At 42.7% G+C, this 57500-nt stretch overlaps 1 protein-coding gene across 2 annotated transcripts; it reads right to left on the bottom strand.

Annotated features, from left to right (window-relative positions):
* Positions 1-32465: 32465 nt before the first annotated feature.
* On the bottom strand, positions 32466-52198 carry znf219 (zinc finger protein 219). Of its 2 annotated transcripts, XM_034230393.1 has the most exons (4): positions 51996-52198; positions 39353-41786; positions 38764-38910; positions 32466-37244 (listed from the first exon to the last, which is right to left on the bottom strand). In XM_034230393.1, the coding sequence occupies exons 1-4, from the start codon at positions 52032-52034 to the stop codon at positions 36076-36078; spliced, it is 3789 nt and encodes a 1262-aa protein (XP_034086284.1). In that variant the 5' UTR covers positions 52035-52198; the 3' UTR covers positions 32466-36075. The 2 variants fall into 2 exon arrangements, with proteins under 2 accessions (XP_034086284.1, XP_034086285.1); XM_034230394.1 differs by lacking the exon at positions 38764-38910.
* Between the last annotated feature and the right edge of the window lie 5302 nt (positions 52199-57500).

Raw genomic sequence — 57500 nt, 5'->3', positions numbered from 1 at the left:
TTTAAAACCTCCAGACCAAAGTGCTGTACAGAGAGATATATATAACATGTAAAATCACACAGCTCAGCTCACAAAACAAAATAAATACATTTAAAATAAAAGATAAAAACATATAATAAAAACAATAGACCACTCAAAGCAAATAAAAGCAACAATCTACTTGTTTACGAATGCTAAGGAGAAGAGGTGGGTTTTAAGACGGGATTTAAAAACAGACAGTGTGGGAGCCTGTCTGATTAGCAAGGGCAGGTCGTTCCACAGTTCAGGGGCGGCAGCAGAGAAAGCACGGTCCCCTCTGCGCTTAGACTTTGTTTTTGGCACCCTCAAATTCAGTCATTTTTATGTTAAAAATAGCCTCAGAAGTTTAATCAAGGTCCTCATAAACATACCATGCAGGGTTTTTGACACTTATCTGTCACTTAAGTGCATATTTAAGCCCAAAATAGTTATTTTTTAGCGGGTTTGATTTTAGGTTTTGTATTTAACCTTAGCCCAGTAGTGTTTGATTATCTTATACCATGCACGTAGTCGATTGAAAGTTGCGAGAAAGTAGCTCTTGAAGCAAGAACTTGCCTCACATTCAATACAAAACCCATATCTCTAAATGTATGTAAGGCCTTTAGCAGAAGGAAAATCCACGTTCCAGCTCACTGCACAGATTGTCAGATATCTCAACATACCTGCTTTTTTGTTTGTTTGCGCAGGTATGACCGTTATCAGGTACCATATTTGTTCCTGTTTGGAGCGCTGGGTGTAACGGCTGAAACACGATCTCTTTGTATTTCCCTAGTATTTACATGTGGAGCAACGAACCAGTATCACATTTTCCTTTCTTTCTGCTTTTTCCAAACTGCGATGCGCAATGGAAACTGGAGGTTGAACAATTAAAATAAATTGTGCGCGATGGTAAAACGTCTGCAGAATAGTTCAGACCAGAAAAAAAAGAATATTGGTGGACATTAAGTTCTGTAAGGCAGAACATCCAATAGTTGTTGAGAAATTCAATATGACCAACATACTGTCATTCCCATAAAGCGTTGTAATTTTCAACATTTAAAAAAAATCCCATGAGCCTGCATATCAGCACTAAATGATTATATAACACGTTTCATTCATTTCCTTTTAATTATTGTATAAGATGTTTCAGTGTAATGATAGCAGAGTTCAATGTGTTTAGAAGCTTCAATGCTTTATCTTCACCACTAGTGGGCGGCATTGTGCTGAGTGAAGACCAGCCGGTGTCCACACACACTTCACATTCATGATGCATTTTTACCATGATTTTTACCCTATACTGTAGCAGATGCTGTCATGGCAACGTATGTGCACAGCCACAGGCTGAAATCCCCCATGTTAGTAACCTATTAGAACAATCAATGTTAAAGGTCATACTGCCAAATGATGTAGAACCACGTTAATGTCAGTGTTCGTTTTATATGTGATATGTTCTATTTCTGGTCTCAAACTTTGAATCATTACCCTGAAAGCCACCGCCCGCCGAGCTCTTAAAGAGATTGATTACTTTGCTTCGCAGCGTATTGGCGGCATTGATCGTTCTCATCCAATGAGGCTTTAAAGAGGGGGGCTCTGTTGGAAAAATGACCGACACGTCCAGGTCTCTGAGGTGTTATCGATCCCTCTCACTTCCTGCAAATGTCACTCGTCTCTATTTATCTGTTGCATATTATTGATTGTCTTGTGTGTCTTCATTTTCCTCAGTTCCTATAGAACTCCCTTCGCTTGTGTCTTTTTAGTTAAACACATGTAGTTGAAAGCGAATTTGTTTTGGTGTGAACTTCCTCCCTAAAATATAACTTTTTATTCTCAGCATGTTTTACATTATAGCTGCATGTCTGTGTCTTACTTGCACCGACCACCTTACATTGGTGAAAAACAACACCTAGTGTACTTTTTGATTGATTGAATGGCTTTATGTCTATGGATTTAGATTCTCCTGCCATATGCGTTGATATTAATTCCACTTCTCCACAATTCTCTTCCTGCAGAGTAATCTGGGAACGAAGAGGTCGGAGCTCAAACTTGTGATCAAGGAGAGAACCAAGAAACTGGACGAAATCAAACAATCCATCAAGGTCATCAAGGTGAGTCGGCTGAGGGCTAACAACGATCTCTCTCTAACTGTGTGTCGTCAGACCATCAGACAGTTCTGGTGTCAATGTTCAACTCTTTTAAGTGTAAGACCAGTGGGAGCAGCAGCTATTCTGACAATGTGTGTACCGTAGCCCCAATTTGATCACATCCAGAAAGATAATAGAAGGCAAAACAACTGATTTCAAGTTTGAATTTGAAGACATTTATTGTTTAAATGTTAAGCCTTTTGACATACATCATAGAAAACGTGCAACACAAAGAACAAAAACATGACACACTGTGAACCAATCAATGGCAAAAGCATTGTCACATTGTGAATTCATAATCAACAGGGTTCTTACGGTCATTACAAACCTGGAAACGTCATGGAAATTCAAAATGCTAATTCCAGGCTCTGGAAAAGTTATGGAAATGTAACTAAAGTTGCATCAAATATAATTTATATTTGTTCTAATCGCCGAAATAGTAATACTATAATGATAATAAATGCTGTATCGTATCGTAATGAAACGTCAAATGGCATTTAACTGACGAGGTGTTTTGCTGGGGAGAGATTTTAGTTGCGTTAGCGTGTAGAAGCTAGTAAGCCTATTTGATTTGTTTTAGATAGGCACGACATGTTTCATATGCAGACCTTATTTCCTGTTCCATGTTCAAATAAACCATTTTCAGTGGAACGCTGAGAAAGAGTCATTTCTTTGGTCATGGAAAACGAGGTAAAGGTCATGGAGAAGTCATTGAAAACTAGGTAAAGGTCATGGAGAAGTCATGGAAAACTAGGTAAAGGTCATGGAGAAGTCATTGAAAATCATTGGTGAAAAAGTGTATGGACCCTGAATCAACTGTACATGATCCTAGTGAAAGGCAGCTTTAAAATGTTTTTTTGCAAATGTAGGGAACACCGAATCCTTTGGAGACAGCACATTTAAAGCCACAGACATATTACCATGATGGGTACACAGTACATGTAAATGGACATTTCAAAAGAAGTGCATTTAGTAACATTACAAGTAAAACATTGGACTTATAGCTATAGGATTCACTATAACAGCTAATCCAAAATAGGTAACAACAATTGTGTGACAGTTTAGCTTCTCACATTGACCCCTCTTACATCTCATCTCATCTGAATATGCCTGCATGTCTTATAAAGGATGGCACTGACTGACTTGTAAATCAGTCATTTGAGCCGTTTTAAAGCTGCATGTCTTGTGTTTTAACTCGGTCGCTTCCCGTCTCGCCCTGCATGTTAAATATTAACCCAGGTAGCGAGGTAAAGCTTCATTTGCACTTCAAGAACAGTCTGATCCAGAAAAGCATAGAGAATGTGAGGAAACTCAGCTGTTGAAGGGCTAATGTTTCAGTTAAAGATACCATACTGTAGATCGATATCTTCTCGTGCTCTGTAGAGACAACAGGAGAATGCAGTTTGTTTTCCTCTGGCGGCATCCATGTCTCAGGCCGTCCAACCGGTGCTTCCAGAGTAAACAGTTACCTTCTAGTTTCCCACCCCCTGTACGTACCTGCTGCCTGATTCAAGTACAACTCGCCTCAATAGGGACAAATGAAAGTGTTACATAATCAAGTGCTTTGTTCACACAAGTGAAACGAGTTGAAGGAGATTTTGAATTAGCATAGACGCACATGTTGAGTGTTGTTCTTGGTTTCCTGCTTGGTGACATTTGAATATACTTTTATAAATACAATGAGGCTCATGTTACCACAGGGTGTGTGTGTGTGTGTGTGTGTGTGTGTGTGTGTGTGTGTGTGTGTGTGTGTGTGTGTGTGTGTGTGTGTGTGTGTGTGTTGTGGTGTGTGTGTGTGTGTGGTGTGTGTGTGTGTGTGTGTGTGTGTGTGTGTGTGTGTGTGTGTGTGTGTTTGTGTGTGTGGGCATGCATAGGAGCGTGCATGCTGTAATATTCAGTGTAGCCCTAAAGCAAACTCACTGCAGAGATTGTGTCGCATGATGTTGGGGAGCTCCAGTTCCTTGGAGTGGGGGATTCTGCTTTCTCTCCCTGTCGCAGTGTCAGTCAAGGTAAATGTATCCCCCCCACCCACCTCTCCTCTTCCTCCCCCTTCCTCTTCCTCTCTCTTCCTCCCTGTCCATAAGCATCTCTCTTTTCCTCTTTTTTGTACCCCTGTCTTTTTCTTTCTGTCTGCTTTGTTTTCCATAACCCAATCCCAAAGGCTGATCTTTCAGGTGTATTATTGGAGCTATACCCTTCTCTAATTCTCTCTTTTTGTCTTCTCTTCTCACTGCAATCCAGCACCAGGCAGAGTCTCTCCACTGCGCTGTGTTTTTCCTGTCTTCAACCCCCCCCTTCTCTTCTCTAAACTCGCACACCATTTGGAGAACCCGCCTGCAGAAACAAACACATGTCTTTCTTAACACAATGTAGCTTCAGGTTACACACTCTGCAGCTTTGCTCCAATACAGGAAAAACCTGTATAGTTTGTTCTCACATCTCAGCATGTTGCTTCCTCTAACCCCCACCCTCCTTCTCCAGCTTACTCCTGTGTGTCATCCTCTGCCTTCCTCTCTCTATGCTCTCTGGTTTCTCAAAGAGGGTATCAGTGCTCTCACCTCCTTCGGGGGATACGGTAGCGCGCGGGAGCATCATTGATAGTCGGTGTGGATAGTGTCACACTCTCTATGTCACTGATAACCGCGCTGTGCCCCGGCAACCAGAGGACAGACAAGCCACAGCTGAAAGCACGCCTCCTGGATCTGATCAGGTGGCATCTCTCAGTCCTGTTGCATTAGCACTTCTGATAACACTGTGTTTGGATATTCTCTTCAGGCTTAGGGAAGTGAGATACTTGCTCAAGGGCACTCAAGTAGAACAGGTGCTCATTACTGTAACTTGAAAGGTGTTTGTGAACACCCAGCTGAAGGGTTATGTAATGTGCAGACTGCATGACTGATTGATCATCAGTGACATAACATGTGGTGTCAATCGATTAACAAATGTGTTAAATCAGTGGTGAATCATGATCAATCACAACTTTAAAGTACGCGTGGTGATGTAATAAAGAAATGCAGAATGAACTGGTATTATAACATGATTTCTGATATGACGTCCGGTCATTTTCCGACACAAAACATCGACGAAGCTGCTGTCGCGGAGAGCACTATCTATTCTACAGTGCAGGGGCGGTTCTAGGGGGGCCAGGGGGGGCCAGTGCCCCCCTAACACTGACCTCTGACCCCACTAACAATGAAAAGTTTTTTTTGATTTTTTTAAATGTACATTTTCTGGTACTCGGTTTGCCAAAAACCGCAGGATTTGGTTTCTGTAATGTGAGATTGTGCAGACACCCTTATGTAAAGTAGAGATGTAACTGTTCATTGCCTTTATTTTTATATAAATATGGTGTTAGTGCAAACATTGCACTATAACTTAAGCTGAAGCTAACAGTAATAACTATAAGATCTATCTGAAATAAATAAGTGTACTGAAACAAATACCAATAACTGTATTGCATTGTTTTTTTATGCGCAATTACTTCATACTGTCTAGTTCTCTTTTTCGTCCTGCATTTATTGTGCCCCCCTCAGAAAATAACTGGCCCCCCAGTGCCCCCCCAGTCAAATTGGTCTAGAACCGCCACTGCTACATTGGTGAGCTTATCTGCAGCAATCCATGGTAACAATCCTTGCTGTAAAATGAGGAGAAGTTGTGATTAATGTATGTTTTCCAGATTATTTACATCAGCACTATTACCACTAATGAACGCTGATCCAACTACCAAGTGCCGTGCGCCATCAGCCTTCTTATGAAAGCAAATCATTGTTTTTTATGAAATATTTGACGGCTTACTTTTAAACACGTTACCAATAACCCAAATGTTACGTAGCATTTAGCTCAAAGCCTCGCTGCTCCAAACACAGATGTAAGCGTGACTGTATTACCTCAAGTCCTTTTTTTGTTGGTATAAGATAAGATAAGATCAAAGTCATGGATTGTGTTTGGGGAAGATGTTGACCCACCATCTAGCCCGCATGATCAGCAGCTCTATGGTTTGAGAGGAGAGATAATGAGTGGGAGATGGAAGTCTGAGCAGAGGAATGAAAGCATGAAGCTTACTTATAATTCAGCAGCACCATTAAATCAGCTGCTTCTGTTCGTGTTGCTGTTAGTCATCACTTTGATGTTTTGCACACTGCTCCAAAAAAGTAATAAGTAGGGCTGCTGCAGCTTCGTACATCCTCCCATTTTTCACACTGCTTCTTTAAATGCAGGAGAGGATTTTGCCATACACATCAACGGTCTCTAAAGACTTATTGCATGCATGTGTAAATGTATTCAGCTGTACGAATGTGGAGCCAATCAATTCTGAGGAAGCCAAGCCGTCCCTGTTTCAATAGAACTGCAATTTCCACGCTGCTTTACAACGAGTTTTATTTTTAGCAAAATAAGCTTCCCCATCATTCAAAGAGGAAATGTGCTTTGAGCTTCACATGTAACAGCTCCTGCCTGTTGCTGTGTGTGTGTGTGTGTGTGTGTGTGTGTGTGTGTGTGTGTGTGTGTGTGTGTGTGTGTGTGTGTGTGTGTGTGTGTGTGTGTGTGTGTGTGTGTGTGTGTGTGTGTGTGCACTGTGGATGGGGGAAGTGAATCTTCTTTCCCTGTAATATCTGTATCACATCCTATCAGGTAATGCCTTTTCATGCATCACATGGCTTTTGTCGCCCGGATGACTGTGTTTCTTGAACGTAATCATGAAAGCATGTGCGTTGTGGGCCAACGGAGGATTTCCCTTAAACCACATCCTGCTTTAAACGGCTTAAACAGTCGAGCATGAGGCTGCGTTTGACAGCGACATTAAACCCTCTTCCTTCAGATGTGATCTGATCTAATCTGAGGCCGCCGTCTCATTTGATCTCATCGCTCATCTCGTACAATATTCCCATCATTTGACTTAATGATAAAGACACTGAAAAGGCCACGGTGCACAAAAGGCACCCTGAACGTCTTATCGTCATGTGATCATATGAGACATTTTGAGGTTGAAGATGATGTGGTTCAATAAACATGTGAGATCCCATTTTTATATTCCTCCAACACAAGGGAGGTTTAAAACAATGAGTCTTTCTAACTGCAGGATTCTCTTTTGTTTTAGTATTGAAACGTGAAGATCGAAGTGTAGCAAAGGCTAATGGCAGCTAAAAGAGAAAGGATCTCGACCCTAGCTGCTGAGAAAACGTTTATTTTCATCCTTTTACTGTAATCATATCTGATCAACATATCAAGACATGAATCAAGACAGGCTTTCTTTTTCTTTGATTACGAAATATTAACAGGGTGTGTGTGTTTTAGCTCCATAAACATAGCAGGATAACCTTTGACCTCTTGTATGGCATACAAGAAACAACCCATTGAAATTGTAAAGTCAACCATTTGGTGGATACATTTTGAGTTGTGAAAAATGAATAATACTTTATTATTCCTCTTGATTGAAGTGTGTCAGGCCCCTCAAAAAACAGCCCAGGGTGCATTGCGGTTTTCAGAACAAGACCTTTTAAAGTGGGCTTCCTTCCAGGAAGTTAGTGGCCGATAAAGCGCTGTTGGCATGTGGCCTTTTATGGTGAATGAATCACATTTGTTTGACTGACTTGACTCCCAGAAGGCTCACTGAACAGATTGATGTACTTTACATTTTTTTATTATATTGCGTAGCGATTTATTTATATTGCAAAGACGTTGCTCGTTTTGTTGAAAAAAACTCAGAATCAAGACATATTTGTAATTGTGTTTTTCATACAAACAATCGTTACTGTACTTATTCTCATTATGTTGAGTTAAATGGCAGATAGATATATATATATATGAGTGTAAGGGGGTAAGGGTCCATTGCTATAACTGTACAACAACAAATAAATGGTAATTATTTAAAAGGTGTTGTTTTGTATACAATATTGTTCCATTTGTGTTAATGACATTTATCTTTTGAAATATGCTAGTTATTGTCAATACTGTTATATTGCAAAACTCCTAAAGACACATTCTCAGTTGTATTGTATGTGAACAGTTATTAGCAATCGTTATACAAATATATAAGTATTATTTGATTAATACACAATCATATTTCTGTCTGGAACAACCTGTGGTTTTGAAACAAGCATGTGTCTGGGGGAAATGCAAAAACCATTCGTTCACCCTGTGCATAATTGACTGCTCCAAATCCCTACATTCCAGGAGTGTAATGAAGAAGCCATGTTCTCTAATGTCATCTCCCAGCCTGTCTGAACTGGAGCAGCACCCAGAGGGGACCCGATTGAAACCAGCTCCTCGGGGGACCCTCGTAGCAAAACTAGCATCCCCTGAAGGGTCCGGGTCAAATGGATATTCTTATAGCAAATTAAATCACTTTGAAAGCCCTACATCTAACACGAGTAATACAGCTGCAAAGATGAAAGGCATGTGTGATAAGTAAGGGATGATGGGTAGGGTGTGGGTTTTTTTTCATTAATGGCCGCCTCATTGTATATTATCACGCTTATTACACGGTCAGTTAAATAAACTAACGACTTAACTCACAATATTAATTGAAAATGCCATACTGTATTCCCGTTAGTGTTTACTTCCTTTCTGTCTCCTTCTGTTGAACATCTCCTCTTTCTCCTTAGCAACGGTCATTATTTCTGCTTTGCAGCGGTGCGTTATCGCGTATTAACAACCTCTGAAATGTCCAGATTGACCAATCAGAATCGAGTATTCAACCAAGCCGTGTAATACCATTTTTTATATCAGTTTGGATGGAGTTAAAATGGAGAAAGAGAAGATATTATTGGTTGTTTCCAGGTGTTCATGCTCAATTAGCAAAACTCTTACAAGAAGTAAATCCTTTTTTGTTGCCAAATTTTGCAATTCATGGTCAATGGTTCTCTTGTCAATCTTGTGCGTTTCTCAAATAATGGTCACCGTGTATCACTGTCAGGGTTCTGGTTGCAAATAATTGACAAAATGGACAAAGAAAATGTATAGAGTTCAAAGCAATATGCAGCACATTTTATTTAGTGCAGAAAACACAGTACAGGAAGTGTTCTTGTGCATTCTCCCCTTTTTAGCCACCTTTTTCTGAAAGTCATCAAACAACACATCATAGATTGAAATGTCAAAATACACAGAGGGAATTTATAGCCTAAAACATACAAATATGGTTTTCACATGCCATCACATCAGAAACACAACAAAACAAGTCGGAGGAGGAGGAGTTCACAACAACGTAGTTACCGACATGAAATCTAGAAAACATAATTTTTTTTAAATAACCAGCAATAAATAAAGCATCAATTGAAGTCATGAGGCAATAAGGAGACTGGTGGGTTGTGGGATGGGGCCCTGTAGAGCTTCCTGATTGGCAGATGCCTCCCTGAAAGGACGGTGGTCAGTGATTGGCCACGCTGTGAAGGGTAAGCCCACACCGCAACGCCACGTCGTGAACGTACAATCATCTCAAACACAAACTAAAACTTTAACATGCTTTAATTTTCTGGCGTGGTTGTTTCAGCCGGATGCGCTGGATTTATTATTCTAAGTTGCTCGACTGTTGCTTTTGCGGCACTACAGACAACGTAACAGAAGGGATGTACAAGAAAAGATTATCTAAATATACATGTTTTTGTTCTCTAAAGTATGGCTTTGATGTCTCTTCTAGGCTGTAAAGCTGCGCCCAAATATCCGCTGTTGGCAAACCGCACCAATTACTTTTCACTATCAAGTATATTCTTGTCAAGCAGAATAACAAATGGACGTAGATAAACATATACGAGCAGAGGAGGATATTTAGTCAGCAAGCATGGATTTGGGGAGACACTGTACAGACACTGAAGTGTATAAATGGTATGTACAAAAGCCCGGGCCGATGTTTGCCAAGCTCTTGTCTGCCGTGACGTCAAGAGGTTTTTCAGGAGGATGTGGGGACTTCACTTAAGCCAACTTAACGCGTCTTTGGTCCATTCATGATCTCTGTAATGACACAAGCTTTTTATTCCACCCATCCGCCGCTCTCATTCACGCCGACCATGCTGCGCTCGCCGAAACCCCTCATTTGGTTGCCTTCGGGGGGGATAGGGAAATGAGGTCAGGCTAACAAAGCCAAGGGAAAACACGGCATTGACAAAGAAATAGAACGAAAGAAAGGGAGGTGTCGTCATAAGCTATGATGTGGTGCAGTATAGGGGGATGCTCTAAAATCAGCTTAAACTCGTCAGATATTAGAGAAAACATAAATCAGGATGACGCCTTGACAAATCTAACCTGAAGCATCTTGCACATCTCGAACAACATGCTGTAGCAGCATCTGTCATGTGATAACAATCATGTTAGCAAAGTGCATCCACACTAATGGCTTGTTAACAGTGAACCAGCTGCTAAAGAGAAACAAAGGTTTTTTTTATTGGTAAAGGTATTAGCAAAGAAATACGTGATATCCCTGCTTGATAGTAGTCAAAAGAGATTACTTACAACTGTATATTTTAGATTTGACTACATGCAGACTCGTGACAGACCATAGTTGATGGCTTTATCAGCTTTTCCATTTGATGCTGAGTTTGAATCAAACTCTTTCTCTCCCCTAAGGTGACATTGAAAGCTAAGGCGTTGAATAATAGACAAACATGTCGGGGACATGTGTGCAGACTTCGACCATTAATAGCAGGGTCACCTTTATCCAGCGCCCCAATGATCTCCCCGCCTCAAATCCACCAGGCTTATCACAAGTCACATTTCACATTGAAATGACCAGCCCTGCGTTACTTTCTTGGGTTGTGCCTGTTGCCAAGCAACATTCGGCTTCTTTAGTTTCTGACAGGTAGCTATTTCCAGCCTGTAGACAGAGACTCTGTTTTCAATTACGTGGATCTGGCTCAGGTTCCTACGATGACAATCCAGAATCTAATATGCAGTACTTGTATAGTCAGAGGTGTTACGCGTTGCTTTTGTTGAATGTGGATATGTTTTCACACAAACTGAAGTCATAACATTGATGTCTTATATTTGTTTTTCCATTTAAAAGCCCCTGAAAACTTAAAAATAAGGTGTTTTTTATTTGAAGGGATCCTGAATTGTGATATTTTGTCTCACAGTTATTACTTTTTGAAATTGTTCTCAGCATTTGTTTGATTGACGCGGATAAATGCTTGAATACATGTCCGTTGAGACTTCCAATATCTCAATGTGAATTGAACAAAACCTGCAATCTTTTGTGTATAGTATGTTTTCAGGGCAAATGAATGTTATATACGCTTGTCTGCAAACAGCGCACTAACCCTGCCCGAGAGTGTTGTGTTGGTGATGTCGAACAGCTGGACAGAAAGCATGCAGGTGCAGCACATAAAGGAGGTTGAACCTCAGCGGTGTCCACTAAGCTTATCTGAGCGGTTTTCTTTCTTGTTAATCCGATCAGCCTCCAGCACAAATGTATCTGCGCTGGACAGACCCACACAGAAAACATTATTCAAAACGTTTATACACAAGCGTCGCTGTTACTCCAGGGGTATATATTTAAAATGCCTGCTAATGTCAAAGCCAACCAAATCCATAATATGTCAGGTAATTATTTAGTAAGCGTGTCCAATCCGGTTAGGGGAGAAAAAGAGGTTTGATGAAACTCAGCCGATGTCATCGTCATAGCTCCTCTACACTGAGGGAAGCTTCCTGTCCTCCAAACGGAAAAGAGGTTACATTCCAATAATAATTCTAGTAATTAGTGAGATTATTATTAAAGCGACGGGTAGAATGTCTGGCTTTTTAGAAGCAGTTCAGTGTGCTACATACATCGAGTGGGAGAGGGGAGGGGATGAAGCAGGTGTGTGTGTGTGTGTGTGTGTGTGTTGTATTGGTAATTCACGTGTGCTGCTGCAGTCCCATTCTTTCTTTCCTTCTCGGCCCGACAGCTGCAGTGTCTCTCTGTCTTCCTGTCTGAACTAAAAGGTGACGGGGCTCGGGTTCGCCTCTGGCATCTGCTGCGAATCATTATCAAGTGTTTATTTAAGGGTGTGGAGGTTTTTAGTTACAGTACACACTTGGGGCGCTGGGTAACCCAACACCGAGCTCTCAGGCATAGATGGACACCATTTAAATGTTTTACCTGTGACTTACGGTGCAGGAGTAATATGATGCCTCTTGTAAAGACAGTCTGTATGTGTGGCCTCTGCGCTAGTTTCTAACCTGACCGGTTTAAACTATTCTGGGTGGTTCAAAAGCTATTCTTGGTTGTGTGAAGATTGTAGAAAAGCTACCAAGGCCACAAGTTCAGGCATGCTAACAATGCACACTATTCAGGAGTTGTTTTGTGTTGGGTCACTTCTGTGTTATGTGTACAGCCTCTCCAAAACATTTTTTAGAGGGGGCGGACAAAATCGCTTATCCTGAGTTTGCTCAGTCAATAATTCAGTGAAATTTGAGCAAAATCTGTAAGCTGATGAGGATATTAGATACGGAGTGCCACGACATCAGGAATGACCTTTCATTCATCCACATTTGTTTTTCAGTCTTTACTTTGTAAACGAGTCAGCTGAAAACGAAAGAAAGTTGCTAGTTTTAACTAGCTAGCTACAGCTAAATATACAGTATATGTGCCAGTAACAACGTTTCCTTTTTAGTCGCCAAAATGGAGGGCGAAAAATTGTCTATATTTCTCCGGCTGCGCCAAACCCCATTGTTAGTTTAATCAAATTAAAACAGCAGGAATAATTGATGCCTGCTGCTTGTCTTTAGACTATTGGAGTCAGTGTGTCACCACCACTGCACCTCTTCAGACCTAACAGCACATTCTTCATTAAGGCTGCTGTTTTTAAAATGGCCAGATATGAATATTTGAATGGATTTCCGCCCAGTTGCTCTGGGATATCAAACAACGTCACTGAGGGGCCGTTAGAAGACGCAGACGCTGTGGACGCGTAAACACTCGATGATCTCTAACGTGTCGATCATTGGGCGTAACGCGGCAGAGCGGCGTTAACGGCTCGTGTCTACTTTCCCTCACATATTGATCTCGCCTGCAGCAAATTGCCTCCGACTGCGAGTTAGCAGCCGGTTTCCATGACCACCACCTCCGTCACCTGTGAGATCAGAGCGGCAGAGGCAATCCAATATCTGGCCTCAACGGGAGGCGATGCAGAGGTGACACACACCTGAGACCGGTGTTATTTTCATCCTCGCAGAGAGAGACGGAGAGTGAAAGAAAGCATGTGACGGCGGAAAGAAAAGAAACTAGAGTGTGCTTTTTTCTTTTTTGTGTTTGTGCGTTCCTGTTTCATCGACGTTGAAGGATGTGTGCTTGTTCTGTCAGTCAGCAGAGAAACCGTTTTAAGTACAGCTATCGTCTGCTTGTGTGCTGGGCTTTGTGTTGCAGGTATAGCGAGGACGGGGGATAAGGGTATCGTGTTCGGGAGCATCAGGGGACACGGGGGATGTGAAGGGACATTTGTAAAGGTTAATTTGGTGAGGGGAGGTTACAGTATTTCGTCATGCTAGATTATAAATTCCAAATCTCCACCTTTTCTCTCCTCGTCTTTCTTCTCCCTTCCAACTCCCTCATCCTTTATCAGTCGATCATGACACTTTGCATAATGTGACAATAGATCCTGAACAATTCAAACCCTCGATCCGTCACCCCCAAAAACCTCTCAATCGTTTACTGTATTTCTGTACAACTTTTTTTTTTGTCTTTTTCTTTTTTCGGTCTCATTTCATCTTCCGTCACTCTACTTCTTTTTCTTCTGGAAACGTCTGAACTGGTTCTGGATGGCGAGCGCTGCCTTCTCCGTCTCTGGCGCCTCCAGGTCGATGTCAACCTCCTCTTCCTCCTGTTCCTGAGGCTTCGCTGCTGTTGCCTTCTCTGCAGGGTGGAGGGGGAAAAGGGTGGAGGTTAATACACAGCGGAGACGACAGGAAGTATCACGGAGCCGATCAATGTGTCAATAATTCACTTGATTAGCAGAGTTCAGTCAATATCCTTCTTCACCGAATTTAGAATACCTCTTGGTAGTGGAGTTAAGGGAGGGGTCCCTGACTTCTCTACACAACTGGTGGTGTAACAGTCAACAACATGAACATGCTGATTATTCGCCTGCGGATATTTCGCATCAAATCTATTCACAACAGCAGAGATATGAATTTTCAATTGCAATTCAAACACTTCAGTAGATAGAAGAATTAATAGACTCGAACAGACAGAGGAACAATTACTGTCTTTTTGAGCTAAATTGTTGTGTAGCCTAAGCTACTGTAAGCTGTTTGAGTGAATGTGAGTTCCCTTTGGCAGTAGTATTTGTCTAGGTCTTTCGCACTCACATGTTTGCATTTGCACTATGTACATCATCTTATTGTATATATATATCCTGCTTACTTGAAGTAAACTGTTATTTTGTGGGTTTTTTGTAATTATTATTGAGTGTTCTTGTATTTTAATGTGTTATTTTATACCTCGGGACTGTGGGAAACAGTATTTCGATCTTTCTGTGTGTACAAACATATTTTGAGATTGACAATAAAGTTGACTTGACTTGTATTGTGTAAGAACAGAAGGAGCAGTATGTGGAGCCTTGGAGGTTTTAAAGAAATGTGCCATCTTGGTAAGGCCCATGGAGCATCTGCATTGTTTTGTTTTAATTAGTTATCTACACTACTGGGTACATGTTGATGTGTTAGTTTAAAAAAGCCAGATTAAAGGCCATTAGACCCTGACTAAAGGTCCTGCTGTGACACATGAGGTAATATGGGACCGCTCAAGCATTTCCAAAACATCCCTTTTCCGATTTGAGAAGTAAAGATGACAACAAAGCCTATAAGTACACCTGAGTGACAGAAACAAGTAAGTATTTGATGGTGCTCTAAAGATCACACTGCGTCTCGGCCTAATCTGCAGTGACCCCTGCAGAGAGTTGTGCGGATGATCAAACAGCACATACTGAAGAAGAGGCCATCATGCACACAGAGCCTTAACAATCTGGTGTTTGTTAAACGCGGAGGAACATGTGCGGATGTTCTCAAACCCTAGATGTCATTATTGTTTTGCAGTTATTAGGAACGAGCTGTTCCTCATACAGAAATGTTAAGTCAGTAGCCAACTGAGTCAGCAATTGTCACGTTCGCTGTGCTCATAATCAGCAGGTCTCCTAAGAATGACTCAGCCTGATGGCATGATACAGAATGATTTTCTTAAAGGAACTAATCCGTTGTTTATAAACACGGGTAACAGTTCGTTATCTCATCTGAGTTCACACAACAGCATGTCGAGTTACAACGTTAATCTGTAGATTTCTAAGACCGGCGAGTAGGGAATGCTGTCGTTTTGGTGCAGAACTGAACTAAGAAAAGGCTGAGCTGCCCATATTTATATCTGTAGCATAGGTTGTATTTTAAAAAACTGAAGCAGAGGATCTAAGAAGCCATGACGGATTATAAAACAACAAGGAATTAGTCATGTAGGCCGGTCCCAAACCATTGACGCCTTGTAAACAATTAAAAGGACTTTAACAATCAATCGTAAAAAACACCGGGGGTTAGCTTAAACCGGACTGATATGCTCTATCCTTCTGTTTCTAAGTCTGGCAGCAGATTTCTAAATGTTATTGCAAATTGTTTAGAAGACCACTGAGGAGTATTACAGTATTTTACTTGACAAAAAAGGCATGGCAATGACATTTTTCAACATCTTTGTATGATTGGATCCACCATACTTTTACAATATTTGTTAAATGAAGTAAAATGATTTGGTCTGGGATACTTTGTTTAGATGCTGCATTGGTTTGAACCATTACTATTACACAATGAACATACAAAAAACTGCATTTATATGTGTCTCAAAAACCCTTAAAGGAATCTGCATTTATATGTTATAATGTATTCATATTATAGATGCAAGGCACAGCAGGTGGACCAAGTCTTAGGGCTAGAATAAAGGAAACCTAATGAACAATAGATTGTATTTGAGTCACATTCACACAGACAGGACAGGTGGGAGGAAAAGATTAAGCTTAGTTTGGGTTAGAGAGAAAAGGAAAGAGTCCCAGAGGAATCTATGCGGAGAGGGAAATAGAAACCGTGTATTCACATGACAATCGCCCTCATCCCATTGGCTGCTGGTGCATTGATAGATGGTAAATTCTGCAGTGCTGGAATTGGTTATTGATGAGCAACGTTGCACGAAAACTTTTCCTGGCTGACACACTGGTGATTCCTGCCAACAAGACTGCCGTGTGCTGGTTGCTTAGCTCATGGAAAATTGGTGCTCTGACCTCCATAAAACTCAATGTCAACTTACTTGTGTTCAAAGAGGGAGAGTGGGGCAGAGGAAAACACAAGATAAACAAAAGAGAAAAGCAGAGACGTTGTTCTTGTTCCTCTTAGACACTCCTGCCAGTTTGCGATTTCTCTTGTCGAGTGTCTTGCAAAAAAGGTAAATACAACTTTCACTTACGTACTGTAATGTGAACCTGAAGACGCAGAACATCGATGAAAACTCTCCCTGGGAAAGTCATTACTGCCGTGTCTCTGCTCTTAATGATTACATCGGTTACAGCGTTGTCTGATAAGTTGCCAAATCTTCCAAACTAATTTGCTGAATTGGCTGCAGTGACATTGATCACATTGTCTTTGCAGCAATTTCGCTCTAACTAAAAGAAATAAAAGGATTTAAAGGTGGGGTAGGTACAAAACAAAAAAAGCTTATGTCTTACACTAGAGTTGTAATTAAAATCATAATGTATGAATTATGCATAAATCTTGTAGCAAAAGTCCAGTAGTTTAGATTCAAGCAAGTTACAAAGTAGACAACATTATCAACAAAACTGAGACATACCTTTGTTGTCGGCTGCAGTCGTCTGGCTGCATTTAGCAGAGTTAGTGGATGCCAGCTGTAGAGAAGAAGAAAACAACACTTTTAGAAATGTAACTTCATTCCTTATACTGTGACATTAACCCGTACCGACCCCTACCACCGCGTTGACTGTTGTTCCAGACTAGATTAATTGTTTAGTTCCTGCAATAAACACGTACAAAAAACTCTTTTGTGATGCAACAAATGCATTTCTACTGCCAAATCAAGCATCTTCCTGATTGCCAAGTGTTTCCAATCATAATGAAATAGTCCAAGTGTCGTACTTTTATTAATAAAAAGATTCCAGCTCCCATAAACGCTGTGGAGAAATCTGTACTCGGGTTTGTTACTGCCAAGCAGCACGGCCCGATAGTCTCATATTTTGCTGAGAAACGCTTCCTGGCACCCGGCCGGTGAGAAGCAGAAGACTGTGTGGTGTCTTCTTGGAAGCCTGAGCATGGCTGTGATGGAGTCAGGATGACACATTCACTCCGCGGAGCTGAATGAGTGTCTCCTGCATCTTGCCATATGCTTAATACATTTGCCAAGTTGTTTTAGGTGATATGATGTTGTGTGTACAGCTTGTTCTGACTGTGGGGGGAAAATACAGCAAAACCGTGCGGAATACTCAAAATACAATATTTCTTTGATCGATTCTCTTGTAACTAAAGTAAACCGCAAATTAATAGCAGGTGCACATTTTTGTGAAACTGTGGCATATGCTCGGTCGTTGTTATAACCTTTTACCAAAAGAATCATAACATAAAATTAACCAAAACATTTTCTCTCAGTTTTTGTCAATGGCATGGTGGAGTATGGAAGCTTTTAGTATATAATACTTGTATGTTTTGAATGTTAATACATTATGATATTGGTCCTAGTTGATCATTATGTATTTAGTTTAACACGTGTCATTGTCTTACAAGTCATTTGTCCCAGCTTCTAATTGTGATTGTGTTTTTGATAGTTAACTGGGAAAGGCACTTTATTGCCATGTGTGTTGCTTCTGTCATTAGGTGGAATAAGGTTTGAATTCCTGATACAGATGTGAACCCAATGTGTCGCTCTCCTGTCAGCCGTCCTTTTATTGTTAACTCAAACACTTTGTCTTCTACACTCCTTTCCCTTGTCAAAAATGTTATTTTTACTCAGACCTCCATAGCTGTCATACTTCAAACACTTCCCTTCCTCTTCCGTCTCTTTTTTTATACTTTTCTTTCTGTCCTTCAAGCTCCACTTTCCGCTGTGCCACCACCACACTGTTGGTGTTACTCTTGTGGACGTGTGAGTCAGTGATACAGGGGAGAGAGAGAGGGACATGGACGGAGAGATTTGGGCAGATTATGTAATGTGGTGTCAAAGTGTGTGTCTGAATGCATATTCATGCGTGTGTGCGTCTGCTTAACACTGCCCTTATTGCACTTTATGATCCACGCAGCAAATGGCCCGTGCATAATATAATCTCCTCCAGAGCATGGTTGAGTTGGTGGAGAGGGGCTTGTCATTCAGGCCTTGCCAATAACTGTGTGTGTGTGTGTGTGTGTGTGTGTGTGTGTGTGTGTGTGTGTGTGTGTGTGTGTGTGTGTGTGTGTGTGTGTGTGTGCGTGTGTGTGGTGTGTGTGTGTGTGTGTGTGTGTGTGTGTGTGTGTGTGTGTGTGTGTGACCCATGTCTAGAAGCACGCATGAGTGTGCTGATGTGATGATTTGTGTGGGAGTGTTTTCTGTGCTCTTGCAGTGTGTGAGCACAATGTGAGTGTGTGTGTGTGTGTGTGTGTGTGTGTGTGCGTGTGTGTGTGTGTGTGTGTGTGTGTGTGTGTGTGTGTGTGTGTGTGTGTGTGTGTGTGTGTGTGTGTGTGTGTGTGTGGGTGTGTGTGTGTGTGTGTGCACACGTGCAAAAGGAACCCATCGGGTCAACAGTCAATCCGGGGTCCCGTGTGCAGAGCCAGACAGGGAACAAAACTAATGTTCAGTGACTGCGGGTGTGTACAGTATGTGTCTGGTAGGAGGAAGAGAGAGAGGGTGAGGCTGGGGAGGGAGGGAGGGAGAGTTTGGGAGAGAGGAAATTCAAATGACAGCCAAGGAGCAAGAGGTAGAGACGGAACAAGTCGGAAAGAAAACAATGTCTGAGCAATTTTTCATCTCAAAACCGCAATATTAGGACGGGTGTCAAATGTAATTTTGAGTGCCCTAACAAACTGTAGGAGGTGAAAGTTTCGTGTTGAATTTGTCACCAATAATAGGACTTCTCAGAACAGTTCTTTTGGCCTGTCACAAAAGCACAGATGTTGCCAATGACACTAACGAAATGTCCCTGTTAAATGATATGGTAGCGAGTCAGCATGCTCAACTGAAACTAAAGCAGATAGAAGTAAGTCCTCCATCAGAAATATTATTAAAAACAATTGCTTGAATACTCCTAAAATGTGTGCTTTTCTTACCGTGACATGTCAAAAAGTCTACTTTGAGAAATACGGCAACTGCTAATGTAGCCTACGCAGCTGCAGCTAATATTCAAACAGAAAATACTTGTTAATATTGTTACTTTATGCTGGTGTCACTAATATTTACATTTAACTTAAACATCGGTATAATGTGGCAACAGAATGTCTTTCTTAAATTGGTTTCGGTGGTCTCCTCGTGTCAATTTCTGACAGCTAGCTAGCCGTTATCGAGGTAGTTTGAGCACGGCTTGTGCACATAGCTGCAGAATCTAAACTTAAAACCGCAGTGTATCCCCGGTGTTTTAGGTTTACACCATCACTTAATTAAGCTGAAATTGGATTTGGGGCTGTGAAGCTGCTCTTCTTGTCCGTCTGTGACGCTAATACGTTAGCTTAAGCTGCTAAAACGTAGTAGCATTGGCTGTCTTCAGTCCAAACAGATGATTTACCGCACGCAGCAGTGTGTCTTTGTTGTTCATCATCAATAAGGATGACACCACCTAAATGTTACAAAATATATTTAAATATAAATGTTGGGTAAACTACCTTTTTATATCTGCTCTCTGATCTCTCGACGAATTGAAAGTACATATTGCCTGAGATCTCATGATGTTGTTTTATTAAATGTGCCAAGTGCTAGGACTGTCTTAGGGAAGAAAGCTTTTAGTTGTGCAGCTCCACTAAATTGGAACAGTCTGCAAACATGTTTAAAACTGAGCACTTTGGTTCCCCTGCATCATTTTAAAACTCAGCTGGGTGACATGCTGTTTGATACTCATGGTACCTGTCTCTGTAAATAGAGTTTGTAAACTGTACCCTGTACATTATGTTGTTTGTCATCCTTATTGTTGTTCTGTTGTTTTTATGTTACATGTGTAACTAATGTCCTGCAGGTCACCCTTGAAAAAGAGATCTTTTGATCTCAAGGGGCTTTCACCTGGTTAAATAAAGGCTACAAACAAATGACACCATAGACTGTAATTAATGTGAAGGTAGTCTTTGTGAGTGAAGGACCTTGACTTAATATTTGCGGCTGTGGTGTTCCTTTGTGGGTTACCTGAGAGCTATTTAGTTACCTTAGTGAGTTTCCCGCAGTGTGTCTGATGACAGCCAGCGCGTTGCCTGCTCAGCCACAATTAGTCCATGCTGTTAAAAGTGGTCAAGCGACTGCAGTCTGCTTTAAAGTGTCTAAACTATGGTGCAGCTTCATAGTTGATCTGCATAGCTACTGATCTGCCATGTTACCTTAGTGGAACAAATATATGCTACTCAATGTTTTTCCTATAAATACTTAGCTCTATTTGAGGGAGAGCATTATACTGCAGCACTGCAGTCATGCCGAGACATCAAGGCACTAGACTACAAACAAGAAAACAAGCAGCAAGAGTGCAACAAAAAGAGGCAGCGAGAACAGGGGGATGCAACACAAATAAATGGGTGAGGTAGGAGAGAGAGACTGCAGAGATATGAGTGAGTGTGTCTGCAGCAAGAGGGGGAAACACTGCAGAGAGAAAGAGAGAGGCTGAGCATTAGCACTCATCACACAGGGAGAAGTGCAGCAGCCTTTGGTGAAGGAGGCTTTAAAACAGGCTTTTCCTCAGAAACACATCCACAGATAAAGAGAGGGAGGATTTGGCCTTGACAGACCTGAAGAGGAAAAACTAAAATCTTAGGTGGTGGTAAAATGGAGAGGGAGTATGAAGAAGACATACACGAATGACGCATTACAAATGGTCCGCATTAAGGGTACAAAGACTGAACTTTTTTAATTAAATAAGCTTTCCATTTCCTGTCAGTCTTTTGTTTTTTGGCTACAAACTCTCTCAAGCTTATTTGAAGAGAAACTGGGATAATAATTCAAATGGTTAAATCCTGCATTTGCTGCTCGGAATTGAGCAACTGGGGTCTTTTTCTTTTAATGTGTGAGAGGTTTCAATTTCATTCAGACTAAGGATGTATCAGTTTGAGTGAATGGCAAACACCATTACGTTTAACTGACAGTTAATGGCTTGATAAGGTTCAAGGTTAGTTTATTTGTATGGCACATTTTAAGACAAAGAGGCAATTCAAAGTGCTTCACATAGGCATTCAACACAGATAACATTGGCTATGGGTGATGTATATGTGTCCATTTTGCCCAAACTACCAATAAGTCACCAAGTTTTGGCACTTATTCCAGAAACCACCATGTTTTCGTTTGAATTGAGCATTTTGCAGCATATCTGTGGGGAAAATCCCATTTTGTGCCAAATCCAAAATGTATAGATTAAGTTTTCACTTTTAGTTTCTTACGGATCTAAAATCTCTCTTTCTGCCTCCATTATCATCTTCTTCACTTATATCTCCTCTGTCTTTACCATCCATACTAACACCTTCTCTTAAGGGCTAAGTCACGGGGTCACTCAGTTCACTACCCCCTCACTAATCCTGCTTAAAACAAACAAGTGACTGCAGGGAAGGTCGTCCCTCTGTGAGATGTGTACTGGGAGAAATCCTGCTTTTCAATAGTGTGTCAGAAACATTCCCCCCCCCCCCCCCTCCCACTGCCATTAGGTTTGAAGGGCACTTAACCTCCTTTTGCTCCAGTGAAGCTGCTGTGTGATAGACAGAAGATTAATGTTTCTGTGCAGCGCCGCTTCCCGTAAGAAAGTAACCGTATTAATGCGAAGTACAGAAACCTTATTTGTAACTCAGCACTTTTCTCCTCGACAAGACAGTTCTGCTGCTAATGGTGTCAATAAATGGCTTTCTGATTTGGCTGCAATGAGGTTAAAAACTGACCCCTGACCCTTAAATCCTCATGTAATGATCCTAATATCATCCATCCATCCTTTGTCCTAGGCTTTATTGTCCTTTCCACTTCCATCCTGCTAATCACAAGTGACTAGTAGCTTTAACCCCCCCTTGAGATATGTCCTTACCCCCCCCTTTCCCTCCTCCCTCTGCTTTTAGTAAGGGATTTCCCTCTTTTACATGTAGTAGTTAGCGCTGTGATTCATGAGCGGCGAGCCTCGGAGGAAGGCTGAGAGAAAGAGAGGCAGGGGAGGGAGGGAGGGTGAGGATGGGAGACAGAGACAGATTGCAGCATTTAACAGTCTGCCCTGGGGAGCTGCTGAAGGTGATAGAGAGAGAGAAAGACACATATGGAGGCAAGATAGAGGGAAAGAGACATGTATTGTAGCAAGAGAGGGCGATAAAAAAAGAAAACGCTCGAACACTGGCTCGTGAGAAAGATTGGAACATACACGGTCTATTCAGAAAACACTCGGCTGGCATAAATGGAGTCCAGATGGAGGTACGCGCGCACATGCTCGTACTGTACACACGTATACAGAGGCTAGAAGCACACACACCCCCCCTTTCTTTTTCTCACACAATGCGATGCACTTCATTTACAACACACAGTTTTCCTTCGGGGGATACACCTCTCCGAGCTGTTTTCCTCACACTTCTGTTACATCCCTTTATCCTTTCCGAGCTGCAACCTTTTTCTCCACCCTTCGCTGATCTCAGAGCCGAGTCTTCATGGAAAGAACCTAATGCATATTACATGAGTTATATAAGGTCCTAGAGAGCTGCTTGCAATTGTCAGAGATCATCAAAATGACAACCTCGCCCACTCGTCCCGTGCAATGTAGAATCCAAACTTTATGGTAGGGCTGCTCGATTATGGCAAAAATCATATTCTTGATTATTTGGGTCAATAATTGATATCACGATTATTAAAAACGATTATCCATTTACTTTGAAAACATCCACTTATTGAAAAAAAATGTTTGAACAGTATTTTTGTATCAATTGATTACCCTGAACTTTAATTATAATTAAAAAGAAAAAAATCAATAATTGTTTTATTTTGATTATGTTGTTTTCATAATCGTTGCAAACCAACATCGTAATTGCGATTAAAATACGATGAATTGAGCAGCCCTACTTTATAGTGGAGGAATGTTGGTTTTTGAGGGGAGATTTGGGGTCATCATTTTGGGAATTGTGCATATCTTTCATGCCAATGCAGCATATTAAGATACAATTGAATCATTATGGTTGGTCCATCTGCTGTACGGCTGCAGCCAACAATATTTCTGTCAATAAAATGTCAGAAATGGCACAAAAGTCCCAGTTTTCCAGAGCCTTAGTTGTGACATATTCCAACATTTTAGTAAGGGCCAACCAATGGAACCGAAACCCAACGATTTTCAATGAATACTTCTACATTAATTATTGACGGTGTTAATTGATTTTCTCTGTTTATTCTTTACTGCCTGTGACATTTGAATCTGATTTTGGTAGATTTACCCGAACAAGCAGCGGCTTTTTATCTCGTTAGTCTGAATTTCATTTCATTAATTTGGTTTTTCCAAAGTGGCGGTAAGTGCATTTAACCAATGTCGGAGCAAGACCTCTTTCAAACTAACAACTAGTGTGTTTAGTGCTTCAGTACAACAGCGTCATATCTTTTTTAGTTTTATTAAAAAATGGACGTTACAAGCGGCAATGTCAAGTCAGTAAGCTAACTATATTCTACTTAACAGTACCATGGCTTCAGTCGTTAATGGGGATCGCTCAGCACTTGTTATAAAAAGGGAAATAAATAGGCATTTATAGTCTTAAGTCCCAGTAATTACGTGCTCCAGTCAGTTTGCACTATTGAAGTTGACGGCGCGTTGCAAAGTAGTGTCGGTGTTCATATGTCAGCTAGAAAAGCGCACCCTAAGGCCAGAAGCTAAGATGCTAATATCTCCAACAACGATTTTATCCTCGTTACAAAAGTGGAGAAATATGTCAGTGTTTCATTTCAGTTATCGTTTTCTTCCAAAGAAAATTTTAAAGAAATCAAATTTCACCAGCCAGATGAGTAATTGCTTCAACATTACTTTAGTAAATCATAATTACGTTTTTAATTGCTAAAAGAAAAGTCTCTCTGATGAGCATAGTATCGTCTCTAAAGCAACATCAATGGGACCATAAAGAGATTATGAGAAAAAAAAACAATATTTCCATCTTTACATAACGTTGAAATTAAGCCATTGTCTTGGGATACTTGCCTCCAAGATAAATGGAGCTAACTAGCCCAGCGGGGCCCAATCATAACGTGTCAAAATAAGGTGGCGGCGTACAGGATTCATTATCGTTCGGGTCCGGAGGGAGGATGCATTATTCGGAGGAGGCGACTGGTTCTTGTCAGGAGAAAGGGAAACAGGTTTTAGCTAGGGATTTCTTTTTCTACAACTACCCATCCTTTGTATCCCGGCCTCTTTCTTCCTCTTCTCTTACATAACCAATCTATTCCGGGGGCTTTTTGTTATCCACCATATCGTTTCCAGGAGTGCTTACTTTTTTAAGCCTGGGCGGACTCGTGCTCGTTTCATCTCCTCTCTGGTCCTCTTCTCCACTCTACCCTTCAATGTATACACCCACCCAGTGGCTGTTCTCATCCACGCTGTGTTACCCCTCGCCGTCCTCCCCCGCCTCCTGTGAGGACTCCTGGCTGACGGTCTGTGTTTGACCGGGTAACCAGATGTGCGTCGGTGCTGAGTGTGTGCTTCTGTACCGGCTGAACATCTACTCAGAGCTGCTCTTACTGTACATTAAGTGGACCAAGCTGTTAAGCTCTCTGCAGGGTCCATGTGGCCAGGAGTCTTGTTTGCTCAAAATGCTGCTTTTACAGCTTAATACGGGACTCTGATGGGCTGTGGTTCCAATGAACTGTTGGCTCTAATGTGATTAGAATAAGTGCTCTTTAAAATCCAGTCCCACAAACAGAACAAAGCCGTAATGATGCCCAGATTATGTTCTCATTGTATTATTGAATGTGCTTCTGGCTCTAAAGCTAGTCAACCTCCATCTAAAAAGCTTAACCTGCTTTACATTCATTGTGTTTGTTAAGTCCATCTCGCTGTACCTCTAAACCAACATTTGCATCCAAGTACCATGACCAACATCATGGAACGCTTTTTTCGGTCTCAGTTCATATGATATATTTCAAAATGTACTTGTATTAATAATCAGCCATCTCGATGCAAGAGATTGTTAGGGAAACTAAACGACTCGGCTAGTCTTAGGGCCAGATTGTAGTTTGAAATACTTGGTTAAGTTTAGGCAACCAAACTACTTGGTAAGGTAAAGATTGTGGTTTGGGTTAAAATAATTATGGCAGTAGTTCAATACAGAAGTTGCGTAACAAATCTTGACTTCTGGTTTTACACAAGACACAAATTCTGTGTGAACGTCCTGTTCTTTTGCACACACCTATCCACCTCAAACTGCTCGTTTAGTGGACTTTACTTTAATTAAACTTTTCACAGGCACATTACGTACGAACTCTGAACGAGAACATCCCGCATGTCAGGTTAAACTAAAGAATGTCTTGGTGCATTTATCATCATCACACATCCATGTGTTTCATTTATATTTTTAAAAGCGGAGCCCTTTCCTCCATCTGTTATATTCTGCAGCCCCGGCTTCTGTTCTCGAGCCATAACCATCTCCTCATGCTCAAACACTGTACCTGCAGACTAAAAATAGCACAATGCCAGTTGATGGCTTTATATAAGTCAGTGGGTGTGGGTCTGCGTGGTGAGAGTGATGCAGATATAGTTATGACTCCTGGGGGTAGAAGAGGATAATGTACTGTTTGAGAGGGGGCTTTCTATAGAAAAGGGAATACTTTAAGAGCATCGAGAGCCTGCACACAATGTATAGAAACTACAGCATATATATTTTTGTTAGTACCTCCTTTGAAACATTGCAGTATTCATATGAACAAATGTTTAGGAAAGCAACGTATTCCATTTATGTTTCACAGCAAATCCTCTGGGGAACCTGAATGTCTCTAAAACATGTTTGGTGCCAATCAATCGAGTAGATGTTGAAATATGTCATTGGATACACTTTGACCTGCTGGTGGTGCTAGATGACACATTTAAAGGCTCACCAAAGTCAAGAGGGTTCATCCTCTGGGGATCATGAACATTAGTACCATTTAATACCTACAATTACCAACCAACATTGCTATAGTGGATACACATGTCCAAATGATCTTGCAGTATTTGGGCTGGTTTGTGAGACAGACATCTCATTGGGCTTCACAAGCATAAGCATTTTTCTATATTTTTTGTAGACGAAGCCATTTATAAATCTATCAGAAAGAAGTGTAGGTCCTTGATCCTTATGAACAGAGAATAACTTAATATTTCTTATTTCCAAAGACTCTAAACATCTATGTGTTTGTTCAGAGGAATAAGAGCTGCTGGTTAGTGAAGAAAACCCATTGGTGGCTTTGACAACTTCAAAGTAATTTTCAAATTGATATTCAAAGCACGCATCCCAGGCGTCAAACACTCATCTATTCAGGTTTCAGTGTCTGATATCAGATGCACACTCGCAGCTTCACCCCACTTGGGAAAAGGAAGCAGTTGATTGGGTAGAAGACCAAAGGAGGGGATGGAAAAACTGGTGTACAAAAGGCAGGTGCAACAACCTAGGGACTGACGGCACATATTTCCTTTTAATAGAAAAACACCTCCTCTCCTGGTCCCTATTCTCAGCTTTTGCTTGTCTACGCTCAACCCTCAATGATGTCTTCTTGAAAACACACACAGTACATTTCTTAAGCCATACACACACTGGGCTTAGTGCTGCACTTGCTGTCAAAGGGGGGGGGGGGAGAAAGAGGCAGTAGAAAGCCTCTAAAAGCTCAGCAAAAATGTATTTATAGACAGAAATAAAAGGATTATACCTCCATGAAGGAAAAGGGGGAAAGCCAGTGGTTTCCAAACATGCCAGATGCGGTACAATCTCACAGCAAAGGAGAGGAAGGAGGATGCAGAGGAGGGAGAAAGTGGGAGATGGGAATGACAGATGGAGAGAGACAGATTGACAAAGAGAAAACGGGGATTGGCGTTCTCTCAGTTTTACTTCACTAGCTCCACTGGCCTCGGAGCCACATCAGACCCCGATAATTATCCCCTGCCAGCTTGCTAGCAATAGGGTGGCTTTTTTGTGAGGGCTAAGCCTGCTAAGTGATAATTACCAGCATAATGAGAAAGCTACCTTTCTCTCGCTTTGCATGTGTGTGTGTGTGTGTGTGTGTGTGTGTGTGTGTGTGTGTGTGTGTGTGTGTGTGTGTGTGTGTGTGTGTGTGTGTGTGTGTGTGTGTGGTGTGTTGTGTGTGTGTGTTTGTGTGTGTGTGTGTGTGTTGTGTGTGTGTGTGTGTGTGACCTGCGTTGGATTACTGGCCTTATTTTAAAAGTCACAAACTTCTTGTTTTTCTTCAAGAGCGAGCGCGGATAAAAAGGAAAATCCACCGCAGCTATCAAAAGTGGAACCACTGCCAAAACATACATTACATAACATCCCCAAAGTCATTTCATTCATATCCCTACAAATTAAAAAAGCCTTCTCCCCCTGTTTCCTCCCCCCTCCTCTTTTTGACTTCTTCTGCGCTTCACGCTGTGCAGATGTTAGCTCCCGGATGTGCGCATGCAAGTGTGAATACCCCGCAGAGTCCTCTCTCGCTGTTGCTAAGGAGAATAGAATCAAGGCTTTAGAGGGAAAAAAAGTGTGTGTGTGTGTGTGTGCGTGTGTGTGTGTGTGTGTGGGGGGGGGGGGGGGGGGTTGAATAGAAGCTGGTGAAAAGAAAGAGGAGGAAATGAGGCAGTGGGTGACAAGATTTCAGCTGGAGAAGACGGCTCTGTCAAAGCAGGGGGAAGGTGCAGGGCGATAGCGCATCGCCATTACTTCAATGAGGGAGATAGGCTGCATGACACACACCCTCATCCTCTTCCGCAAATGAAAACAAGAGGAAGTGCACATTAAGATTATCTACTTTGTATAGCAGTTATTAAATGTTATCATAGATTGTTAAACACTTACAAATATTAGTTTGCTCGTGGACATTGTGTCTTCGTAAAAGTGTTCTTTGTTATCAGGGGGGGGGGGAAGTAGGTTTAAAACTGGAATGAAAAAAGGCTTTTTGCTCTCCACTTAGAGCTGTATCCATTGGTGTGTGGCATGGATGCAGTATGGATCCGTATGAGGCCAAGGGTTCAACATGCTTCCAAATAGCGTGAGGACCACGGTGACGGCCAGAGATTACAGGCGGGGTCGGATGTGCTCTGTGAGTTCAGCAGATGAGCAGCGCTGCTTCAGATGCCATGAAACATTTCACATGATAGGCCATACATGAAAAGGAAAGGATGATGTGGTTAGTCTTGCTTATATAATGGCTGCTGTTTTTTTACGTGAAGCGAGCAGAACATGCATGAGAAGAAGTCAGTTTTAGCAATCGACTCGTATAGTATTTATTTTTTTCGTTATGTCTGAGAGCAATTTACGATTATATTCATGATCTATCAATCTGCGGATTTGGTCTAGAAAATGCCCAAAAATGATTGATTTTTCTGTGTCCTTAACAGACCAAAAACAGGCAATTGTATCCATTTCACAGATTGATATAAACAAATCAAATGTCATTTAAAATCACTAGTAATTCGAATAAATTAATACTAAAAACACAAAACCCCAAATAATGTATTCACTATCACAGAAGACAGAAAAAAAAGAAAAAAAAAAAATATGACAAGGATTTTTGCAAGATTAATTTATGTTGATGATCAAAACCGAGGCTCATTCATTTTGTTTCCACCAACCACTGGTGCTCAAATGAACACGGCGGAATGTTTTCAGGTTACATTTAGAAGGGCTTGCTATAGGGGAAATCATGCAGCAAAAACTAATGCAGCACTATTGCACAAATATGATCAGATCCCCCACTAGTAAAGACACTTCTTCTGCATGGCTGTGCAGACGAACAGAAAGCTATACATGACATTTCAACAACCCTGGCTCACATCTTGCTCCCCCGAGCGCAGGCCTCCAAAACACATGATTTAGGTAAATATGTGAGCTGCAGAAGTGACCAGCACATGTTCCGTCATCTATCATTCTGTTTACATTTCAAATCTCCCTTGTGCAGCAGTGGCATCATCTGCTACGTATCAAGCGACACTGACGCTTCCCATCTGCCACGGGCCGAGGGCTGGAAAGCGAGGAAGCAGCACATGCGCAAAACCAAAAGTCCCATCGGAACAATGCTCTACTTCTGTGACACAGACGTGAAAATGATCGCTCCTCTGGGACCTCTGTGACGTTATTTGTATTGATGTGGGATTGATCAATTGAGAGGCCATTGCTGCACCTCCCGACAAGAGGAGTTGCAGGTTATGTAACACAGGAAAGAACACCTTAATATTCCTTTGTTTTCCATTAGGGAGCCTCATCGGGGGTCAACATTCAGGTTAAACCTGGATTAAGAGGACATCCCAGGAGTAGTAATCACTGCCTCAGCAGACAACACAACTACATGAGTCCTGTAAGCCAGACTTAAGCCCTGTTTCAACACATTAAGACAGTGTAACACACATTACTGTGAAGCATCTCAAACAGAAGTAAAGACTACAAAAGTACACATATCAGCATTATCAACGGTGAGTTAGGTGTCCATAAATACTGCTATACAGTATAGCCTTCTTTATTAATACATGACTACATTTCCCCCATTAGCACTGACGCCTGCAGCATCGAGCCCCACATCCATCAGAGAGGGAAACAAATCTACTTTATTATGCAAAGGCAGAATTGATGCATGCAGCTAGTTTGGGAAGGATCCATGCGGCGCTTCTGCTGGAAATAAAGTACTTTGCATGTTCGATGTAAAGTAAGCTTCCTTGTGTACACTCTGCAGGCGGATGCCAACACACCGTAAAGCATCACTTCATACTGCATTGGGCTTGATCTTCCACAAAAGGAGAAAGGACATATACATGTAACAACATAAAGATTCCTCCTTTGTAGCCCTTTTTAAAACCCCTGCAAGGCCCCCACACAGGTCCCCGGACCCTACTTTGGGGAAGCCCTCCCGCTCCAGATGTTCATGGTGCCCAGTGGCGATAGAGCTGGTGTCACTGCTCGTCTCATTGCAGTGTTTCTGTCGGACCAAAGCCAAGCACAGAGTAGAGAGAGAGCGCTGCGCTAAAACATTTTGTTCTTAACCGCACCTTGGGTTGCGGCTTTTTTTCTTCTTTTTTTGTTGTTGTTAGGGGTGATTATTACGCAGAAATGAACTTAACGTTGCGCACGAGTGAATGCCGCCGGGTTAATACGGTACAGGTGCGTGGTGTTGATTAATGTGATGAAAGCCAGAGTAACTCACTTGTAACCGATTGTTAAAAACTCGGGGGTTTTTTACGCACTCACCTCGCTCATCTTGGACTGTGAGTTGTGCAGCAGTGGACTTCAGTGGGGTCTCGTCCGTGGGGTCTTGTCTCAGTGTTTTTTTAGCCGGCTTCAGGAGCGATGAGGAGCCGTCACAGAGCTGCAGTGTGTCGAGGAAGAGATGGAAACTGTGTGTGAAGTGATGCTCAGTTCTCCGGTACAGATGATGGAAGGAAGCTTCAGTGCGCGTTATGGCTCAGTCTCTCTCTCTCTCTCTCTCTCTCTCTCTCTCTCTCTCTCTCGCTCTCTCTCTCTCTCTCTCTCTCTCTCTCTCTCTCTCTCTCTCTCTCTCTCTCTCTCTCTCTCTCTCTCTCTCTCTCTCTCTCTCTCTCTCTCTGTCTCGCCCACTCAGTCTCAACCAGTCACCAGGGAGCAGACTATTGCCCTAGTACAGGGATGTAGGCTAATAGCTAAGGCTAACCCTGGAGCATTTTACTCTGCCTCTCACTGAACCGCGTTAATTGATTGATTTGTGTTATATTTATGAATGTACTTAATAATCTATTCAGTCTATACACTCACAAACAAATGCAGTTTGATAAATGAAAAGGTATGTAGACCTACTTTGTTTAATGTGGATTTGTGCATCTAAACAGAACTGATGTTTTCTCAGTGGTTTAATCTTCAACATCCCAGTTTTGTAAAGTCAGGCAAGAATAGTGCATGACTTCCTTTTAACTAATTTCAAAATAAGGCCATTTATTAGACGATGAAAGCAAACATGTTGAGAATGAACATTGTATTTCCGTTTTTATTGATAATTGCACATTCAAACATCGGTTCCTTCTATTTATTTTGAAAAAACATATTGTTCTTGATTTTATTTTGAAGGAAACTTTAGTTACATCCGCTTTTGTGTAAGCTTTCTTCTCACTTAACTCAGGCTGGATTGTATATCATTTGATATTCTGTACACAGAACCACACTTGTTTTTGTTTTATTTCTGATTTTGTTCACTTTAGTACATTTTAAGTGTCACTACTATTTATAATCCGGAGTTGTATTTTCAACCCTCTCATACATGTCTCCACTAGAGGGCGCAGTTGCATCATAAATCATCTCATAATTGAATCCCAAAGTCCTGGTTTGGAGTTTCGAGGTTGTAAACTGTCTCCAGATGCAGATGATTATGAAAAGGTTCATTAGTTGAAGTCGGGAGACATTCACAAAACTGCAGGGGTCTTTAAAGTTGACATAATTTCTGCTGCAGTCAGGAAGAACAGCTGAGAGGCTTCTCACAAAGGCCCTTTATACCTGTTAGGTACTTATGGTGTAATTAGAGTCATGTTTAACCTGCAGATTGTTCAGACTCCACATGACAAATGATAGTTAATTTACTTTTAAATTGTTCTAACATTACACTTTTGTATTTATTCTCAGTAGTTTATTTCTGTTGTGTGGTGCTTTTAATCTCATACTGTAAAGCACTTTGAACTGCATGAACTATGTACAGGAAGTGCTATACAAACAAAGTTATTATTAGCATAATACATGTCAACATAATCTCCAGACAACACGTAAGCAACTATTCTCAAAGGCCCCAAACACTCCTTATTACAGTTATTATTCATAATTGTTTACGCCTTTAATAGCTAATTGTTTAATCTCAGATTGGAAATAATAATGACATTGGAGGTGGGAATGAGGACCTGTTATTCTCCTCAAATCCACAAGAGGGCCCCCTTCTCTAAAAGTTGTTTGATTCACACTGGATTGAACTGACGCCTCATAGACTCCCATTGACGCATTAGATTGATTCTGAAAGAGCAATGGCATCGGGTGCAGAAAGACATAACAACGCAATACAGGTTTATTTTGTTTGTGTTTATTTATTTCTAATGTGTTTTATTTTTTTTATCTGTCCACAAAGTCATATTAGTCACTACTATGTTAGATCAGTTTTTCCCTCACTGCAATGGCAGTCAACTACACAAGAGCCCAAACCCAGCGTGGCCCCCTCCCCTCGCAGAGATTTGTCTTTTCACAATGAACACCGTCAATAAGATCAGAAGTACAGATACAGTATATGCAGGATCAGTCAAAAGGATATTAGCCACTTAATTATTCTGCTGAAATGATTCACGATCAGGAGATAAGGTGCAACTTTCACACGTCAGGGAGCCACATCGTATTCAATTGAAAACAAGTGCAAATGTGAAGGGATAGTTTGTTTCGGAGAGAATTTTGCCTTTTCTTCGAACTAAACTCAAGAGTGCTTTATTATGTTGGTTTAGGAGACATACGGGGTTAATCCAGCTGTTTTCAGAGGAGCTGCTAAACATACTTTCAGACTGCTTATGGACACATAAAAAGGCGACATTGTGTTTCTTAGTAAATAGGCAAAATAATCTCTGAAATCAAACTATATCTTCAAGAGTAAAACTTGGCTCGTGCTGCTTTAGTCTTTCAAAAAGCATTTTTTTTGTGCAAGAAATTTGGGAATGGAGTTCGAGTCAAAGGCTGTTTACATTCAAACCTCCAGAGAAAAGCGCTACTTGGACAAAAAGGTTTTCTTTTGACGCGGACATTTTCGTCATTAGACATCTAGATTGATTGGCAGGCTGTTTTATTCCCATTTGCCGGTGGGAGGAGCGGAAGGGACCAGCACTCGGGTTTGTGCTCTCTTTAAAAAAACACAACATCTCTAGTGCTATCTGTACAACATTCAACAACACATTTCTCTTGTTTGTTTTTTTTCTTCGTTTTTTTTTTTTTAACCATAATGCCAAAACAATAATAATTATCATTATAAGAAGAGCATTTTTCCATCTCAACGGCATTGAACAAACACCACACAAACGGAAATAAAAATCTAATAAAGGCCTCAATACCAGATAGTACACGTCACCTTCAAGTGGTGCTAGAGATTTAGACAGTTTACGGACAAGAGAGCGACAGGGAGGAAGAGCAAGCACGACAGAAAGGAGGACAGGTTGAAGGAAGAAAGTGAATTATTTCGTTTTTTCAAGTTGCTTTAGTGTCACCTTAGGACATGTTTTGGCACCTTTTTAAGAGATGAAATATAATAGACTTGGGCTTTGGTTTACAAAGGGTTAGTATTAAGACCAAAAGTCTAACCCTACATCTACAATTTACTCGTCTAAAGGTTAGGTAGTCTATTATTTTCAAGAGTCTAGCCATGCTAGATTGTAATAAGGCCTAGTGACCTTGTTTAAGGCCGATCGGGCCTGAACACTAGAGAGAAATCATGTATGAAAACAGCCCCCCTCCCCCCCCCCAGGAGAGAGAGGGGCCAAGAGGTACAGTCACGAGAAAAAGATTAAGGAAATGAGCGGATGTGATGAAGAGGAAGAGAAATGAGGGGAGGTGGAAGGACAGAGACGGAGAGGAAGAAAGAGTGTGTAGATATAGGCTAAGTGCTTTTGGTGAGTTTTACAAAATACACCAGGAAGTGCTTGAAACAGAAGGCACGATGGCATTGACAGTAGTTGTTAAGGAGACACCACGAAGGGACTTTCACTACAAAACTCATAAGGTGCTCTAAAAAAGGAACTTAAACACATTGATGCACATTAAGGAGTGGTTGCAACCATAGAAAACCCCATCAACAAGTAGTCTACGTGGATAAATAGTAACCAGTGAGAGGGGATATTACTGAATCACATTCATCTTTTTTCTTAAATATACCTTCAGAACACAACAATTCACGATAACGGATCGGTTTCATTAATAGCAGTAGATGGGTTGATGTTCACCCAAAAAGTTATGTATTTTGAATGTGAACTTTATTTAACAACCAGTTCAATGGTTGGATATTTATGACACTGATTGACTGAGTTTGACTAATCGATGGGGTAAATCTATCGAAACCACAGCTTTACACATTTTAAACAACAACAGAAAGTGACAGCTTCCATTGAAAAAACGTTTGGTCTATCGATAAAGTCAAAAATAAAAACAACTACTTTGGGAACTCAAACCTTGCACAGTGCTCTGTATAGACATTCCAACTAGTCTTAGCTCACAAACATTATAATCAATATTACCTATATTGATAACCTTTTTCTGTAAGCATCTTGAAATGAAAATAAACAAAAGTCTGCTTTTTTCTTGTCTTTACAAAAGCTACACATATTCTACTGGGATGTCTATGCATTTGTTAGTGTTTTAATAATTACTCCTAACATTTTCTTTTCTTATAAAAAAGAAGAGAGGGTATCTACTCGTCTAAAAGACACCAAACCCTCAAGAGTACAGTTTGTTTCTCAGATTAAGTCCTGCTTTGCAGGGGTGCTGCTGTCTTTCTCGTTCCCTACCTTGTATCTCCTCTCCTATGGAGAAATTGTTTCTTTTTTGACACAGTTGTAAAGTCTCTGTCTCTTTAGGGTGTGTCCGTTGATTGTGTTCGGGGGCTCGGGCGACGTCCCTTCGGCCCTCAAATAGACATCCGCTCTTAGTTTTGTTCTTTTCCACGCATCTATGTTGCCTACCGACTGTTGTAAACACTGAATGTTGAACTGTGACCCTTTTTATAGCTCAGTCTATGACCAATCTTTTATTTTATTTTCAAGCTGAGCCACAAACGTCTGTGTCAAGGACATGACGCTGCGATGTAGCATTTCTTTAACAACTGAACTATTCACAACACCCTAGAACCACTTTTAACAAATATACTGTACTTAAATTGTTTTAAACTGTATATTCAGATAAAATGACCTATCAGAGCCTCGATGTGCAGGAATACCAGAGACTCTCTCAACAACGCACATGAACAGGCACTAACTCATACAAGAAAAAATATTACAAACGTTTCTTTCTGTTTTTCTTTAGGACAATCATATAGAAACACTTTTCAGACAAACGAGGCAGTGATATATAGTTGAGGGAAAGCACGCTGCCTCCAATAGTTAACCTCATGCCTTCAAATAATACCAAATAGCTTAGCTGAGGTTAACAGCTTGAACATTCCTCGACTCAACAACATATGTGTCGTTTGAGGAGGAACGTTTCAAACTGTTCAGTGGTCAGTCAGGAGAGCAACTCTTCACAGCTGGCTTCAGCATGATCAGTATAGTAGTCTTCGGGTAACAGTCCGTTATTAATGTAAAATAAATGCGTGTGGAATGATGCGCTAAATCTTATGTATGGTTCTTTAACTGATCAAAGAGGCGAAAATCGGAAAAATCAACCATCTTGGAGAGAAGTTCGAAGAAAAATGGAAAAAGCGACAACACCCTGAAAAAGTGCTTCCAAGCTCTTTTGTACAGGAAGTTGGCCACACTGTCAGAAGTGAAGTTGAAGAGTGATGTCGAAGGGAAGATAACAGCTGTGATGTTTCTGTCTGTCCTTTTCAAATCCCCAGGAGAAGCTACCTGCCCCTTCTTTCACTCTCTGTAAAATGTGGTTGAGAAACATTGAACCAAACTCTCCAATTGTGATGGTTTCATCCCGAAGCATTTTAATCTGTTAAGATGCTCTCCTCCTCTCCCACCATGTGGTTGGAGCTGAGCGCTGGGGAAAGAGCGAGGGACATCCTCAGATCCTGGTCCTCCGAATCCTCTGCACTGCTGTTCTCCAAATGATCATCCAACTCCTCCTCTTCATCATCATCATCATCCTCGACCTTACCCTTGAGTGCCAGATCGCGTCTTACTTTCTTGGATCTTGGGGCCACATCCGGGTGCTCAAGCATGTTGTTAGGATGGTCTTGTGTGTTCCCGTTCAAGGTCTTGGTATTCATTGAGGACCATTCCTCCAGGGGGGCCCCGGACTCGGTTGCGTTCCTCCATATTGTCAGAGAGTCCAGATCGGACTGTTCCACCCTGGGCTTGGCGGCCTTTAGGGCTCCGTCGTCATTCAAGATGGTGGTCGGGGCTCTTTTGCGCCTGGACTTACTGGTGTGGTTCACCTGGAGGTGCATGGCCATGAGCTCGGCTGAGGACGTTCGGAAAGGGCAGAACAAACACTGGCTCAGTTTGACCCCTGTTGAACTATCTCCTCCATCCACACCAACCCCTCCCTCCCCTACGCTCACGACTCCATCTTCCTCCATGCCTCCGAGGCCCGGTGAGGGCCGACGAGACAGATCCAGTGGTTCGAACCCGCCCTCATGAGTTGAAGGCGCAGGCCCTTCCTTGTCATTTGACGGTTGGACCATTCGGCTTGTAGTGAGGGGCTTACGACGGGACACTTTAGGGGCTTTTGGTGGTGGAGACTCCCTGATCCAGCCTCCTTCCATTCCACCTTGGTAAAGAGCTCCCATCACCCCCGAAAGATACCGGTACTGTGTCTCCAAGTCGACATCCCTCAGAGCCGCCAAGGCCTTCCTGTGGTCGTGCTGGTCTGGAAGCCCCAGGAGCCAGGACTGCTGGCTGGGCAGAGGGGAGGCGTTGTCGGTCGGACCCCGGTTAACGGGACCGTGGTTGAGGTGGGATCGGCGCTGCTTGGGCTGCCCTGAGGATCCAGAGGTCAGACTGTTGAGAGTGGAGGTGAGGCCACTGGAGGAGGAGTTGGAGGAGGCTGACAGGGCGTTGCGTTGCTCCCTGTGGTGCCGCTGGAGGTGGTACTTCAAGGAGCCAGACTGGGTACCCGCATAGTCACAGTGGGGACATTTGTAGGGTCTCTCACCTGAAGAGAAGAAGATGGACAATACAAGATTCGGGAAATGGTATTGGAGTTTCACACACACTTAGTATCAAATCTAGGTGACCCTTAACTTGATAATGTTTCGGCTCGATAACGACAAATCACACACACGTTAAATAAGTGTTTTTGAAAATATTACAATTTAAAACACTAGCAGTAACTCACAAAATAACTGGCATGGTTCTTTAAACAGTGGTGAACAAGAGATGTAGTGACACATTTGAAAGGGAGATGGCAGTATTTCATCACTGATTACAAATGGCACTGCTGGGAGAGATAAAGAGGAGGGGGCATCATGCTGGAGGCTAATCTACAGCAGGAAATGTATTGGACGTAAATTATCTCATTCCCAAGAAAAAAAACACAGGCCTTTTGATGAATGCAGATGTGCATGCAAAAATATGAAATGTCTGATTTTGTCGATAAAACCAAAAAGAAATGGGAGAAGAATCTCGAGGGGCAATAATCTCGAGAAGACAGTAATATCAAGAGAGTATTATTATAATTTGATGCGTTCACTTAAATGACTGACCACGTGGTAATCACTTGATGGCACCAAGAAGCAAGAGTGCAGGAGAAAAGGAGCTGTATGCTATCATGAATAATACATCTGTGATTTGATATGTCAGCTATAGACGATTATTCATAATGACAGTACTAAATAGATTTTACTGAATGCTTTTGGGCACCGTCTTCGCTGGAAAGACTTGGACGTGCTCCAGTTGCTGGAGATGGGTGGCATGTCAGAAAATAGAAGAGGGGTCTTTATTTTGATCAATAAGCGAAGAACGCAAATAATAGAAAAAGGCAATGACTGATGCTGATAAAGTCTTATGAATATGGATCATTAATTAAGAGTGTGGGTGAGTGCTGTGAGAGTTCCCAATGTTCATTAATGTCCTACTCACTTATCACCAGAAATGTATTATTTATTATTTAGTATTGAAAAGGCCTTTTGGTGTCTGTTGGATTGCCTGTGTGTCTGTCCTACTGTCAGAATATCTTTTTAATAATTTGAAGTAAATTAAAGGAGAACAACTACAGATTGACTTGCTTCCAAAAAAGCACGTGAATCTCAGAAATATTGAAACTGTCGTGATGTTAACGTAAACATCCAAAAAGGTTTTGCCAAGCCAAAAGAAGGTTGCACAATTTAGAGTTAGGCAACTTACTTGAGACTACTCTTCCTTTCTCTGTGGTGCTGTGATTTTTATTTTATACCAAATATAATCCCTGGAGTGGCTTGATTTTTCCTCAAAAACGACTCTCAATATACTCTTGAGCAAGGCAGTTAACCAGGAGTTGCTCCATTGGGGGCTGCTCGGTCGCCTGCAGTAGAGCGCTATCATTAGCACTGGCCAGCTCTCTGGGGTGAACGCGTTTTAAAAAAGAAAAAAGGTGGAGCTGCTAAAGCGAGCATGCTCACTGAAACCTTTCCAGGGATTGTTCTAAAGGTTAAAATAAATAGAGGTGGTTTGTTAAACTCACAGCAGTTTCTCACCTGTGTGAACTCTCAGGTGCACTTTGAGATGGTGTGAAGAGCGGAAGGCTTTACCACAGTAGGGGCAGTCTTTTATCCCTCTACCACGCACTCGCTCCCTGCTGGGAACTGACGGTATGGAGGAGACTGCTGTCATGCCATTTTCTCCTGTAAGTTGAGAAAAATGTAAAGATAACAGCTGTTGGGAAGGGCCTCTATGAGAGCTTCTATTTACAGTATAGAAATAATACACTCCTGTGATAATAACACCATCGTTCTGCAAACAGTATCTTGTTTTTATTTATGTATTGCCAGTTCTGCACAAGCTACCTCTCCTAATATCTGTACAGCGTTTCACTTTTCATAACAATACTGCACATATTTAATTTGATTATTTTATCATAGTACGTTGTTTTTTGATATATCTATATTTCATGTAAAGAATTTTCTTTATCTTGACGTATAATAGTTTAAAAAAAAAAAAAAAAGTTTTTATTTTCGGGTGTTTTTTGTTGCAAATTATATTTGTAAGAGTGTTTCCGTATGCACTATATACATGCATGTGAGAAACAAACAAACACAACCCAGAAGTAGACAAAGGCGCGTGTACCTTTGAAGGTTGAGATGACGGAGTGAAACCCCGTTGCTGCTTCTGCTTGCGATCCACCACTGTGCAGTTTTGATTCCTGTCTCCCTCCTCCAGTTTGTTGGGATCCACCACCGTGTAGCTGAGACTCCTGTCTCATTTCGCTGCCGCCTCCTCTTCCAAGCCCCGCTCCTCTACGACTACTGTTCCCCTCCTCTTCGCCGCCTCCTCCTTTCAGGGGCCTCTGGGTGTGAACGCGAGCATGAACCACCACCTGCTGCAGGCTGCGGAAGAGCTTTCCACAGTCTGGGCATTCCCATGGCCCTCCTGCTCCGCCAGACTCTTCTCTTGGCTCCAGGCCTCCAAGGTATGCCCTGACTTGGTCGGCCTCAGTGATCACGGAGCCGCGACCCTGGCCTCGTTGCTGCTGGCCTCGCTGCTGGGGCCTCTGCTGCTGCTGCTGCTGCTGCTGCTGCTGCTGTTGTTGCTGCTGCTGCTGCTGCTGTTGTTGCTGCTGCTGCTGCTGCTGCTGCTGCTGCTGCTGAGCGACTGCCAGGCTGCGAGCCACCAGCTGCCACCAAGTTGCCTGGTCCCCTCCTTCAGAAATGGATGCAGTAATTTCACCTGTGCCCCCTCCTCTAGTTGACCCTCCTCCTCTTCCTTGGTCCCCCACTCCTGAGCCACCAATGCCGCCGCCACCATTTCCCATCTCTGCCACCTGAGCCACTGCTTGAAGTCTCTCCATGCAGCTGGCCCCACTGCCATCGTTAGGCAATCCAAGGTAGCCCAGGATGGCTGACTTGCTCGAGCCCATCCCCATTCTGCCTCCAGTTTCTCTTCCTTGTCCACCTCTACCTCCTCTCTGCTGGGCCAGAAGAAGGCTTGAATAGAGGGCGTTGAGGGATTGATTACTAACAGAGCCTTTGGCTTGCTGCTCGGCGACCCCAGCTCCCCCGAGGGTTCCTAACCCGGCTTTCAGCCCAAGCTTGTTGAGATGTACTTTCATGTGGTTTTTGAGAAACCAAGGTTCTTTGAAGCCGCGGCCACATACCTGGCACTTATGGTCCAAGGAGTCCTTGTGCTTTCGCATGTGTCCCTTCAGGAACCAAGACTGGGTAAACCGCTGTCCGCAAACCTCACAGCGAAACGCCGGCAGTGTGGGGGATGCAGCCGCTGTAGCTGCCGCTGCCGCTGTAGCTGCCGCTGTAACTACCGCTGTCACCGGCTGGGTACTCGGGGCTGGGGCTGGGGCTGGGGTATGGGTGGGCGTGGGCACGGGAGTATCAGGGGTGGCAATGACCGGCCTGGAATTAAAAGACAGTGGCAGAGCAGGTACCTCTGGGGAAGGGTGGCACTCCTGCAAGTGAAATGCCAGGCTCTCTTCTTGACTGGCAGAGAAAGGACAAAGAGAGCATTTATACGGGTTGTGGAGAATGCGGACGTGGCGCGCCAACTCTGAAGCTGTGCGGAATTTTCCTTTGCAGGCATGGCAGCGAAACGCAGGCGCTGTAGGATTAGACACTCCTTCCCCGATGGTAGAAGAATAGGGAGGGGTCACAGACACAGGATCCTCTGTGAGTGGAGGGGTCAACGGTGTGCTGTCATCCAGTAGAAAGTTTGGGTTCTGTAGGTTGTCATCTAGACCTTTGACCTCACCAACATCCTCGTCTTCAGTGAGATGTTGCATGAGCGTCCCTGGCAGTATACGCTGGTTTGGCTGACTCCGGTGATTCTTGATTAAGTCTTTGTGGTTCTGTTGGATCTTTAGGTGCTGCTTTAGGGGGGCTGAAGGGACTCCGGTCTTGTACAGAGCTGTGGCTCGGCGGTCTCTGTCCAGACTGTGAGCTCGAGCATGAAGAGACAAAATGCTTTGGAATCTGAACCTCTTTCCACACACATGACAGGGAAACCTGAGCGCAGGCCCCGGCGAAGCCCCTCCCACTCCAGGTATCGCCTTGGTGACGGTATCTTTCTGGAACAGCTGGAGGTCTAGCTCGTCGTTGCAGTTTCCACTCTGCCCAGACGATAGGGCCAGCTCCAGGGCTCCGAACCCGAGGAGTGGCACTAAAGGTGTGTCCGGTGGAGAGGAGTCCAGAGTAGGGCTGCAATCAGCTTCCTGTCCCCTTCCTCCTGGGAACAGAGCCACTGCCGGGATCGGGGACGGAGGAACTCCATCCAGCCCTTCCTCGTCGTCGTCTTCTTCATCGACATCGTGGTGGTTGTTGTTGGTGTCCTCGAGGAGGGGAAAGGGAGAGAGGGGGAAATAAGGCGTGCTGTCTGGGCTCTGCGGGGAGAGTTCAGGGCTGTGAATGGGCAGCACGAGGGGGCTGTCAGGTAGCGAGAGCTGGGTGTGAGGAGAAGACGCCTGGGGGCTGTGGTCGAGGGATGGCAACGTTGGAGGAGACTGGGGCTGCTCACATGAAAGAGACAACACACACTCTGGCGGGGAATCCATCCTCTATCAGTACAAAACACAGAGAGAAGGAGAGAGGCAGATAGTGAGTGGAACTGATGACTTAAGAGGCGTAACAACTTTATAAACCTAGAGGAAAAGGTTAAATTTGCATGTTGTGCATAATTATCTTTAGCTGTAACATTGACCTTGACCAGGACTGGAAAACTGCCAAAAAGTAGACATATTAAAATGCTATTCGTTTGCATAACAGGTTCTCTTGTCTGTAGGTGTGTAGGTAATATTACCAGAAGTGTGTGAGATGTTATGCCATTCTTTAGGGTCTAAGCTGAAGGGGGACGCACCTCTGGGGCAGCCTCTTCCTTTAATATTCTGGGGACAAAAAGCAAGCAAAAAAATAAATGAAGACTTCAGGAGGATAAATTAGTTATTTGCAATCAAAAATCTAACTTGAAATTAAATAGCTTCAAACACATTTTAGCACATTATCGAAGCCATTATCTAAGTAAAGACTTGATTGGACTGAGTTAATAATATCAGGGTCAATGTAGCTGTAAATCTGATATAATGAGCGTTGAACTGCAGGTAGCAGGTGTGTTGAACAGGATGAATTTGAGTCTCTTTGAATGTATTCCATCATGAATGGTAATAGCAGGTAATCAAAAGCACCCACAACTACGGGGTTTTGCATACGTTTTAATGCATGTAAATGTTAAGTACAAAGCAAATCTGTATTTGATCTCCATTTGCTCCTGAGTCTGCGTAGGTGTATGCTTGCGCTTGAATGTGTAACAGGTGTGCACCTGTTCTGCCTGCTGCATGGGTTGACAATGCACGGGTGGCATACTGTTCGCACATATGGGATGATTAGTCGGAGTGTGAATGTGCATCGGCGTGTATCTGTGTGTGTGTGTTTAGGAGTTAAGGGCACCACCACAGGACATGGACTGTCCCAAACAGGATGGGCGCGCAATGTTTTGACTTCCCCACACACCCTTCCTGTGCACTCCAACAGTAGCAGCTGTTTGCTCAAATCAGGACTGTCCACACACCATCATGCACAACAATATTTGTTAAATGTACTGCCTGGGTGTGGCGCCTGGACCCTGCTTAGTCATGCTTTCTTGTTTAAGTAATGTACAAATGCAAGCTTATTCTGCTGTTGTGTTGGCTGCACTGCAACCGTCACCCCAGATTACAGAGTCAGCTGAAATGTAAAGTGTGATATACAGCATATTGAACACACAAGCATTTTGGCAAGCAGGCTCACACGCCCCAAACATTTCCAGCGCACAGCAGTTTGCATCAGTTGGACTGGATTTATGCACATCGGCTGTTTCCGTCCATCATTCGGTGGTTCGTTGAGGAGCAGCAGAGGCTCCCACACCCAAACAAAAGGTCATCAATCATTGCTGAAAAAGCAATGGAACATAGCAGGTGTGTCGCCCATATATGCAGCGGTTTGGCCACATGTGTGTTTATATGATCAGTTGGATTTGTGTATATGTGTGTGTTTGTCTGAGCCTGGATGACAAAGAGATTTCTCATGTAGCCAGTTGACATTTTAGCTCAGCTATGACTCACAGGGATATCACACCATATCAATCACATAAACACACACACACACACACACACACACACACACACACACACACACACACACACACACACACACACACACACACACACACACACACAAACAGTCCTTTTCTTAATCCACCATTATTGTTCTTTCTGTCCCTGTCTTCCTTTCCCCTCTGCCTTTCTTTACCCCGATTTACACTCCTCCCATCCCCCTCTCATTCTCTCCCTCCCTCCCTCCCTCCCTCGCTCCGTCTATTATTCACTAATTTTCTTTCATTCTCTCCCTCTCTCTTTCTTTCTCTCCTGCAGTGTTGCCAGTTGGCAGAGTGCCAGGGAATGCTGATATCAGCTGGTAGATTGGGCCCTGCCAACATGGCGAAGAGCAAAAATGAGAAAGGAGGCAGACAGAGAGAAAGAAAGGGATAGACGGAGAGAAACGCTCAGTGCAGTTAAAAACTGGGCAGCGTTAAAAAAAAACATTGTCAGAAGCCATGTGAATGAAAATGATTTAATGCGATTGCCAGCAGGGTGTTGAGGGGAAAAGGGGGAAGGAAGAAAGGGCAACGAGACAGAGAATGGGAGATACATTAGAGTGGTGGAGTGGCAGTAACATGAGAGAGAACAACAGATTTCAAAATCATTCCAAAAGCAACACATTAATGTACGTGCATTCAGACATGAGATACAGAAAGGGGACAGAGGGAGAAAAGGGGGAGTCTCTAAATGTATCTGCGGCAGTGTTAAGTCTGATGGCATTATCATATGAAATTATCAGCATCACAATGCATTGTTCCACCGTGACGGAGGCTGCCGTCAACCACCGGCCCTGCCATGCCAATAAAGAAAATTAGGATAGATGGAGAGAGGGAGATAAGGTGCAGCGATGGATGCAGGGAAGAAGGGGGTTGGGGCGTCTGAGGGACAGAAGTCAGATCGGAATCAGGCGGAGCAGAAGCACATGAAACCCAGGTGTTAATGAACCAAGAAAGAAGCAGTGAGGATCGCTGCGAGACACAATCGTCTGCATCACAAACAAATGCAATTCATTCCACGTCTGCCATTTCTAAATACTTGAATATGCACAGACATGGTTTGTGCAAGTGCTCCACAAGGTGTTAACTCTCATCTTTAAAGGATGTCAGAGGTGATGCGAAAGGAAAGTGAAATCAGATTTTAAAAAAGATTTTCATCGAATTGCATTTGGGTCATTATTTTGATGTGAGCTAAAATGTCAGAAATAGTGACACATGTCCATCACAGTTTCTCCACATCCATGTTTGATTATTTGTTGAATCAGTTAAAAATGTTCACTTTCATATGATACAGAACAGAGACTCCTAAAAGCTCCTTACCACCAGCTGCTCTTGCAGTAATAAGTAGTGCACCTTTCTTACTGTCCTAATGTGCACAATGTGGTGACTGCTTTTTCGTCTTTTGTTTTCTTAGTTATGTTCTCTGTATTTTATATGTTTGTGTTATGTGTAACGTTGCTGCCTTCTTGGCCAGGTCAGCATTGAAAATTAGATTCTATCTCAATGCTTTTATCTGGTTAAATAAAGGTTAGATCAAGTAAAAATATGCAAGAGGCTCAAAACGGTATTATTCTTTTGCATTTTTGCACAAAAAGCGGACTTGAACGATGGATTTATTTAATTTCCAAGCGGATTTAAACGGCCCTTTCTTCCCCTTCTTCTTCTTTGACCCTGAAATGTGCGGTGTACTGTAGGTGCAGCAGCGTAACAGCATTGCCATTCACACGGTAATAACAGCTTAAAAGCACATCCTCGTTGTGTTGAGCATTGCCATGAGGTTGTCATTACGGTAATTGCAGTGTATCTCTGTGGGCTCTAAGATAACTGATGTTAAAGAGCTGAATTACCTTGACTGCAAATTCGTTTTTATGACGGGGTCAACATGCCAACTTTCTTTTTTTCCACCCACCCATCCAAAATCACATTATAAATGCTGATAACTATGTCAAAAGGTGTGTGTGTGTGTGTGTGTGTGTGTGTGTGTGTGTGTGTGTGTGTGTGTGTGTGTGTGTGTGTGTGTGTGTGTGTGTGTGTGTGTGTGTGTGTGTGTGTGTGTGTGTGTGTGTGTGTGTGTGTGTGTGTGTGTGTGTGTGTGTGTGTGTGTGTGTGTGTGTGTGTGTGTAAAGGGACAGCAAGGGGGGAGTTTGCTGAGTCATAGTGTACATCACATCCTCGATAAATAGTTGCAGAGGGAGTATGAGCACAATATGTTCAGACAAGTTTATTTTTGGGGGGTTTTGATGTCATTGTGTAAATATCCACCGAGCGGAATGGTTTTATTGTGAAGGTGCTGCATGTTTGTACACGCCATAACGCTACACTTCATAATTGTAATGTTAGGGTGTGATTGCCTTTCACTTAGGGTTTTTAACTGTGTGTGTGTGTGGCCTAGCATTACTATACTTGTGGGGACCTAAATCTGTTTACACAGTCACGTGTGGGGACTCGCCTCCCTTATGGGGACAAAATGGAGATCCCCATGAAGGGAGTCATTCATTTTAGGGTGAAGACTTGGTTAGGGTTAGGGTTAGGGTTAGGCATGTGTTCGTTAGGGTTAAGGTTAGGATAAGTCTCCAGGAAATGCATGTAAGTCAATGTAATGTCCCCTGAAGTGATGTATACATGGTATGTGTGTGTGTGTGTGTGTGTGGTGTGTGTGTGTGTGTGTTGTGTGTGTGTGTGTGGTGTGTGTGTGTGTGTGTGTGTGTGTGTGTGTGTGTGTGTGTGTGTGTGTGTGTGTGTGTGTGTGTGTGTGTGTGTGTGTGTGTGTGTGTGTGTGTGTGTGTGTATGTGTGTGTGTGTTGTGTGTGTGTGTGTGTGTGTGTTGTGTGTGTGTGTGTGTGTGTGTGTGTGTGTGGGCAGGAAGGAGTACATCTGCTCGGCTTTACATTAATGAGTGCTTTAGGAGTGCATTGTGTCTGTTGCCTGTACATTTCTTTTGGCTTGTTAGCTTTTATAGCCGAGCAATACCTACTTGCAACAACTTGTCACAGTTTGCATAATTAAGTCTGCGGGCCCTTCGGAGTGTGATTTGCCTTTCTTAGTTTTTTTCATTGTAATAGTTATTACCTCTGCCTGGGAGGTTTGTTTTCAGCTCGGTTTCTATGTCTGCAAGTCAGCAGGATTACAGAAAAACAACTGGTCTGATTTGTATTAAACTCGGTGGAAGGGTAAAGCATGGGTGAAGCATATCTGAATCATGAGGCTGATACACATAGCAGGTTTAACTTTAATTAGCATTGCAAGATGGTGCATTTTTGCTGCATTCATTGGGTACTTGAATAATCAGAAGAATAACTTCCCGATTTGGAGAATTCACCCCTTAGTTTTGAAAAAAACGACCAATAATCAATAAGCTACAACACATCTTCATTGTGTCCACTTTTAATCCTTATCACGACTTGAAGCTTATGAAATGCAGACCGAATAATGACGTTCCACCTTGATGAACGGGACCATACGAGGAGCATTTGAATGCACCAGTGGCCTTCGTGGAGGTCTGCGCTCGGCGAGGGCTGTTCTAGTTTTAATAGTGTTTATAGTTTAAGAAGGACTTCACAAGCAAAACAAAGATTTGAGAAGAGGGCAGAGGCAGATAGATTTCTGTGGCATAAATGTGTTTTCTTCTTTCAGACCTTGTTAATTACCCGGCTATTTATGTTGTGGTCCCTTTGGCGGCCTGAAGAACAGGTAAGGGGCTCATAACAGGATAAACAGAGAACAGGGTATACACCGACTACCTTTACGTTCTTATCTGTGTGTGTTGGACATCTACTTCATCTATTCATCTAAAAATAGCCATCTAAGGTCTCGGGCCTCAGCCGTAGGGCATAAAGTAAACCGTCTATCAGGTGCATGTGTTTCTGCGCGTACTTCAGTCCATAAAGTGTACCTTTCCTCCAGCTGTACTTGATCTCCCATGTGATGAAGCGTGTGCGAGGTGTCCTTCGGGGATAAGTGGGAGTATGAGAGACTGACCACAAAACAAATATATGAAAGAGAGGATGAGCGATGGAGGGAGGAAGAGAGGGGGAAGTCGGCTCGCTGTGTGGTACAGTATCATTTGGTGCTGTGGTTTTTATCGCGTGGTCACAGGGCGAACTTCCCCGCAGACGGTATTCATTTCCTTAACTTCACCTTTCCCTGAACCCCCTGCTTCACTCCCGGCTTCGCTCAAACTTTGTGTGGCTAGCGCTCTCCCCCTCCCTCGCCTTCAGCAGTGATAAGGGGGGAAGTCTCCCACTGTGCCTCCACCACTTACTGTACAGATATGAGTGGAGTACAGGAACGTCTGTGTGTCATTTGGGTCTGAAAATGAAAGTGAAATTGCCATCAGAGCTCAGTCCTGCCCTTAAAATGTAACTATGATTGGTGCTTTAGGGTACAAGTGTCCTTAAAAGGCCGATATATTGACAATGTTTTGGGTATTTTATGAAGGGAAAATTGTGGAAATGATAAATTACACTCTCAATGTTCACATTTTGCTAGATTGAGGAATCCAGTAGCGACATTACAGGAAAAGGTGGATGGAAAAACTTTTATTTTCCACTTTCTTCTGCTTTACTTCTGTTTATTTGACACTATCCGACTGCTCATTCCTCCCTATCCTTATCCTCTACGCTTCTATCTCCTCTCAAGCTGTTGCTCTTTCTGAATGAATTCCTCCCGCAGCGGAGAACACGAGCCGATCACTTTCCCCGCAGTCGCTAAAGCACCGTAGTGAGAGCGACTCCACGGTTTCCAGATCTGAGAATGTGAACGTAGGAAACATCACAGCGTCTCTGCAGAGAAACGAAGGCTGTCGCTCCGGGTCACGCAGACTGACTCCTCTGATTCTGGGTTACAGGATACAGGCCTTAAGACAGAAGTAATTGGTTCGGAGCATGCAAACGTCATAACCAAATGAGCGGATGTTTTCTTTTAAAAAGGCACAATAAATGCACCTGCAGGGGCTGAGAGGAAAAGCAAAGTAGTGGCTGTCAATCAAATCATCTATATGATACAACCCTTGTCCTTGAGCAAGATGCAGACTACCCATAATCCCCTGGGAAGCTGACCCTACACCGTGACCTCCTTGTGGAATAAGTGTATCGCCTATATCCGACACGTGTTCACCTATTGAGCAAAATAGAAACGGTTAATGCAGGTTGATTCTTTGCTCACCCAGGGGAAATATGCAGAGCATGTGTTCTCTTTCGTCGTAACACCTTCCTACATGTACATGCAATTACACTTTTATTTATTTATATACACACAGTATATGCGGGTGTCAATCAAAAAGGATTAATCGATGACGGTAGACGTTGGGGATTACTTTTCTGTCCACCAGCAGCTCTGGGTTTTCTCTGTCAGGGGGATTGAAGGTGAAGTTATACTTAAAAATAACTAGTTTGGGATGTCTGGGGACGTTGGAAAGTGTTCAAAAAGCTTTCAAATGACAGGGGGCAATAATCGTGTAAATACGGGGGAAATGACGCAGACTTTTGGAGGAACTTTGGTCGTGTTGCTTTCGGTGAAAAGTGCCCAAAAAAGTCTTGAAAGAAATGAAAGAAAGGTAGCTTTTAAACCACTTTACTTCTCAGTTTCTCAGACTTGGCCAATGACTGCTTGGTTTTTGTCAGATCGTTGTTTTCAGGAAGTTACATGGCTTGTCCGATGCACATAGGAAATGCATGTAGAGGTAGAAAGCAGGTTTTACATGGGATGCCTTATTACGCTTCTCTACTAACCTCTCCCTCCGCTCTCGTAAAATCACACCACTGCGGCTCTATTTTTTCCTCCACCTGCTGTTTCAAACCACAACGGGCTCCTTTACCGCCGCTGTGACCCGCTTAGCTCGCCCTGCTCCCCTTTAATTCCAGCCTAACACCAGTGGAGTTGAGAGATCTACCTGTTCATTGTACCAATCAGGTTGGTCTTCAAACTCGATACAAGTGGCACAAGTGGCGGACTATTTAAGTAAGGCCCTAATGCTCTAAATACACTCTAATCCCGAGCAGGCAGCAGAACTCTCAGCAGTCTCAAAATGTCACAATGCTGTAGCTTCTCCCTAACTGAGGGCAAGCAGGTGCCTCTCCCGCAGCGCACTAATGACCCAATTATATCAATCAGAAGCCTTGATTGGTGCTCCACTCCTCTCCCTTTTACTCTCTCTGTGTCTTTCTCCCCTCGCACACAATCTCGTCCCCCAAGAGCCACCTGGATGGGGTGTATGTGCCCCCTCAAGTACAGTACAGTATGTACAAAGATGGGGAGGAGGGCGGCGTTGATGGTGGCAAAAGCGGAGGAGGTGGAGGAGGAGGAGGAGGCGGAGGAGGAGGAGGAGGAGGATACTACTTGAGCAGAGAGAGGGTCTGAATGAGGGGAAACCATTAGAGTCTTTATAACATGGGGCCATGTTTCAGGGTTGAGAGCACAGTGAGTTCCAGGGGAGGCTTTGTAAAATCATCTCTGGGAAAGCAGATGGATTCTTCTCTAACTTATTCTCTACAGGTTTAGACTGGACATGGATTAGATTTTAGGAAAACTACAAAAAGTCACTCTAATGGGCGAAAGTCACTTATTTAAAAAAGGATATACGTCGCATTTTCTCTATTTGTGTCATAGATGATGTCTGGTTTCAAATCCCAGGAGATTTGTATAGTTTTTAATATTAAGGGGATTCATATCTTATTATGGGTAAGACTGGACATGGATTCGATTTTAGGAAAACTACAAAAAGTCCCTCTCTAATGGGACAAAATCACTTATTTAAAGAAGGATATATTTATCTATTTGTCCTATATATTATATCCACTTTGATATCCCAGGAGATTTGTAAAGAAGTCATATAGGTTTATTTGATTTAGAGTGTGTTAAAAAAAAAGCTACTTCTCCACTAAATCCCTGTTTATAGGACAAGCCAGCAATGTCAACCTACTTCCACTATGCACACGCTCTCAAAAAGTGTGACATTTAGGGGTGGATTTAAAAATAGGGCATTTCAGGATCCCTAAACATATTCTATTGGACGTGGAAAAGGCGACAGGAGTGTCTTTGGTCAACCCAGATGACACGTCTGCGCCTTATCTCATGAGGAATTTCCTCCTCGCCCCTATGATGTGCGTCAATAACGTGCAACCATTTTCAGTCGCTCTTTCCCCTCTTCTCTCTCGCGGCCATCTCAATTAGGAGGCACATTAATGAAATAAATAATCATCAACAAACAATGCACTAATAAACACCCTCCGCGAAAATGAGATTAACCCTGTCCGCAGATAGCACAAAACCGCTTCCAAAAAACGCGATTAAAGATCACAAACAATGAGATGTAGTTTGGAGAAGTCGTGTGTGTCATGTCAGCCTATCTATCGTTCTCTACCCTGCTCCATTTTGTTCTTAAATTTTCTATACAAAAGATTAAGGGAGGGGAAAAGACGAGTGTGCGAGCAGGGAGGAAGAAAGTGCCATCATGGATTTCATCTCGAGTCTTTCTGCCAATCTCCCAAACCGACACCAGTCCCCCAAAAGCGACCCAAAAAACCCTCGTTTTTTTAAAACCGGTAACTTCTCTTTCCAGAATGCATTTTGGCAACATTTTGCACACACACAGCCACAGCGTTGCGTGCCACACTTGCTACTTTCTGAGCTTGTAGACACAGGAGGTGATGTTAGGACAACTAAACGGGTAGTAGTAAACATTGTAGTAAAAGGTGGGCAAACGTATAAGGTGAAATAAAACACTATTAGAGCTCGTGGGTGCGTTTTTGCGCACATCCCAAATGAAAGTGGCGGTGCTTATCTGGAAAACAATGCGCTACACAATGCCTAATGTGCGTCCAACAAAAGAATTAGTCAGGCTAATCGCATCTACCCACAAATTACGCTTTGTGATTCAACTTGCTAACACGCAAAAATCCACTTTTACGCCTGGACAACATGTCTGCGGCTTATCGAAGAATCCCTCCCGTTACGCACCGAGAAAGTAAAAGCTACTTTTTTTGGGGGAGAGGTTAAATCGGGATATAGAAGAAGAGGTCATAAAGCTGCCGAATTTCTCAACTGGTTTCCCTCACGCTGCATAGAAATACACGAACACAACTTGGTTTAAAAGTTACGCGAATTATAAAGAAATACATTTTAACCACTCCGAGTGACTTTCCTGCTCTCGCGACCATTTTCATTTCGACTTGACACCCCGAATGGACTTATCCCAAATGTTACACCGAGTGTTTTCTGAATTATATGAGGAAACGGTGCATTTTTCCCGGATCTTTTTTTGTCATGTCACGGGCTATAGTAGGCTACATGCATGTCGGCCACGCGCGCCGGTTAACATACATGACACACACGTAAAGTGGTCCGGAGCGCGCGGTTACATACATTACATAGTCTACAACATACAGACATGCCAATCACTCACACACACGTTGCATACACACGCTACAAAGCACAACAACAACTATATTGGCCATTATCCCGTATATGTGTGTGTAGGAAAGAAAGAAAAAAGAGTCGCGATAAATAAATTCAACAATTTAGGAAATGTTTCATCCCCTTGGTTTCACGCCACCATGCATAAAAGTGTCCATGTAAACAGAGAGGTGGATTAAATGTAAGTATAGGATATACGTTGAAAGTAAAGACTCAGTGTACTTACGGGAGAGGCGGCGAGGAGATTAATGACACGACACGTCATGATTACGTTTCACTTGAATTAAATACATTACGAGTTGGGAAAAAAATGGAAATCAGGGTTGTATACAAGCATACGCCGTTTCCCCCCTCCCTCCTCCCTCCGTTTGGTCACCCTCTTCTCTCCCTCTCTCTCTCACTCTCCTCCTCCATCTCCCTTTCTTTTCCTTCTCCCTTTCTCTCCTTTCTTCTTGCATTTTTCCCATTTATTGTACAGGACTGGGTGAATAGGGGAGAGAAGTGGGAGGGAGAGTGATGTAGGTTGGAAATGTTAATTATAATCTCGGCACAGGCACCATTTTACAACGCTGTCATCTCCTTCACATTTGTATCCTAAATATGGCATGGGGTGACACTTTGGAGAGACTTTTTATTTTTTCCCAAGAAGAAGAAGAGGAAAAGTTTCACACCAACTGAAGTGTGTTGAAAGTGATGACAAGAGGCAGCTTTAAATGTTGTGGTGAGCAAACCCCGGAAGCACATGGCCACTTCCAGGAGGGGATGATACTAAAGTGCACATATTTGAAAGTGTAAGGGTTCCCAACATGAGGCCCGGGGACAACCGGGAGTCCCGAGGGAGGTTTTCCAGGGGGTCCCCAGCAAAACATAGCAGCAGTGGGAAAGAAATACTTTCCAAAGCCATGCAGTTGAAATGTGACTTTGTAGGCCTGCTAAAGTGAAACCACTTTATGGTGATCTTATAATACACACTTTACACATGGCTGCACCCACTTTATTTCAGTTGCCAATGGCTTAGTTGTAGCAGGTGCACGTCTAATCCAACCCATGTACCCGCATCAACACCATTTGCATAAAACATCCCCTGCGTCATCCTATTTTTGTCCTCTTTTTAAACGAGGCGTGGTTTAATGCTGGAAGTTTGTCAAAAGCTGCAATGTTGTATTAGAATATTAGGCAGTAGAACAAATACAAATTATCACCTCAAAAAGTTTGAGAGGCCAATGACACATTTTTTAACAAATCCATAGAGTAACATCATCTTTCCATTGTAATGATTGTTCTGATCTGATGTATTTAAGTCCATTATTCATTACTTTAACTTCTTATTTGGCTTTTAGATATTTGACTTTCTTCACCAGGTAGTCACTTACTTTGTCCGTGTGTTGTTTGGGAGTGGGCAACACGCCTACAATGGGTTTATCAGAGATTATGTAGCTTGAAAATGCTCTATGGGCGCTTGCTGCGAGCGGTGAATTGCCTTAAAGATCCCCTCAAGACTTAGGTACTACAATTTGCGGTGTATGAGCACTGGAAGTTAAAATGTCACACAAGTGTTCATTTCTTATTGGACCTGGTTTGGCCTCCATAGTTCAAACAACCAAGTCGGCGACAACATCACAGTCTACGGTATACCGTACCGAAATCAGATCCGGTTTCGATACTTTAAAAAAAATATATATATATATTTTTTTTAAATTAATTTTAAAAGTGAGTCCGTGGCCCGTGATGGCGGGTGTTATAAATTAGATTACATAATCGTTTTTCTTCATATTTTATGTATTTTTGTTTGTTCAATACTAGAAAGGTAAAAGTCCCACAAATGAACTGTGATGGGATTTGTTTTCTCTCACCAGTGAAGGTAAATGTTGATTTTAAAGATGAGATTTGTTTGTTTGTGCAATGCCGAGATCTCATAACCATTATTCTATTATGTATTTCTTCTCTATAGTCGAATCTCAGGTTTAACATTAATTATAACGGTGCTATAACGGTCTGTTTGCATTGACAAGATGTGCTATTCACGCGGCACACCTGATGGCGGGTGAAAAAAAGATATTCCATAATCGGTTTTCTTCATATTTTTAATGTATCTTTCATTGTTTGTTCAGAACTAAAAGGTCCAAGAAGTCCCACAATTGAATTTAATATTCATTTGACATGTTACCTATATCGTAAAGCGCTTCATGGGAGTAATTGTGGGATGATACATTTTCAAAGTATCACGATATGTATCGGTTGAGTATCGGTATCGTTCAGTGGTATCGTAAAAAAGTCAACGATATGCATCCCTACTAGGAGTTGTTGTAGTCCAATCTTTGAGAGGCAGACGTGGCAGATGTTATACATGAAGGCCTTTGATGATGTGATATCCTGGGGGGGAGGGGGGGGGGAGAACTGCAGAGTCCAGTGATAATGTTTGTGGTTTGAACTTTATGAGTCACCCCTTTCACTTTACTTGTAGTCCTCATGTGTTATTTTAACTTTACCCAGTAGTCAGGCTTTCACATTTTAGATCATGTGCTGATGTGAAATGTTCAACTGTTCATATGTGGACCCACGATGGAAAATAACTCATCCTGGTCTCATTTCCCGGGCATTTGAAGCACAAGGCAACCCTTTAGTGTATGAGACCAACCAGACATGCAAGTAACTCCTGTGAACCCATCCGTGGAAATATTAGGACACTTAGAGAAAGTGATTCTGAAGTGTAGAGATGCACCGGACCAATAAGGAGCGCTCAGGGTAGGTGGGAGCAGAAGTTGGGAAACCTATTCAGGAAATAATGTTACAGATCTTGTTGTTACCCAATCCCCAAACTTTGCCTAAGTTATACTAAGTAATTGTGTATACATTTACAACGTTAACCACTTGTGTACTGTAACAGTAGAGGAGCATCATAGTTTGAGGCGTTGAAGGTTACACAGTTTGTTAGGAAGCTATGCGAGGAGGATCAGACCAAGTGTTCAAATGACATGTTGGAAACCTGGGTTGGGACGGGCATTGTGCAACAACTGAACACTTGACCTTGAGTAAAAAAACCTGCTTACTAAACACCTCTTCAGAGCTGGTGTTGCCTAACAACAAGGCTGAGTCCTATCCACCGACTTTACATCTGATTTGCAATCTAGTTGAATGCTTATCCACGATTTTGGAACAATGGATATGGACTTTGGAAACACTTTAACTTGCTTTGGAGGTTGCATCCTATACTCATCTGTCAACAAGTAAGCTCAAACATTTCCCATTAGACTTTTACTATCGGCCTCCATAGGCGCTCACTTGTATCCTGTTCTCCATGTAAGTGACGTACTGTGTTGTACAGTGTAAGGGCAGAGGACAACAACACAAAGCGTAGAGTCAGATCTACAGTACGTGGGCTCGATGCTGGTGGAGTGGTGAAGCCCACGCGCCTCTTTCACCACCTCTCAGCCTTTATTGCACAGAGTTACAGCGTTAACAAATTGAAGAACAAAAAGCTGAATAGGCTGTTAAGTAACGACAGAAATGTTCACCTTTTACAAGTTGTTTACTTCATTCCCGTTCATTCTCTTTAATAACAGGCCTTCAGTTGAACAGTATTTAGATGTCACCTCTGCGCCTTTCTCCCCGACGTATTGAAGAATTGTACGTGTGAATATTTCTGCCCTCAAGGCCTTGGGTTTTAAAATATTTAAATGCGATTCGCCGTGTGAAGGTAAATGTTGGCTGGGAAATTCAAATGTCTTTGCTGACGCAGAACATATCTCCTGGATCAGCCATTGTAAGCCTGCCATTGTGTGTCTGAGAGTGACTGACTAAGTCTGTGGCACATGCGGCGCATGCTCGTCTCCGTGTGTGTGTGTACATAGTAAATCAATGTGTGTGTGTGTAGGCCCGTTTTGAATGTCAGCAGCTTATATGTGCGTACAAAGGTTCATACATGTACGTTCTCCGTCTGCTGAACTTGTGTGTGTGTCGGCCTTGTGTGTGTGTGTGCCCTCGCTATCTGTTTGTGTTTGTGTGCTACATATGTGTACGTGTTTGCGGCTGCCACAATGGCATCATCACCCGCCCCTGACGCTTTGATTGTTTTCTCCGCCGCAGCAGAAATGCACCAATTAATATGCAGAGAGTGAGTGAGACTGTGACACACACACACACACACACACACACACACACACACACACACACACACACACACACACACACACACACACACACACACACACACACACACACACACACAAACAAAAAAAACACAAAAACACAAAAAAACAGCCGTGAGGGAGGGAGACGGGGAGGGAGGTGTGATGGAGGGAGGGGAGGGGGCAGAAGAGATGGCACAGAGGAGAGGGAAAGAATAGGGGAGATGAAATGAAAGATGAGGAAAGTGTGTGTGTGTGTGTGTGTGTGTGTGTGTGTGTGTGTGTGTGTGTGTGTGTGTGTGTGTGTGTGTGTGTGTGTGTGTGTGTGTGTGTGTGTGTGTGTGTGAGATGGAGAGAGTGAAATGAGGGTGGAGGGGCGGGGGTGAAATCTGATAGATCCTTGAGTAAAAACTAAAAAGAGAAAGAAAGAGTGGGGAGGGAGGAGGAGGAAGAGGGGGATCAATATGTACATATTCAGTGAGATATGGTGGGAAATCAATTGAGAGGAGGGGAGGAGGAATTGATTTTGGGGGGGGAGGAAGGAAAGAGGGAGGGAGGAGACGACGGAGGGGGAGTGCAGAGGTGGAGTGATATGTGGCTACGGCTGCTGTCCTTTTTGTCGCAGTGTCAGGGTATTGATACTGTAATACACTCCCACCCCCCACTCACACACACATACACACACACACCATCACCCCCATCACAATGCTGCCCTGACAACGGCTGTCGCGGCGACGCCTACTGGCACAATGCAGCCACAATACAGAGGGCACTGAAGCATCACACACTCAGAGAGAGAGAGAGAGAGAGAGAGAGAGAGAGAGAGAGAGAGAGAGAGAGAGAGAGAGAGAGAGAGAGAGGAAGATGGATGGATAGGAAGGGAGAGATGGAGATGAGGGAGGGGATTGATGGAGAGACAGGAGGGAAGGAAAGGAAGGAAGGAAAGGAAGGAGGGATAATGTTACATGTGTAAAGCGCCGGAGGGTGTGTGCCCATAGAAACATGTTTAATGGCTTTTATTATGGCGGGGTGTGTGAGGTGTTTTTTCTGTTGTTGACAGAGTGATATATGCACTGTGTGTGTGCAAACAACAAAGTGTTTATTTTGTAACCTGGATCCATTTTGGACGACAAATACACACGCATACCTGAGTCTACGTGCATTTATGATAGTGGAATTTTTGTATATAATAATAATAATGATGCTTATTTTCACTAATTTGATCTATTCTCAGCCGTCGCTGTGTTAATGTATCTCCGAAATGTCACCACCGGTTTTCAGATTTGTGACAATGCATTAATCTGCTTATCCAATTTAATGGTTTACGTAACTTAAGAAGTGGGATCATTCATCTCAGCCCATACAGAAACACTTGATCCTTCAGTTTTTTTGGAACAATTGGAGATGGGTGTGTTTTTTTTGGCATTTATGGTATTTGACCGGATTTACATCACATCTGTCTGGTTAATCCTTGATCGCTACTTATTTTTGAATAATTTTATTATATTTTAAGTCTGGATTGAATGATTGGCGGTTGAACAAGATGTTTCGGAGGGAAGAAAAGTGCTAAAATATGGACACACGTGATAGTAATGCACACATGT

This window comes from Gymnodraco acuticeps, unplaced genomic scaffold, assembly GCF_902827175.1.
Source record: "Gymnodraco acuticeps unplaced genomic scaffold, fGymAcu1.1, whole genome shotgun sequence".
In the NCBI taxonomy this organism is placed as follows: domain Eukaryota; kingdom Metazoa; phylum Chordata; class Actinopteri; order Perciformes; family Bathydraconidae; genus Gymnodraco; species Gymnodraco acuticeps.
This window is presented reverse-complemented; position numbering and strand designations above follow the sequence as displayed.

What these genes read in the sequence shown, in the direction of transcription:
- znf219 (XM_034230393.1), bottom strand. Translation starts at nt 52,034, where the DNA reads ATGACGTGTCGTGTCATTAATCTCCTCGCCGCCTCTCCC. An exon ending in CGTCATCTCAACCTTCAAAG is followed by an intron (nt 38,911 to 39,352) that starts GTACACGCGCCT and finishes CTCAACTTACAG; the next exon opens with GAGAAAATGGCATGACAGCA. An exon ending in GCACCTGAGAGTTCACACAG is followed by an intron (nt 37,245 to 38,763) that starts GTGAGAAACTGC and finishes TCTTCTCTTCAG; the next exon opens with GTGAGAGACCCTACAAATGT.